General features: G+C 46.6%; 1 protein-coding gene and 1 long non-coding RNA gene across 2 annotated transcripts; one reads left to right on the top strand and one right to left on the bottom strand.

Moving 5' to 3' along the window:
* Positions 1 to 17940: 17940 nt before the first annotated feature.
* LOC135983869 (uncharacterized) lies at positions 17941 to 25180 on the bottom strand. The gene is made up of 2 exons (XR_010601682.1): positions 24846 to 25180; positions 17941 to 18513 (listed from the first exon to the last, which is right to left on the bottom strand). It is a non-coding gene; the product is annotated as an uncharacterized LOC135983869 (long non-coding RNA).
* Positions 25181 to 25251: 71 nt separating this feature from the next.
* Positions 25252 to 53265, top strand: ERI1 (exoribonuclease 1). The gene is made up of 7 exons (XM_065597442.1): positions 25252 to 25417; positions 31063 to 31238; positions 42654 to 42864; positions 45170 to 45253; positions 46910 to 47019; positions 50238 to 50352; positions 52320 to 53265. Exons 1-7 carry the CDS (start codon positions 25337 to 25339, stop codon positions 52560 to 52562), a joined length of 1020 nt encoding a protein of 339 aa, XP_065453514.1. The 5' UTR covers positions 25252 to 25336; the 3' UTR covers positions 52563 to 53265.
* The last annotated feature ends 10730 nt before the right edge of the window (positions 53266 to 63995 follow it).

Raw genomic sequence — 63995 nt, 5'->3', positions numbered from 1 at the left:
GAAATGGTGAGCTGCTGATTTGCAAAAGTCCTTCCAGAAACAATTCATTCGGTTATAGTTCAATAGGCCAGTGGTTCTCAACCTTTCCAGACTACTATACCCCTTTCAGAAGTCTGATTTCGCTTGAGTACCCCAAGGTTCACCTCACTTAAATATGTCATGGAAAAAGTCACCCATGCATCATTTTGATCAGAGACTCAAGCCTGAGGCCCGTTTATTGCAATACATACCAACGCGTTGGGGGTAGCAGTTAGAAACCACTCCCCCAATTGGCGTACACTTTGTCTTTTTAAAGCCGAAAACTGCAAACATATTACACGTTACACGTCATTTATTAGAACAGGGGAGTTAGGGTCTTTCCATTCTTTCCCGGCATCCCTGTTGCAATCTTCCCAGAATAGGGTGCAAATTGAGTGGAGGGCGTCTTGGTGATTTCCGATACTGGCATTATCTTGCCTTATTTGGGGTGCCGATTACTTACATGTTCCAGGCAGGGTACGATTACACAATGGGGGTACATGCAATACATACACAAGCTAGTTACTGGATGCTTATTACTTCACACAAGCGGTTATTATATTTCACCAGCCATAAACACACACGCTATTATTGCAGTCGCCGGGACTTTTCATCCTCCCCCCTCCCCGGACCACCCTCCTCTGGTCATAACCCTTGACTGTCCCTGGCAGGAAGCACAACACTTAGCTTGGTTCAGGCTTGTGGCCTGCAGGGCAGGTCTATGTCGATTTAAGGCTTAAACTAATAGGGCTGGCTAGATTTTTTCCACAAATACTACTTGCCTACAAAATCAGACCTAAAAATAGAAAAGTGTCACAGCTCACTGTTACTGGAAAATTGCTGACTTTTACCATATAATTATAAAATAAACCAATTGGAATATAAATACTGTACTTAAATTTCAGAGTATGGTATATAGAGCAGTATAAACAACTCATTGTCTGTATGAAATTTTCATTTGTTCTGACTTCGCTATTGCTTTTTAATGTAGCCTGTTGTAAAAATAGGCAACTATCTAGATGAATTGATGGAAGACCTGTGTACGCCCAGAGTATGTGTAACCCTGGTTGAGAACCACTGCAAGTGCTCAAACTCTTCCATGAGAATTAGCGGGATAATCTCTAGGTGGACTGGAGATCTCAGTCTTGCAACTTAAACTGCCACGACAAAGTTCAAGCAGATCTGAGATGGTAAAGATCAAGCCCTAGAGTTCTTTTACAGTTCTCTAGCAGGCTGTGATAGCCTCTTGACAGCAGACACCACAGCAGGTATCTCTTGGATGAAGAGTAAGTAATATACATTGTTGCTTTGAAGTAAATCTCTATTTCCTAGGCACACATCGGTAACTAGCTGCATTCATTAGCATAAGGTAATTAACCATTCAAGCAGTTCATAAACAGTTTACAATGATATTATTACACCCAAGTTTCATCTACAGTTAACATTCCTTTTTGATCTCTGAATCAATAGAATATAGTAACAGACATTACGGATAGGAACTGAAGTTTAGCATCCACAAGCTAATTGGATCACATTGTTAATCTTCTAACAAGATATAGGTAAACACAGACAAATACAATTGGTACCTATTCTTAATGCGCTAACATTACAGGTTTATTTAATGTGGCTTTGATTAACTATCCACAAGGAATAGCCCTAATTACCATTTCAATAGTTTTCCATGTTCTTAAAGGATGATTTATGGGTCATTTAGCCTGCTGGTTGCTTACGCATTGCTGGCTCAGTGTCACAATGGTTCACCTGCCATGAATATGCCTTAGCCATGAGAATGATTCCTGGAGCTGCTGGAGCTCAGCATCTTTGAACATCAGCTCACTCTTACTTAGCAGTCTAAGGCCACATCTACATGTACAGCGTTGCAGTGGCACAGCTGTACCGATGCAGCTGCACTGCCGGAGCGCATCTGGTGAAGATGCTCTATGCTGACAGGATAAAAGAACACCTCCATGAGCAGTAGACGCTATGTCAGCGGGAGAAGATCTCCTGCCGACATAGCGCTGTGCACACCAGCACTTATGTCGGTGTAACTTTTGTCACTCGGGGGGTGGACTATTCACACCCCTGAGTGACATAAGTTCTGCCGACATAGGCTGTAGTGTAGACATAGACAAATAAATCCAGATTTAGGCTAACTTTAGACACCCAAGTGTGGAAGTGGCAATGGGAAGCGTTTGTAGGTATGTGTGCCCGGTGACAGGTTTATGGGTGGAGATGGAGCAATGCTTCTTGCATTCTCTGGCTTTCTGGGCAGGGCTAGCAGACTCTCACTAAAGTGTAATCATGTTTTTCTAAGAAAAGGGATTAGAATAGTCACACTTCCTTCTGTCCATCCCTTTCTCCCTGCCCATCTTCATACTCCTCAGCCAAATTGCTTTCATTTTCTTTGAGCACCTTGCATCAGAAAGGAATGATAAATGTGTTGATTGGAGAAAACTCACTTGACATTATGGACCTGATCCAAAGCCCATGGAAATGAATGAAAAGTCTCCTATAGACTTCCATAGGCTTGGATCAGGCCCTACAAGAGGGACTTATGGGACAAACTGATAGCAGTTGTCTCTGGGATGGGATAACTCCAATGGAAACCTGCCATTTTACTTACTCATTACATACATCTATGCAGTAGAAATAGGCATGTGTCTTAGATGGACCATTAATACAGGGAAATCCAATGGCCTGTGCTATGCAGGAGGTCAGACTAGATGATCATAGTGGTCCCTTCTGGCCTTAAAAATCTTGACCATTACAAGCTCTCTGCTGCTCATGGAAGGTCACCAGGCCTGCTCTGGGGTCATCCTTCAGTTCCATCTTAGCTAAGGTAAGGGACCTCAATGAGCAGCCTAGCTCTGGACCTGGTGGGTACCCTGCTGGCGCAAACCTTGGCCCAGGGATGCCCGCCAGCCCTCACATAGCTCCATCAGCTACTGTGTGACCTGCCTGATGGCACTGGGGAAATATCTGGTACCCCATCCCCCTAGCTCTGCTCCCATTTCCAGGACACTGAAGAGAGTCATTGACTCCCACAGCTACTCCTTGCAAGCCCTACAGTGCAGGCAGGCAGCAGCCATTGTCCCTTTGTAGAAAAGGGTGTTAATTTACACTTTTCTTCCTTCTGGGATGAGGTGTGGACATCCTCAAAACTGGTTTGGTTGGAGCTTTGGGTGGCTGCTTATTTTATCTTAACCAGTTTGCCAAGAACAAGGAGTACTTGTGGCACCTTAGAGACTAACAAATTTATTTGAGCATAAGCTTTCGTGGGCTACAGCCCACTTCTTCGGATGTAGCCCATGAAAGCTTATGCTCTAATAAATTTGTTAGTCTCTAAGGTGCCACAAGTACTCCTGTTCTTTTTGCGGATACAGACTAACACGGCTGCTACTCTGAAACCTGTCATTATTCCTCTAGGTGAATAGTTGGCCTGATTGTGCTCTCCCGTGCACTGTGAAGCCAATGGACTTGTGTAACGCTCAGTCGTCGGCAGGCAAGATCGAACCGGGGACCTTCTGGAGCTTAGTGCATGAGTGTCTACAGCATGAGCTAAAATCCAACTGGCTGGTAGCTAAGGCTGTAGAGCAGATTCATTTTCTCTCTCTCTCTAGGTGGTCTCGGTGCCACTCGATGGGACAGAACACCACACCCAGGAGGTTTGTGGGTTACACTTGCACCAAGAGTGCTGGGCCCAGAACCCTTCATTCCAAACCGCTCACTGGGGCCAAATCCAGCCTGTGGGTGAGTCACTGCAAATCCAGTGTCCTGAGGCAGAGCTGCGCCCACTTACATCAGGGCTCCCTTTGGCCAGCACCCATTGCTAGGGGAAGGTTCCTCCTTCTAGTACCAGAGGCTGCTCTTTGTTTTACAGACGATGAGCAATCTGTCCACCTCCTGGTTCTGAGCTCCAGCTATTGTTTCCCTTGTTGCACAATAGTGTCTAGTATGATTTCCTGTTCACCTTCCACGAGCCACTGCAGATCCTTTTGGCAGGACAGTTGTTTGAGAAAGTTATAGATGGAAACAGCCCCCCACATCCTACACACCCACCGGCTGTTTGGCCTGAGCCTTGTAGCCTAAAAATAACCCCTGACTCTTGGGGAGCTAAAGCGTAATTAAGAGCTGGAGACTGTGGCGATTGTTTCCATTCCCAAAGCTTTTCTGGCTGAAATGTGCTTGGCAGGTTTTCATGTATTTGTTTTGCAAAGGAGTAGGACAGCCACTGCTTCCATGACAACCACAACAACCAAGGCTGGGCCGCAGCCATTCAAGGCTGCAGTGGTGAGTGCCAGGGGAGCAGGTGGCTGGGCTCCTTGGCACTCTCCTGGGCTGTCTCAGCTGAACAGGGGATGCCAATATCTTCAGGAGCTGAAGGACATGTTGGGTTTGGGGCTGACACATCCATCAAGTGGCTACCAGAAGGAGGACAGGGCACACACTCACCGCTACCTTGCAAAGTCAATTCCTACCTGCAGCGGTAAGGCAGCTAGGGCTTGTTTAAGGTGGTCTGAGTTGACACTAAGGAATGGTAAATTTCTGGGGAAGCTTCCTGCAGTGAGAGTTGAGGCTGTGGAACAGTCTCCCAAAGGCAGGAAGGGAAGCCCCATTGCTTGGGACATTTTGAAATGAGACTGAAGAAAGCCAGAGAAAATGCATTGTGGATGCTGATCCTATTGGCCTTTGGAGGATATGAGTTCTCTTCAGCTGTGCTTTCTGCTTCAGGCTAAGGGTAAAATGTGCAGGGATTTTACATTTTAAGGCTCATAGTGCTTACCTGAGCTTAGAGACCTCAGTGTATCGGACCCATGTGGGAACAACGGGCTAGCGCAAAAATAGGGCGGAGACATTCAGCCCCGTCCAGCCCAAGAGCAATCAGGCTGTGTCATGGCACCTCTGTAAAATCCAAACTTGGCTGGGGAACATATGAAATGAGAAGACATAAAAGCGCCTATCTTCCCCACGAACGCAGCGAGGCCTGCACAGTCCCCACGCAGCACAGGACTTTCATGTGCTTCTTTGCAATACGTTTCCAGTCTACCAAAATACTGAGTTGCGAAATCATGAGAAATGAATGAGTGCAAAAAGGCAGCACAGAGTTTAGTAAAAGTTTTTCACTCCTCTCCAGTTAGTCTGTATCATAATAAGGAACATGCATGCCGGTCGTATATTCAGATACTTAGCCTGCAAACACTTACAAAGACAATGGCACTGTTCATGGGCTTATATGTCTGCAGGATCAGGGCTTTCAGGAAAAAAATAAGTACATATCCAAGTATGTTGAGGGCAAAAGTAAAGCAAGATTTAAAGAGGGATTGGACACTTATGTGGCTGACAAGAATACTCAGCATCCTAATAGTAAAAACAGTTTTAGAAGGGAGAAAGAACTTCATGCTTCAGGGCTCAAGCCAATCTCTAGCTACTCGAGCCCTGGATGAGACCCTAACAGGGAAGTTCTTGCATCTTCCTCTGAACTGTCTGGGCAGAGACAGGACACTGGGCTGGATGTACGTTGGGTCCGATTCAGTCTGGCAGTTCCTATGTCCAAAGTGTTACAGTAGAACCTCAGAGTTATGAACACCAGAGTTACGAACTGGCCAGTCAACCACACACCTCATTTGGAACTGAAAGTATGCAATCAGGCAGTAGCAGAGACAAAAAAAAGCAAATACAATGAAGTACTGCTGTCAACATAAACTACTAAAAAAAGGGAAAGCAGCATTTTTCTTCTGCATAGTAAAGTTTCAGAGCTGTGTTAAGTCAATGTTCTGTTGTAAACTTTTGAAAGAACACCCATAATGTTTTGTTCAGAGTTACAAACATTTCAGAGTTATGAACAACCTCCTGTCCCGAGGTGTTCACAACTCTGAGATTCTACTGTAGTATGCTTTTATTGGTCCTCTGCTTAGAGAAATCCTAACTGACACTTGATCTGTTCAAACATTAGCAGACAGTTGCTGCACAGAATGTAAATAGCCTTGTACTCTGTGCTACAGACTGTGTCCAAATCCAGGTTGCGTTGTCTCTCCCTTTTACAGATATTTGTACTGGTACCCTGAGGCCACACAGAGAAAAGCTGGTGGGCGATCACATGTAAGTGGTTTCAGAGCAGCAACCGTGTTAGTCTGTATCAGCAAAAAGAACAGGAGTACTTGTGGCACCTTCAAGACTAACACATTTATTTGAGCATAAGCTTTCGTGGGTTTCAGCTATGCATTTTTCATGATGCTTTGTTTTTTCCATCAACTCATACATTCAGACAAACTACATGTATCTTGTTTTAATGCCTCACAAGAGATGAGTGAATGCTGCAACAAAAGTCCACAAATATTTGTTCAATTTTTAATGAAAATTGCTTGGACTTTGATCATCACCTGTCCTGTGATAAGAAATCATGGGATAAGAGGGAAGGTTCTCTCATGAATTGGTAAATGGTTCAAAGATAGGAAACAAAGGGTAGGAATCAATGGTCAGTTTTCAGAATGGAGAGAAGTAAATAGTGGTGTTCCCAGGGGTTTGTTCTGGGACCAGTCCTATTCAACATAGTCATAAATGATCTGGGAAAAGGGGTAAACAGTGAGGTGGCAAAATTTGCAGATGATACAAAACTACTCAAGACTGTTAAGTCCCAGGCAGATGCGAAGAGCTACAAAAAGATCTCTCAAAACTGAGTGACTGGGCAACAAAATGGCAGATGAAATTCAATGTTGATAAATGCAAAGTAATGCACATTGGAAAACATAATCCCAACTATACATATAAAATGATGGGGTCTGTGGCAAACCCAGGACAAACAGCTACAAGGGGGGGGGGGGTAATAATCAGTCCCAGGGGTTAAAAAGGCCTCTCCCAAGCCACTGAGGAGAGAGAACCATGGGGAAATAAGGTTCAGCTGGGCAAGGGGTTACCAGGGCACTAATTAGGTTCAGCTGGCTCCAACTGCTTGGGACCTTTTTAAACCCTCCCTGGCGTGGAAGGGAGGGGGGGGGGAGAGAGTGAGAGAATCAGGGAAGCTGCCAGTAAGCTAGGAGCAGCAAGGCTCTGAACCCTTCCTGCAAGGAAGGCCGCACTCTGTCCCCAGAAGGGAAGATAAACAAGCACAAGGGACTGACTGAGGGAAGGAATAGCCAGACTCTGTGCTACCTACAAGGATTTGCTTTGCCCAAGCCTGTGTCTCCAAGGCTAAAAAGGACTGAGCCTGCTGAGGAGAAGAAGGTACTTTGCCACCGGTCCAGATTAGCTGTTACCACTCAACAAAGAGATCTTGGAGTCATTGTGGACAGTTCTCTGAAAACATCCACTCAATGTGCAGTGGCAGTCAAAAAAGCAAACAGAATGCTGGGAATCATTAAGAAAGGGACAGATAATAAGATAGAAAATATCATATTGCTGCTATATAAATCCATGGTCACCCATGTCTTGAATACTGCATGCAGATGTGGTCACCCCATCTCAAAAAAGATATATTGGAATTGGAAAAGGTTCAGAAAAGGGCAACAAAAATGATTAGGGGTATGGAATGGCTTCCTTATGAGGAGCAATTAATAAGACTTGGACTTTTCAGCTTGGAAAAGAGATGACTAAGGGGGGATATAATAGAGGTCTATAAAATCATGACTGGTGTGGAGAAAGTAAATAAGCAAATGTTATTTACTCCTCCTCATAACACATGAACTAGGGATCACCAAATGAAATTAATAGGCAGCAGGTTTAAAACAAACAAAAGGAAGGATTTCTTCACACAACGCACAGTCATCCTGTGGAACTCTTTGCCAGAGGATGTTGTGAAGGCCAAGACTATAACGGGGTTCAAAAAAGAACTAGATAAATTCATGGAGGATAGGTCCATGAATGGCTATTAGCCAGGATGGGCAGGGATGGTGTCCCTAGCCTCTGTTTGCCAGAAGCTGTGAATGGATGACAGGGTCTGGATCACTCGGTGATTACCTGCTCTGTTCATTCCCTCTGGGGTACCTGGCATTGGCCACTGTCGGTAGACAGCATACTGGGCTAGATGGATGCTTGGTCTGACCCAGTATGGCCGTTCTTATGCTCTTATGTTGACCTTTTGTATTTTTTTGTATTTGCTTTTTCTATTAATATCCTAGCAAACCCTAGCAGAAATGTTAATTGCAACTGTTCACACTAGAAACTTGATCATATGAGTTATGCTCATCCAACCAGGGAACAGAAATATACCATGTGTCCAATAACACTTGGAACTTCAAGTTTTGAGTATCAAATACTCGCAATAAACCACTTTTAAACAAAAAGCAAACCAAGAATTAGTCACAGTTACATGATGTAGGAGAAATATGTATCATGGGCCTAAATGTCCCTGCCTCTGGGCATGAACCAGCTTCGTACTTTCTTTATGGCCTGATTATTCCATAATTGTCCATTATGGTTGTGGGATTTTTACACCTTCCTCTGAGTAGCTGATATCAGCAACAGTTAGCTGGACTAAATGGACTATTGTTTTGATCCAGTCTGGCAATTCCTCTCTTCCTCAAATCACTCAGTCTGTGAGTTTTTCCCTTCTAATCTTCTCCCTTCCTGCACAATCAAAAAGCAGAAAGTTATCAGCTTCTTTGTCAAATGATATGTTCCAAATGATTTGCTCTGCTCTGCTTCTGCCAAATGCATTTCTCTTGTTCTGAAGGGTGCTGCCAGCGTAGCCAGAGTGCCACAGCCAGCACAGGGCGAGCTAGATCCTACAAAGGAAAAACGTGCGACAGGTGAGTAAGACATTGTGTCTTGGTAGAGGAAGCTATTTATGCCGCTCTTTGGAAAATATTGCAATCAATGCTGTGCAGTGCGGCATAGGTGCTACGGGCAGCGAGCACTCAGGCTGGAGAACCAGCTAAGGCAAAGCCATAGATTAGTTAGTGGTATAATCAGGTGCTCAGTAAGCCACAGCTAAACGCATTGGGCTCTTCCCTTACTTGACTAGTACCTATGGCAGCCATTTGTACGACACTGTCGTCTGTGTTTGTCTAGAGGGAGACAAGCAGGCTGTCTTCCTCACTGCAGAATGTGAGCATGATCATACTAGCTCGCATGCTAGGCAAGTTCTCTGCCACTTGAGCAACTGCCTCTCTGCCACTGGCTTGCCGACCACTGCTGTCAGGGCATCGGGGAGCCAATGGGCTGGGATTCAGCCAGTGCTTAGGTGGGACGGGAAGTCGAGTAGAACCAAAGCCAGTGTAAGTCTGAGGTCTGCAGGAGTGAGCTAGTCTCACCCATGGATCCCTGAACTATGCTCATTTAGCAGTCAGGGCCCCTGTGTCACACACGCTCCTCGTCGTTGAACAGCACTAGGGGAGCTGTGGATGAAGAGTGCTAAGTATCCTTGTTTTATCGCTCAGTGCCCAGAAGCTACCACCTTTCCTGTGTAGTTTATGTGGAAGGAGAGCACAGGAGCTTTACTGTGGATGCGCATCCCTTCTTCTTCTAGTAAGAGCAAGGTCTCTCCAGCCCATCGTTGTCAAAAACATTGAACTACGTATTTCCCAAATACATCATCATTGCCTCTTGGATTGGTTAACAGAAGGAGAGACCACCCAGAAACATCAGCAAGAATGTGCAGCTCCCCAAAGTGGTATAGGCTCAACTGCTCCAGCCTGCAACACTACAGTAATACATCTGCCAGCGCCAGGAATGCTACTGCTGCCAGCAAAGACAGTGGCTCCAAAACCTCAGCTCCCAGGTCGTCTATCTGCACCCAGTTGGAACAGTCTGTTCACTGCTTGTGGAGATAGAACTCACTCAGCGTCTTCGATTGTGCCCCTTAGAGAGCATGGGAATGGAGAGACGATGATCATAGCGGTATGTGTTATGATTTTTAAAGTAAGGTGAAAGGGAGGCCTAAGAAGCAAAACATCATCTGCCTAGAAGCGAAGGCTCTCAGTTATGGGCCTTCCGTAATCATGGACTCTATTCATAGATTCATAGATTCATAGATTCTAGAACTGGAAGGGACCTCGAGAGGTCATCGAGTCCAGTCCCCTGCCCGCATGGCAGGACCAAATACCGTCTAGACCATCCCTGATAGACATTTATCTAACCTACTCTTAAATATCTCCAGAGATGGAGATTCCACAACCTCCCTAGGCAATTTATTCCAGTGTTTAACCACCCTGACAGTTAGGAACTTTTTCCTAATGTCCAACCTAGACCTCCCTTGCTGCAGTTTAAACCCATTGCTTCTTGTTCTATCCTTAGAGGCTAAGGTGAACAAGTTTTCTCCCTCCTCCTTATGACACCCTTTTAGATACCTGAAAACTGCTATCATGTCCCCTCTCAGTCTTCTCTTTTCCAAACTAAACAAACCCAATTCTTTCAGCCTTCCTTCCTTCAAACTAAACAAACCCAATTCTTTCAGCCTTCCTTCCTTCCTCATATTCTGAATGTCAGTCTCAGCTTCACGGCAGCCGGCTCTGGAACAAGTTAGTGCTGCCATGTGCCCTTCTAGAATGTAGCGAGTGGCTAAGCTGAAACCTCAGGAAATACAAAGTACATGCCACACTCGTAGCACAACCTTAACTCTGCCTCCTGGAGCTGGCAATAACCACTGAGAATGATTCAGTAAAGGGGGTGCCATAATAAGGAGGCATGAGGAAGGACTGAGAGAACGGGCTATTGTGTTGTGTTCCGCAACTTTGAGTTGCAGCATTTATTTGCATGCTCTCCAGCTGTGTTTGCTACGTGCACCTGTATTGAATAGTGGAGGGGTTAGCTGGTGCAGCTGGACAGAGGTGTGACTTATATGATGAAAGGGGCATGTGTACCTTGAGGGATCAAGCGTGCCCCATTTCAGTTCTGAGTTCTGTAGGTTGTGTCAGTAGAAGTGCACAAGTTTGTCTTGCCATGGGGATTGTCTGCAGCCTGGTGCCATGTGTGATGAGTTCTCTGGGGCCTACTGAGGGGTGAATGAAGGCAATAACTCAGAAGGCATCCTGAGGGCCAGGGTGAAGGGGTGGTAACATTTTGCAAGTCTGTGGAGTGGGCTGAGTGTGAGAGTGTAGGCCAGGTGTGGGGAGCTCCTCTTCACTATGCATGACCTAAACCCAGGTTGTGCCTCAGCAAATAGAAGGCCTCCGACTGTCCTACAGTGCCCATGTGCTCTGTCCCTGAAGTGTTGCTCTGTGTGCAGAACCCAGCACACTGGGATCCTGGCTCTGACCGGAGCTCCCAGGCGCTGTACAACTAGTTACTAACCTGTAAGAGCAGTGTGCCGGGGTGTGTGCTACTGGGGTGTTGAGGCATTGTGCAAAGAGCGCACAGTTCAGGTTGCATTATGGGGGTGATGTATTCCTTAACTCTTCATTTCCTAGTTGTCAGAGGCCTGCGTGTAGCTGAACTCCGCATTCTGGAAGGCCTGAGGCACACTGGGCAACCTTAACTCTGCGTTAATGACATTTGGGGAAGTTTCCTTGCTTTTTAAAAAGTTTCTCAGCACCCATGTACACAGTCCACCTCTCCCCCTCCGTGGCCTCTGGCTCCTTGGCAATGATTGCCCCAGCCCTAGAATGCACAGGCTGCATGTTAGCGCCTTCACTGCTCCTGAGTCCCCTCCTTATCTCTCAGTTCTTTGCCTGTCCAGCACAGCCCGCTCCTCGCTCCCCAGCCTTCTGCTCACATAGGGGTGGGCACTGGTGGTGGCCCTGCAGGCTGAGAAGCTGGGGAGAGGACGTAGGAATAGTGCATGGACTCAACAGGGGGACATTTTTGAAGAGGGTAGAAATGGAGAGTCATAGATGTAGGTGATTTTGGGGGGCCACCCCCTTATATTCCCCATTGCACAGCTGACCCACTTCCACACACACACACACACCCACACACTCTCCTGCACTGCCCTGACCTCCCCTTTCCCCTAGAAGCAGCAGCATTCTGGGAAGCCTGGAGCCCCTTCCCCAGAGGTCAAATGGGGAAGGACAGGAGTTCTGGGTTCCTTCCCCCAGCAGGAAACAGTGGAGGGAAGGGGAACCCTGGAGCCCTCCCCTTCGGCTTGGTGTAGCAGCCATGGAAACTAATTGTGGGGGCTAGGGGTATTTGTAGGCGAGGGGGAGGGGCACAAATGGTTCCACTACCCTTTCTCCCCCCCCCCCCCCCGAATGTCACTGGAGGGAAGGTGCCCAACTTTCCTTCTCTTTGTGGTTTTGCTCTGTTTTCTGAGCTCCCAGGGAGCAAATGTCTCTTGGAGGATGAGCCCCGTTCAGTGAGAGATTGTGGAAGAATAGTTTTTGGAAACCCAGTTCTTCATCAATGCTCTAGTCACAAGAACAGTGTTTAGGAGTCCCTTCTGCTGATAGGTATCGTCGTCTAGGGCTGCACTGGTCCCTCAGAGCTCAGTAGCTGTGTCAGAGCACAGCCCTAAGAGGCGAAGGTTGGCCAAGGGGTAGAACTCCCACCATGACCCTCCCAACTTGCACAGCCTCTCCCATTCCCCGCCTCCCCCTACTGCTCCAACCTCCCACATACTCCCCCATCACTGCCACGACAGACAAAAACTCCTCCTCCTCCACCACACGCACACCCTGCCAGCTCCACTCTCCTTCTTACCGCTCTGTGACCCTGGTGAACTTGGAGGGGCCATGGGATGGAGGTGTAGCTGTGAGGGGGGCATGTACCAGCTGGAGGCAGGAAAGAGCAGGAGTAGGGTGATGTGGAGTGCCTAGCCCAGATCTGAACTACCAGGTGTTCAGATTTGTGGCATCCCTTCCCCTAGTGCAGTGGTTCTCAAACTGTGGGTTGGAACCCCAAAGTGGGTAATGGGGTTGCCAGGGCTGGCTTAGACTTGCTGGGGCCCGGGGCCAAAGCCCAAGGGCTTCAGCCCTGGGTGGCAAGGCTCAGGTTACAGGCCCCCTGTCTGGGGCTGAAGCCCTTGGGCTTTGGCTTTGGCTCCCCCCTTGGGGTGGCAGGGCTTGGGCAGGCTCAGGCTTTGGTCCTCCTTCCTGGGGTCCTGTAGTAATTTTTGTTGTCAGAAGGGGGTCATGGTGCAATGAAGTTTGAGAACCCCCTGCTCTAGTGTATGGGAAAGGAACTCTTGTCAGCCATCAAAGTCATATGAGGTTTAGCGAGGTGTGAAGTTGCCAGTTCATCTCATTAAAATATTCTCAGCTGAAGGAGAATGCCCATGGAGATGAATGCAGCCTGGAACAATGGCTCTGAGAGGTAAGAACAGCTTCATTCATCTCAGAATGTGTTTTCATCCCTCCTCCTGTGGTGCCAGTACTTGTGGGCTTGTTCTGTGCCCTGAGCCTGCCCGTTCTCAGCTGCCAGGTATGCCTGTGTACTGAGTCATGCTCTAGATCTGCCCATTTCCAGCTCTCTGCCCATCTCTGCAGTGTGTGCCTCTGCCATGCACCAAGCGTGGCTGTTTTCAGCTCCCCAGCCCATCTCAGCACTTGTGAGCATGTGCCAGGAACTGAATGTGCTCATTCCCAGCCTTCTAGCCCAGTCTCTGCACTCTACACTAGGTGTATGCACTGATCAGGCCTGTTCTCAGCGTCCCACCTGGTCTCAGCAGTGTGTGTCTGTGCCATACGTTAAGTATACTTTTTTCCTGTGCCTGATGCAGACCTGGTCCATTGTGCCTAGTGCTGCCTGGCAGGAATCCAGTGAGCCTATCCTGGCTGGTGCCATTTTAAATGTGGCAACTAGGCTCTCCCATATCATCCTGACCCCACATCCTCACCCAGCAGGGTTTCATAACCCCAACACAGTGCCAAACTGTGCCAGGGCGGGACTTGGGCTGAGGTGTACATGGCATTGGGGGTGTATTTGTGGGGTGCTGAACTTCCTCAGAATTCACCACACCACTGACACCTCCAAACAAACTCCACTGTAGTCCTGGCACCAAGCAGAAAGGCAGGGTGAGAGCACTAATGCGCACCCCATGGCAGGCACTGGAGTAGAGAATTTGAACTTGTCTTTGGGTTCTAAGGGCAGTGCTTGTCCCCATAAGCCACCTAGTGAATACATCATTTAGCGTGCGTCGCTCTGGAGTTCTGGAGGAAGCAATAGCTGACACAGAGGCAAACGGTTTGTAAGTAGAGGTCCTTCCGAACAGCTGATCTCAAGGTCACTCCAGTAGTATACATTTTATGAGAGCCAGAGTCCTCATTTCTCCCCTAGCACTGCACAATATAATAAGAATAAACAAGCTATAAGAATCTGAAAATAATAAAAACAGCAAATCTGGGGGGGGCTATGTCTCACAGCAGTAGAGCAAATGACCCCAAAATCGTACCAGAAGGTCTACTCCAGACTCTGGTGCAGCATGTCAATTTTACAAGTAATTTACATCAGTGGTTCTCAAAGCCGGTCCGCCGCTTGTTCAGGGAAAGCCCCTGGCGGGCCGGGCCGGTTTGTTTACCTGCCGCATCCGCAGGTTCAGCCGATCGCGACTCCCACTGGCCGCGGTTCCCTGCTCCAGGCCAATGGGGGCAGCGGGAAGGGCGGCCAGCACATCCCTCGGCCCGCGCTGCTTCCACAAGGGTCATCTAGTCTAACCCCCTACCAAGATGCAGGGTTTGTTGTGGCTAAACCACCCAAGTCAGGTGGGTACCCAGCTTCCTTTTGAAAACCTCCAGTGAAGGCACTTGTACGACTTCCCTAGGCGTCTGTTCCATTGTCCTACTGTTCTTACAGTTAGGAAGTTTTTCCTGAGATTTCATCTAAATCTGCTGTGTGATAGTTTGAACCAGTGGTTCTCAACCTATTTACCATTGTGGGCCGCAATCAATACTACCTGTAAGGCCCTGAGGATGTCACATGGGCCACAGCTGTGTGCTGATTGGGCTGCAAGCAGCTGGCAGCCCACAGGTTGAAAACCACCCGCTCCATTGCCTCTTGTCCTGCCCTCTGTGGCAAGAGAGAACAACTTTTCTCCATCTTTTTTATGGCAGCCTTTCAAGTCTCTGAAGACCACTATCATGTCCCCCCTTCATCTCCTTGATTTCAGTGCAGCTAGTAGCTCACTTTGAGAAGGCCTGTATCTCTGGAACCCTTTAATCAAAAGGTTCCCAGTTTGCAACACACAATCTCCTGTTGTGACATACCAGTTTTCAAGATAATCTCCCTATGCATGTGGATTTTATAGCATGTTGATTATTAAAATCTGCCTTTTACTGGGTGCCCTCGAGGAATTCTTTGAACAAATGACCCCAACTTGCACCACTTAGTGTGTGCCTAGCCATAAAGTGGCACAGCAATGTTATGGTGGGGCAATAACACCACCGCAGTTAAGACTGCACCAGGAGTTCCATTCACATAGTGCAGAATGCCTACAGAGTTGTGTTTTGGGTTAAAGTATCATTTTTAATTGTTAATGTAGTTTGTACATGGCTTGATTTTTTTTATTGCTATTTGTGGGGGGGGGGAACTCTCATTTGACATTTGCTAGGCCTGGTTTTAAAAGAGCCATGTGACTAACTTTTTTTCTAGTGTCTGACATTTCCTTCAGACTCCTTTTACCAAAGAACTTCAGCTCTTTGAGGAGTGGAATTGATTGGTGTGATTCTTTGGTTTGTGTACATTGGATGAATGATTGTAGAAAGTTGAAATTCGTTTTCTATGTTTCTTTTTCATGATTAATATATATCACTATTTTGATTTGAGGACTGTGTCCTGGCACTGCATTAGTCAATGTGGACCTTCCCCCGATTCTTACAACAGGGATCTCTTATGGTGCTTTTCCTGATGCATTGCAACCCCGTTGATCATACTGACATTAATGAGTTACAGCTATTTGCTTCTCTTTGATCACACAGTCCCATTATTCAGGAGAAGGTTGAGGAGAATGTAGCCGGATTACATTAGCCTAACGCTGCTGCTGGTTATTCGAGTCTCTCATCTTCCCATTAATTTCAAGAATGTTATTTTCTTGACAAAACTTCTAAAGTAAAATCTGAGGATGCATGTGGATTTTAGAACCCTTTGAAATATCAGAGCTTAAACCAGAAGTTTGTTCACAGGGCAAAACTCCCAGAAGACCTCCTGCAAAACACGGGAAAGAGCACCTACTGTGCACAAGACACACACTCTGAAAGTTACCAAGGACAGACTTGGACTCACAGCACACAGCTGCTACAGCGTGTCACCTTGAGCCTCCAGTTACTCTAGTATCAGGCTGCCTGCAAACACTCTGGGTATGTCTACACTACGGGATTACTCTGAATTTACAGAATTCGATTTTTGGCAACCAATTGTATAAAGTCGAGTGCATGTGGCCACACTAAGCACATTAATTCGGCGGTGTGTGTCCATGTACTGAGGCTAGCGTTGACTTCCGGAGCGTTGCACTGTGGGTACCTATCCCATAGTTCCCGCAGTCTCCCCCGCCCATTGGAATTCTGGGTTGAGATCACAATGCCTGATGGGGCAAAAAACATTGTCGCTGGTGGTTCTGGGTACATCCGCCCCCTCCCTCCGTGAAAGCAATGGCAAACAACCGTTTTGCGCCTTTTTTCCTGGGTGAACTTTGCAGACACCATACCACGGCAAGCATGGAGCCCGCTCAGCTCAAGACAGCAGTCATGAACATTGTCAACACCTCACGCATTATCGTGCAGTTTATGCTGAACCAGGACCTGAAAAAACAGGCAAGGAGGAGGCGGCTACAGCAGCGCAGCGACGAGAGTGATGAGGACATGGACATAGAATTCTATCAAACCACGGGCCCCAGCGCTTTCGAGATCATGCTGTTAATGGGGCAGGTTATAGCCGTGGAACGCTGATTCTGGGCCCGGGAAACAAGCACAGACTGGTGGGACCGCATAGTGTTGCAGGTCTGGGACAATTCCCAGTGGCTGTGAAACTTTCGCATGTGTAAGGGCACTTTCATGGAACTTTGTGACTTGTTTTACCCTGCCCTGAAGCGCCAGAATACCAAGATGAGAGCAGCCCTCACAGTTGAGAAGCGAGTGGCGATAGCCCTGTGGAAGCTTGCAACGCCAGACAGCTACCGGTCAGTCGGGAATCAATTTGGAGTGGGCAAATCTACTGTGGGGGCTGCTGTGATGCAAGTAGCCAACACCATCACTGAGCTGCTGCTACCAAAGGTAGTGACTCTGGGAAACGTGCAGGTCATAGTGGATGGCTTTGCTGCAATGGGATTCCCTAACTGTGGTGGGGCGATAGATGGAACCCATATCCCTATCTTGGCACCAGAGCACCAGGGCAGCCAGTACATAAACCGCAAAGGGTACTTTTCAATGGTGCTGCAAGCACTAGTAGATCAAAAGGGACGTTTCACCAACATCAACGTGGGATGGCCAGAAAGGGTTCATGACGCTCGCATCTTCAGGAACACTACTCTGTTTAAATGGCTGCAGCAAGGGATTTACTTCCCAGACCAGAAAATAACCGTTAGGGATGTTGAAATGCCAATAGTTATCCTTGGGGACCCAGCCTACCCCTTAATGCCATGGCTCATGAAGCCGTACACAGGCAGCCTGGACAGTAGTCAGGACCTGTTCAACTACAGGCTGAGCAAGTGCAGAATGGTGGTAGAATGTGCATTTGGACGTTTAAAGGGTCACTGCCGCACTTTACTGATTTGCTCAGACCTCAGTCAAACCAATATTCCCATTGTTATTGCTGTTTGCTGTATGCTCCACAATCTCTGTGAGAGTAAGGGGGAGACCTTTATGGCGGGGTGGGAGGTTGAGGCAAATCGCCTGGCCGCTGATTACACACAGCCAGACACCAGGGTGATTAGAAGAGCACACCAGGAAGTGCTGCACATCAGAGAAGCTTTGAAAACCAGTTTCATGACTGGCCAGGCTACCGTGTGAAAGTTCTGTTTGTTTCTCCTTGATGAAAACCCGCCCCCTTGATTGACTCATTCCCTGCAAGCAACCCAACCTCCCCCCTTCGATCACAGCTTGCTTTCAAAGGAAATAAAGTCACTCGTTTAAAAATCATGTATTCTTTATTAATTGATTATAAACATAGGGAGAGAACTGACAAGGTAGCCCAGGTGGGGTTTGGAAGGAGGGGAGGAGGGAAGGAAAAGGCCACTTCAAAAGTTCAAAATAATGACAGCCTTTTGCTTGGGCTGTCCATTGGGGTGGAGTGGCAGGGTGCCCAGAGCCTCCCCCCACCCGCTTTCTTATACGTCTGGGTGAGGAGGCTATGGAACTTGGGGATGGGGAAGGGCGGTTAAACAGGGGCTGCAGCGGTACTCTGTGATCCTGCTGCCATTCCTGAAGCTCTACCAGATGCCGGAGCATGTCCGTTTGATCCCGCAGCAGCCCCAGCGTTGCATCCCGCCACCTCTCCTCACGCTCGTCCCTCCTCTCCTCACGTTCACTGGCCGCTTTCCTGTACTGTGATACCGTGTCCTTCTACTCATTCAGGGGAGCTCTTTCATTGCAGCTCGATTCCATGATCTCAGAGAACATTTTGTCTCACGTCCGTTTTTTTTGCCGCCTTATCTGAGATAGCCTTCGGGACGGAGGAGGGAGGCTTGAAAAATTTGCACTGCGGGAGGGGAAAAAAGGGAGAGAAGTATTTAAAAAGATACATTTTACAGAACAATGCTTATACTCTATCACGGTGAACAACACTATTCACATTACATAGCACATGTGATTTCGGTACAAGGTCGCATTTTGCATCTTAATATTGAGTGCCTGCAGCTTTGGTATCAGAGATCACAGATGCAAGTCCGGGCAACAGAATTCAGCTTGCATGCGGCCATGGTAAGCCACTGTCTTTCAGCTTCTGCAACCTTCATAAAAGCAGCGCCCTCCTTTCCCACATACCAAGCAAAGCCCGTTGAGTGCTGCAGTTTACCACTAGCATGGTGTGGTAAAGTGTCCTACCATGGAGGACAGAATAAGGCTGCACTGCCCAGAAACCTTCTGCCCCATCCAACCACCCCTTCTCCCTGACTGCCCCCCCCGCCCCATCCAACCCCGCTCTCCTTCCTGACTGCCCCCTGGGACCCTTGCACCCCCCCCCGTTCCCCGCACTCTGACCACCCCTATCCACACCCCTGCCCCCTGACCACCACCCCGAACTCCCCTGCCCTCTATCCAACCCTCCCTGCTCCCTTACCATGCTGCCTGGAGCACCGATGGCTGGCAGCGCTATAGCTGTGCCGCCCACCTGGAGCCAGCCACGCCACCATGCAGCACAGAGACTGGGTCAGGCTGGGCTCTGCAGCTGCCCTTCCCGGCTGCCCAGAGCATTGCGCCGGCGGCACGACGCACTGAGGCTGTGGGGAAGGGGGAACAGCGTGGAAGGGGCCGGGGGTGAGCCTCCCAGGGCAGGAGCTCAGGGGCTGGGCAGGAGGGTCCCACAGGCCAGATGTGGCCTGCGAGCCATAGTTTGCCCACCTCTGGTCTAGAGAACATGGCTGCATTAGCACAGCCTGCCCTCTCCTTGGCCACAGCAAGTGAAGATGACAGTGAGGTGCAACATGTCTCCCCCAGCAGGGAGAGATTGAGGGGACATGGGATTGTCCTGCAGGCTCCCCTCTTGTGCTGAAAAGCGGGGGTATGTCCAACTGCAATGTAAGCCCAGGGTTAGTGGAATGAGAATCTGCAAATCCTGGGTTTAAGACCCCAGGGTCTGAGCATCTAGACTGACTGGCAACCCTACGTGAAGGATTTTCTAAACCAGGGCTCCAGCGTTCACATTGGACTTGAAAATCTTGATGGTGTCTCCCCACCTCCCCCATTACAGGAAGTTTGAGCAGCCTGCCAACACAGCTTGCTGAGCAGTCATGTTTGGCTATGCGTGCCCAGTAATCAGAGCCAGCAATATCGAGGAGGTGTCATTTGAAGAACTTCTCTTGCTTCTCCTGGTTCAGGAAACGGGCAGAGCTTCCAGGAGATGCTGGTGGACATTCCAGCAGCATTTTCTGACCACCACAGGCACCTGGCAGAGCAGCAGAAGGAGAACACAGACATAGACTCAAACTGGCTGACGCTGTTCATGACACTCAATACAGCCTCTGAGGCCCCCGAAGTAGGCTGCATCTGCCCTATGGGGCTACACCTAGCTATACAGGTATAGTCTCTGTACTATAGACATACTCTTCCTTGCAACCTCACTGCTGGAGAAACACAGGCACAACACACATTCTTAGCAGGCACTTCGAGACCTGACAAACTTGTACCTGCATTGTGTAAGGTTCTGCATTTAGCTGCCTCTCTTATCATGGGTTCACAGCAGTGTTGCAAAAGATGTTGCATATGAGGGGATGAGAGCAGGAACTCAAATCCCACATTCCAGGTGCAGTTCAGGAGCTACCTGAAGCTGGTGGAGATGTCAATGTCATCAGTTCCCTCTCTCTGGCCCAGGCTGACCTGGACACCTTTCAGGAGCAGGACGACACAGGCCTAATGGTATCATGGTGGCTTGCAGGCTCCCAAGCAGTAGTGCAAGTAGGGTGGTACCCTCCAGTATGCAGTACCAACAAGAGATTTTTAGCGGGTACGGCGTACTGAAAAGACTTGGGGCTAGCACCCCTCTCCGGAGGGGTGGGGCTGCGCTCTGCTCCTTAAAGGAGCAGAATGCAGCTAGAGAGGGCATTCATTCTTTATATGGCCTTTGTTTAAGTTTGTTAGCATATGTATTGTGTTGTTAAGTTGGTCAGGAGCCCTCAAGAAGGGAGGGATGTGGGGGGACAGAAGGTATTTAAACAGTGTTTTTTATTCTGTTTCTCCCCATTAGTCTGAATTATCCATGACATTCATACTGCATCACATCAAGTCCAAATCATTAGAGAAATGCCTCTGCTTCCACTGACCAGAGGATATTTGGATTCTGAGGTCAGGCCAGTTCTGCAGCCTTACAGGAACCAGGTGTTGTCCACAGTGTACATAGAATTTTTCTTTGAAGCGAAACTAGTCTAACATGCATTTTGTTAACTGGAACTGGAGCAGCAAAACAAAGAAAACAAATGCCTCATTTTCCAGCTTTATGGATGAGAGAACTATAAATGAAAATTATAATGCCGGACACTGACGGCCTTAAACCAGCTGCCTCAGGAATCTGCCAAGAACTTTGCTGAAAATATGTTCCTCATCTTAGCAACAGAGCTAAGACTTATCACACACCTGCCCACCTTTATTTGAATGAACCTCCTTCTGATCTAACAGCTCAGGCATCTCAGTGTCATCCAGAACAATTTACAAACTTGGAATCTAATCCTGTAAAACCTTAATCATTTGGTCAATCCCATTGAAAACAATGGTCCTGCTAGTGAAGGCACGGGGCTGGACTCAATGACCTTTCCGGGTCCCTTCCAGCTCTATGAGATAGGTATATCTCCATATATATATTAATGTTTGGGTACAATACCATAATGCAGTTTAGGATACAGTTCTACTTAAAATTTGTCTTTTAATAAGTCATACATATGCTGAAATGGCTCCTCACCCAACTCCCATATTCCATATAAACAGACAAATACTACATATTTGGGGGGAAACTGAGTAGTTAAGCATGTTGATGTTTGTATACACAAACACTCATTTATTTCATCACTGTACTGGAAAATACAGCTGAACTTAATTTTCTATGGAATTTGAAGAAAGTTTAACAGCCCCAATTGTTTTCAGTGTTAATTAGTGTGTGCCTGAAAAAATTACAGGCCTTCTAAGAGAAAAGAATCAGTTCACACTTACTGAAAAAAAAATCCTTCCAACTGGTGTTCAAAAGAGTGCTACAAGACACATACATACCATGAGCAGAGGGTGGAGAGGAGACCCTCCCACATTATGACCAGCAAAAAATAACAACAACAACAAAATCTCAAAGAGGCAGAGGTTCACAGATTTGCAAACCTAAAAATCTGTGTTATGCTTTAAACCACCTCAGACATAGCCGGTTTATGAACATTAAAAAGTTAACTGCAAAGGAACACTGAAGCCAATTTACCTGAATGTGTGCCAGCCAGTGCCCTCACTGACGAAAGGTGCAGACACACCTGAACAGCTACACATTAACCTTGCCCTTTTAGGCTAAACAGAGTCATGGCACTGGCTCCATCTCTGTTGTTACATAACAGAGAACAAAACTCCAGTGGGGCACGGTGCTGGCACATAGGGTCTCAGGTACGTGGTGTGATTTTGAAGAATCTCTTTTGGGAATAGTCATGTATGTGAAATAGCTGGTCCTTATAATTATGCTATTTCTATGCATGTATATTCATCTTGGTATCTGAAGTTATAAATATTAGCTATGTGTACTACTACATGTTTGCTCCTCTGGTAATGCCCACAAGGTATTCAGCCAGCACATGAAGGGACAAGTCAAGTTGAATGGCCCATTAAGGAACACTTAGTTCATAATGAAAAGTTTCAGAGTAGCAGCCGTGTTAGTCTGTATCCGCAAAAAGAAATCAACTCCGGTTTGAATAAAGACTGGGAATGGCTGAGCCATTACAAACATTGAATCTATCTCGCCTTGTAAGTATTCTCACACTTGTTATCTAACTGTCTGTACTGAGCTAGCTTGATTATCACTTCAAAAGTTTGTTTTCTCTTAATTAATTGGCCTCTCAGAGGTGGTAAGACAACTCCCACCTGTTTATGCTCTCTGTCTGTGTGTGTATATATATCTCCTCAATATATGTTCCATTCTATATGCATCCGAAGAAGTGGGCTGTAGTCCACGAAAGCTTATGCTCTAAAAATTTGTTAGTCTCTAAGGTGCCACAAGTCCTCCTGTTCTTCTTTTTTTAGTTCATAATGGAGCCTGGAAAATGCCTGTCTACAATTGACTTTTTGTGAACGTTCTAACTCAAATATGGGTGGGGGTGATGGACATGTAACTCCAAACACCATCTTTCACAGTGAGAACAGCTTTCCCTTTACTTGGCACTTTTGGCAGAAGATAAAAGGCCCTGGCCTTGAAACATCTCCATTTTGCCTCTTTCCCCAGCCTCTGGACTATGAACATATACTAATGGGAGCATTCTAACCAAGGGACTGAGGACTGTAAGGTAATCTGGAGCCTTCATATTTCCTTGATCCTTTGTAGATGGATTTATGAGTTGGATATGGTACAGAGACTGTTCTAGCCTCATTGATTGCTGATTTCTCCCTTGCCTTGCAATGGACAAAGATCAGATGTCTGCTGACTTTCTCACATGAGTCAGCAGCCTTTGATACTCTTGCTTGGGTGTTTTTTTCTTTCCTCTCCAAATGTCAAAGCCTGTTCTTATTGAACTGAATAGCAAAACTCCTTTTGATTTCAATGGGAACAGGAGCTGGCCCCAAGAGATCAGAGAATGTGATTTTGATCAATTGCTTATCTGTCCAGAGACAGTTCTCATGCACATTCTGCCAGGCTGATTTTGATTGCCCCTCCTGTATGTCATGCTGAGGAAAATAAAACAATTTGGGCTGTAGTTCTATCAAGATGTACATGGCACACACAGTTCTATGCCTCTTTTCCATCAAACCCAAATGGTGCAGCATCTTTGCTTTCCTAGTGCCTTGTGGAGAGCAATACGTAGATAAAGGTAAGCTGGCAGAAGCTTAGTTTGGACATAAGGGAGGCACTGATAGTGTGTTAAGGGAAAGTGGGGTGATTGTCCTTCCTAGCCTTTCATTTAAGTAGTTTTCAATTTGGGGTGCTGCTGGATCCTCAATGACAGCAGGGGCCCAAAGCATCATTTTCCAACTGCAGCTGTTTAACATTTTAGACAGGTAAGGGGGGTGTCCGAGGGGATGGGGAGAGCATGGGGGCTCCAGGCTAGGGGCAGGGAAGAGAGGAGTCACATGGAGGGTCATGTGCCCCCATCACTCCCATGAGTGCAGTACCGGCAAATGATTTCTACTTGCACCACTGCTCCCAAGAGATGGTGAGGGTGGCAGCTATAATAGTAAAGGGCTCTTCTTCCAGTCTCCCTCTGTCCACCTGAGCGACTCCCAAATAACATCCAAGAAGTGTGGGGGCACCCTCATTCATTAACACAAACCAAACAAACACATTTCAGTTATACACATTCCCTCCCATGTCTAAAATCATTCAGTTGATTGTCATGCCAAACCTGGACTCTACCAGGAGCTCAGAAGTGCAGCACTGTTCTTGTAACCTAAACAATTCGATATGCATCCGAAGAAGTGGGCTGTAGTCCACGAAAGCTTATGCTCTAATAAATTTGTTAGTCTCTAAGGTGCCACAAGTACTCCTGTTCTTTTTGCGGATACAGACTAACACGGCTGCTACTCTGAAAACTAAACAATTCAGTTTGTACCCATCTGTTTGTCTCCACCTTTTCCTATCTTTCATAAACAATTATTTGTAATAGACCAAGTTGGACTTTTAATAGGCAGAACAACAGTTATTCCCCCTCTTTATGAACTAAATCTGATGAGATGTTTGTTTTATAATTGGAATTTATGAACCAAAGCCTTATTTTATTCTCTATATTTAACAACAAAAAGGTAGTTATATTTTAAGGTTTACAAATATTGTGTTTCAAAATTGGGATTTCCCTTCTTTGTGAAGATATACAGAACTTAGTTCCTTCAGATGTGAAAAAAAGCTAAGAATTTATAACTCACAAACCCCAAACCCCTCTTATTTATACTTAAGCTGTTTAGGCCTGGTCTTCTCTAGAAAATTAAGTTAGTTTAACTACATCTATCAGGGGTGTGAAAGTTTCCCATCTCTGAGCAGTGACCTAACCCCGGTGTGGACAGAATGGAAGAATTCTTCCACCAACCTAGCTATCGCCTTTTGGGGGGTGGATTACCTCTGCTGCCAGGAGACCCCCCCCTCAGTATAGGTACACCGCCGCTATGGCCTTTTAAGTGTAGACAGGCCCTTAGAAACATACCAGCTCTTACCATTTCTCTGGGTCAATGGCAGAATGGGTAAAGATTGGAGGGGGGGGGGAACAACCCTGCCCCTCTTTTGGTGCTTTCAGGGGTCTCCAGCTTCCCTTGGACACGAGCTGTGGAAGGTCTAGGCACGTGCTTAGTTCGGGGCCAGATCGACCCGCGAGGCTCACACCAGTACAAGGCTGTTGCTCGGGGGTGTGAAACCCCCCAGGCAATGCAGTTAACCCCGGAGGTGGGGTAACAATGCCCGCGGGAGCGGCTCCCCCTGGGCCTGAAGCGCTACCCTGGGCCGCGGCCCGGGGACAAGACCCGCGGGTGGGGGCAGTGCCCAGGGGCTCGCCAGGAACTGCCCCGCCCCCGCCCGCCCGGAGAGGCGGGGCTGCGTGGCGACGTCACCGCCGGGCTCCCCCGCCTGCCCGGGGCCGCGCGGGAGCGGTTGCTCCGCCTCTTCCTGGCGCCGAGAGAGGCGGGCCGCCGGCGTCGGGCGAGCGGAGGCGATGGAGGAGCAGAAGGAGAACCGGCCGCAGGGAGCCCACAATGAGGCGGTGGCGCGCGCGGAGCGACCCGCCCACACCCCGGTCAGTGCCTCCCCCTCCCCGGGAGAATCGCCCACGCGCGGGGAGCCCTCGTGACCGCCTGACCCAACGGTCCTAACCGCCGTCACGTGTGACTGGCCGCAGCAGCCATAGCCCCTATTCAGTGGGGGGGGGGGGGGTCTCCCCGGTTCCGTGTGAGCCCTGCGCCGTCACGCCGTGTGTGTGTGTGTGTGTGTGTGTGTGTGTGTGTGTGTGTGTGTACACACTCTTCTGCTCTCACGCTGTATGTGCTGTGGGTGTGCCCTCGCGCCTGCCTGGGACATAAGCTCTCCTCCTATGATGCACTGCGTGTGTCTGCTCAGGGGAAAGCCCCATGGTCTTCCCGTCCTGCCAAACAGGTCTGGGGTCCTGGGCTGACTGCCTGGGGTTCCATCCAACAGTTCCTGCCAGCCGGGATCCCGCCCGCCCGCCCCGCTCAGCCTGCTGCCGTCCCCACTCAGCCTGCTGCCGTCCCGGGGTTCCGTTCACCATCCTGGGGTTCCGTTCACCCAGGCCGGCAGCAGGCTGAACGGGGCCGACGGCCAGGACTCCTGCCAGCCGGGGTCCCGGCCACCAGCCCGCTCAGCCCGCAGCCGGCTGAGTGAACAGAACCCCAGGCCGGCAGCGGGCTCAGTGGCGGCCGGGACCCACAGCCTGTCATTCATGCCACCTTTGGCATATGTGCCGTAGGTTGAGGACTCCTGTTCTAGTGTATATGGTGTGTACTGTACTTTATGGTAATTTTCACTATATGCGATTTTCATCTTGCGTGCTGACCTTAGAGCCTAACCCCCACGTAAGATGTGACTCCATTGTAGTGTAAAAAAATTTTTTTGGGCACCACTTTTTGGGCGGGCGCCTAGTTCGCCTAATGGTTACACCGGCCCTGAACTAGAATAATTCTTTCCAAGCAAACATTGTTGATGGGAGCCCAGCAAACAGTGACCATGTGTTCGCCAAGGTTTTCCACATGCCTTTTGGGGTATTCAGCACTTCCATTCGGTCCTCACCAGTCTTAGCCAGCCCAGCTCTCGACTTAGAGCAGCTTGTTCTACTTCAAGGTCAAGGCTGGGAGCTGCTGTTTGGAAGGATCCCGGCCACCGGCCCCACTCAACCCGCTGCCGGCCTGGGGTTCCGTTCACCCAGGCCGGCAGGAGGCTGAGCGGACGGAACCCCAGACCAGCAGCGGGGTCCCGGCTGCTGGCCCGCTCAGCCCGCTGCTGGCTGAGTTTTTTTTCTCCTGCTGGAACCCCAGGCCGGCAGCGGGCTCATCGGCAGCTGGGACCCGCAGCCTGTCGTCAAAAAAAAAAAAAGGGCTCGTGTGCCACCGTTGGCACGCGTGCCATAGGTTCAGGACCCTTGTTCTAGTGTATACAGTGTATACTGTGTGTACTGTACTTTATGGTAGTTTTCACTATATGCGATTTTCCTCTTACGTGCTGACCTTAGAACCTAACCCCTGAGTAAAATGTGACTCCATTGTATTCATTTTTGAAAGTTTATAATAAGCGATGTTCTGGGGGGAGCAGAGGGGGGATGGCGCAAGGTGGAAGTTTCGCCTAGGGCGCAAATTATCCTTGCACTGGCCCTGTTCTAGTTAAGTGATAATGCCAAGCTTTTGCTATGTTTTTGTGGAGCAGTTAACTATGATAATGCGCTTAGCCTAGACAATGATTACAGTGATGTAGCTATAGTGCCAGAGCTATGCCACCATAACCCCGTAGTGTGGATGCAGACTCCAGTAATGGAAGGGATTTTTCTATTGCTGTAGAAACACCACCTCCCCAGGTGATGGTCACTACGGTAATAGAAGTGTTCTTTCATTGACCTAGCTGTGTCTGCGTGGGGCTTAGGTCAGAATAGTTACGATGCTCAGGAGGCTGTGGATTTTTCATACCCCTGAGTGCTGTAGCTATGTCAACCTACGTTTTTAAGTGTAGACTAGGCCTTAAAACCTTTCCAAAGCTAATGTGGGAAAGGGCACTTATACCAGAATAAGTAAAAAGAACGAGGAGTACTTGTGGCACTTTAGAGACTAACAAATTTATTTGGGCATAAGCTTTCGTGGGCTAAAACCCACTTCATCAGATGCATGCAGTGGAAAATACAGTAGGAAGATATATATATATATACACACACACACACACACACACAGAGAGAACATGAAAAAATGGGGGTTGCCATACCAACGCTAACAAGAGTAATCAATTAAAGTGGGCTATTATCAGCAGGAGAAAAAAAACTTTTGTCGTGATAATCAGGATGGCCCATTTCAAACAGTTGACAAGAAAGTGTGAGTAACAGGAGAGGGAAAATTAGCATGGGGAAATAGTTTTTAGTTTGTGTAATGACCCATCCACTCCCAAACTGGACAGTCTCTACGCAAAAGAATAAATGGACACAAATCAGACGTCAAGAATTATAAGATTCAAAAACCAGTCGGAGAACACTTCAACCTCCCTGGACACTCAATTACAGACCTAAAAGTCGCAATTCTTCAACAAAAAAAACATCAAAAACAGACCCCAACGAGAAACTGCAGAACTGGAATTAATTTGCAAACTGACACCATTAAATTAGGCTTGAATAAAGACTGGGAGTGGATGCAATATGCTGCTTTATAGCTGGAAAGAGGGACCGCTCAGCCTCAGGTCTGGTGGGAGGGCTGCTCTGTTAAAAGGTGTTGGTGGGGCTGTGAGCTGACAAGCAAAGCTGTAACTTGGTGCCCAGAGAGAATGGGGAGGGGCCACTGAGGCTAAATCATGTCTACCTAGGGGCTTATGGGGAAAGCCATAAGTAATACCATGTCCTTGTAGGTATCGTAGGTTAAAAATAACAAATTCTCTAAGCTCTGTGTACTGTTTGAGCAAAATGTATCATATTTTGTTTTGCAGAAAATGCTCCTGTGTCACTGCATTTTGTTACTGACTACAGGCCCCTGAAGGAGAACTTTTGTCAGGGTCCAAGTATAGTTGGACCTGCTATGTGACACGGTTGGCAATATGGAAGGTGTATCCCAAGAGACCTATTTCAGAGTGGTTGGATTAAGGGGTGTCCTTGGGGAACTGGAAAAGTGTCTCAGAAGGCACAGTCTGCACTTGTTATATAGATCAACGTCCATTCTCTCTGATACTTGTTAAATTAGGCTAGTCTTGCTTTTTGAAGGAACTTGATGACAAGGGAATGTATTTAAATTAAAAAAAATTCTGTACATAAGTGCCGTGTTATTAGCAACAGTCTTGGCTAAGGCAGAGACCTGCATGTATATTAAAAAAAAATGCAAGAAAATATGGATATTGTTCCACAACAGTGGTCTCAAATCCTGCAGTTTACTTGATAGAGTTGTTACTAATGTGTTTTGGGCTGAGTCTTCTGCAGTAAATATTTTTATTTTTTTATCCAACCCCCTTGTTTTTTCAACAGGCCCTAAGCCTGGCACATTCTTTCAGCTAAAACGTTTTATGCTTTCATTTCTGTATACGATTGATTTACCTTTTGTATAATGCAACAGAGAGTCCTGTGGCACCTTTAAGACTAATAGATGTATTGGAGCATAAGCTTTCGTGGGTGAATGCCCACTTCGTCGGATGCACCGACGAAGTGGGCATTCACCCATGAAAGCTTAAGCTCCAATACATCTGTTAGTCTTAAAGGTGACACAGGACTCTGTTGCTTTTTACAGATCCAGACTAACACGGCTACCCCTCTGATACTTTTCTATAATGTATTCAAACTTTGGTTCTGTGGTTGTTTAAAATGTCTTCTCTGTTAATCCCAATACTTGGCAGGCCACTGGCTTTCATTGAAGAGCAGTCACCTTGCTATTTAGAAACAATTTCATATTTTACATAAAGAAATCAATCAGTGAATGTCATTTTTATAATTGTGTATTTTTTAAGTGCTATCCATACTATCCCAGGGCTTTGGCTTGTGAACTGACCTAAGTGAATTCCCCAGCCTATTCCTGAAGTGTCTGTTATCCAAGGAGATGATGGAGTTGTAGTGAAGTGGATGCCTTTGAAAACATGTTCTGTTTTAGACAATGTCTCAATAGGAAAGCACAGCTGCAAGGTATATGGAGATGCAATTTAGATGGGGCTGATGAACTGTTCTTGGCCAAGTTTGCAGTGATCTTAGCCATTTTTTACTAGAGCAGTAATATTATATGCATGAATGCTAACCATCCAAAGTAAAATCAGAGAGTTGTCTCATGGTTTTACCTGAAACTCAAGGATAGTTTTGAGCATGGTCTGGAATCTGCCCTTTGGGAGATAGCTTTAGAAGATTTGTAATCCAGGACTGCTCCATAAACTCCACTGCTTACGCAGTGATGAAAGTGAACTTTTCAAGTTTGTCTTATGCCCAGTGATGGGAAAATCCTGATGCTGTCCTGAAAGCATATTGCATCTTTTGGGATGAATAATCTCTGATTAACTCTGTATATCCAGATATGGATATACACACACAAATAAATACCAGGTCTTCTCAGGTGGGCTGACACTACTGCCAGACACTTGGTGAACACTTTGGAGTGCGGTGAGTTCAAATGGTAGAATCCATTGCTGTTGGTGTTAGTCTCTTGCACAATGTGATGTATTTCTGATAAAATGGGTGGATTATAATATGGTAGGACACATCCTTCACATCAAAACTCTGCAAAGCCTCAAAGAGAAATGTGATCTGAGATAATGCACCAAGGTGTATACTTCACCTGCAGAGGGAATCAAAACATTTAGTTACATGAATTAAGTGCCAATGGAAGATGCTGGTCTTTCTGACAGCTCTGATGACTGATATCCTCTCTAGAATAGCATAGAAGATAGGATGGCAAGCTTACATATTACTCTGTCCTTGCGCTTGAGGTGGAAGAACCCTTTGTAGAAATGAGGAGTGATGACCACCTAGATACAGTGATTTAATGTGAGATGTGGTAGAATTAAATGTGAATGTGCAGCTCCTTTCCTGAAGAAGAATGACTATAAAGCTTAGTTGTCATATTGACTTTATACACTATTACATATTTGCCAACAAAAATCTTGGTCAAAATTGGTATAGAAACTCTTATATTTTCCCTTATCCAGCTAAGCCTTTGACAGCTCATGTTTCTAGGAAGAGTGGCACTTTCATTACGCTTAAGTGTGACAAATGTCTGCTCCCACTTTCTTTCCTCATTGGTATGTCGTACTAGGGATGTAAATATTGTTTAAAAAGTTAACCGTTTAAACGATTAACATTATATTGTTTAACTGGTTAATTAAAGGGAGAGGGGCTGGGGCTGCTCCCGCCCGCCCGCCTGGGGCTGGAGGTTAATGGTTAGGGTGGGTTAATGGTAAGACTAATGCTTACTGTTTAATGTTTACTATTTTACATCCCTGTGTCATACCAAAAAACAATTTAAAATCCCAGTCTCTTCTTTTTTCTACCATCTATGTATTGTAAAGATATATGATGGAAAGGAGACAGAATGGCATTTCAAAACGGATAGTTGGCATATTGATGTATTTTTAGCTATATAAACCAATACATACTGTGCGTGAGGAAAATTGCATGATGCTACATTGAGGTTTGGTGATGGAGGTATGTGTCAGTTGTAATTCCTTAACTTCCATTTTAGCTTTTTTAAACTAATTGCAGACTTTTTCTTCTAGGGCAAGCAGCGTTGTAGACTTGATGGCGAAGAAAATAATGAACAACATTGCACTTCCAGTTCAAGTGATTACAGTGACCCAGTTTACAAAGAAATTGCTGTGACCAATGGTTACATTAATAGAATGAGTAGAGATGAGCTCAGAGCTAAACTTGCAGAATTCAAACTTGAAACCAGGTAAGATTTAGTTATAAGCCTGTTAATCATTTCTGAGGACTGCCATGGCATTTTTTTGGTTCTTGTAAAGAGGAGGCTGTTATATGATTGCCTTTAAAATTGCTGTAGTAAAGTAGGGGAAGTCTTCAGTAATCTGAATATTAATTTTAAAAATATTTATCTTAAGGTTTTCTATAATCGCATCTCCATAGTGGTAAATTTAGCCTCTATTATCAGACAGCATTAAAAAAAAATAGACTCTTGGTGAGACCTACACATAGTTGTGTATAGCACAATTTACCTAATAACCCTTGTTCCCATAACACTGCTGTCCTAATCAGTGATGTTTATTCATAAACTAGGTAGAAAGATCATGTAAATTATACGGTTCTTAATAAATGTTTTCTGTCATCTTTTCAAAGAAAAAGAACTGTACGAATTTTAAGGGTTCTAAAATAGTCTTTCAAAACATTAATTAGTTCTCCAGCCGCTGTAGAGTCTTCTGGCTAAGATAAGATCTGAATTCCTAACTTAAAAAGAAAAAAGCAGGGGGAATAAACCCTTTATATTTTTTACATACATTGTAAACAATCAAAAAAAAAAAAGGGGGGGGGGGAGAAAACACAAGCCTAATTATTTTCTTTTGCACATTATCTTTAAATCTCTGTTTAAATAGTGGTGGCTTATGTTATGTGGAACCAGTGATACATGTCTGACATAACTGGCAGCAGGGTGTGTCAGCATTTCCAATATATACTTTCAATTTCAGGGGTCTTTTAAATTGGCTGCAAAATTTTTGACACTTTAAGATCTGTATTGAAGTAACTACACTGAAAAGTGATTTTCTGAAAATGGTGTCATTGGGTCTCAGTGGCTTCTAGCACAAAACTGTAGTCTTTTATTTCTTTCCTAACTGCCGGCCCTGCAAAACTAACGTGAAATTTAAAAGTCAAGCTGGGTTTTTTTCTATCTTATGCATCACCAACAAAGATTCTACAGTCAGAACAATCTGATGATGGTACACCAGCCCTTTCTGTTAGCTGGGTTGGCTCTACAGTGTGAGCAGGACTAATGCGAAGTAAATACCTAAGTGTAATAATGTGGGAACACAGGTGACCCTACATACTGTTGTGGTTCAGGTAGTGGAAGGAAACTTAGTGAATCTGAAGAGAAAATATTCCCTTCATGCTCCCCTCCAAGAAGGCTATGCCGCAGTAATCTGGAAAAGCATTAGGCTACGACACCCGAAATGTTACTGTGGCTCCACCCCTGTAGTATAGACACTTACTACAACAACGAAAGGAGTTCTTCCCTCACTGTAATAAATCCACCTCTCTAAGAGGTGATAGGTCAGCGGAAATCTAGATGTGTTTACACTAGGGGTTAGACTGGCTTAACTCTATGTTTCAGGGGTATGCATTTTTCACACCCCTGAGCGGCATAGCTAGGTTGGCCTCAGTTTTAGGTGTAGACCAGCCCTGAGTCTTGCTACGTTTCTTACACTTAGAAATTTTAATATGATATTTAATTACAATGTATATGCTTTGCATACAGTTTTGAACTGTTGACTATGTAATGGTTATATGTGCCATATATAGCATAAACTTTTAAGTAACACAGACAAGATAACTGAAATGTTAAAAGGGGAAAAAGTTGGAAAGTTAGGAGTAGGGAGTCTTACCAAAAGGGAAGACAATGTTAAACTTTAAGGAACATTTTAAAACCAAACAAATGAAAAACCACAACTGCATACTAAATACAAAGAATAGTTGAATTGAGCAGAAAGGACACCTGAAGAGGTATATGGGAAATACTCAAAATTAAGTTTTGGGAAACAAAACAATTTTTTTTTTTTTTTTAATTTTGAGAAATACACTGGAGGTATTTGTCAGTGACAGTGGCTTCCCTTACCCCCTCAGTGTGGATGACCAGGGAAATACACAGAACAATAAACAGAAAAATATATACAACTTTAAAAATCAATAAGGTCTTTGGTATAAAGAGAAGGACATATGAGTCTAAAGTAAAAAGACTGGCTAACCTAGGGAGCAGGGCTTTAAACTAGGTTAGAAGGGGACAGGTGACTGAAGCCCACAGGTAAGTCAAGACCTGGGAGAAGGTTTGGAATTTGCGGGGGGAGCATGGGCTGTTACAGCAGGGATAAAGGAGAGACAAGACAGAACTAGGGGGGAATCAAATCACTATCTTAGATGTCTGTACACTAATGCTAGAAATATGGGGAATAAGCAGGAAGAACTCAAAATGCTAGTAAATAAGCACAGCTATGACATAGTTGGCATCACAGAGACTGGTGGGATAATATGCATGACTGGAATATTGGTATAGAAGGATTCAGTTTGGTCAGGAAGGACAGGCAGGGAAGAAGAGGGAGGAGGTGTTGCCTTATATACTTAGACCGAGGTTGAGATGGAAATAGGAGACAGACTTGTTGAAAGTCTCTGGGTAAGGATAAAAGGGGTAAAAAAACAAGGGTGATGTCATGGTAGGGATCTACTATAGACGGCCTAACCACCTACGACACTTGTTTCGCCCTTACCAGGAAAGCCGACAGGGACAACAGCACATATCACATGCTGAGCCTCATCCAATCACTGATTTTTACTGTTCAAGCTTTCTGATTGGCTCCCGGCCCTAGGCTCAGCCAATCAAAAACAAGTGGCAAGGCTACCCAGCAACAAACTACCCTGGCCATGGAAGCCAATCAGACAAGAGACTGCAAGAGACCCCCTTCCAGCTCCATTAATTATAATGTAGGGTTACCATACGTCCTCTTTTTCCCGGACATGTCCGGCTTTTCGGCACTCAAACCCCCGTCCGGGGGGAATTGCCAAAAAGCCGAACATGTCTGGGAAAATGGCAGCTCTGCTCCTCCCCGACTCTTCGGCTCTGTTTAAGAGCCGGGCTGCCCGAGCGCTACCGGCTTCGGGCAGCCCCGTGCCTCCAGACCCTGCGCCGCCGGAGCCCGGGAGGGGAAGTGCCCGGCCAGCGGCTGGGGTCCGGAGGCAAGGGGGCTGGCCGAAGCCGGTAGCGCTCGGGCAGCCTGGCTCTTAAACAGAGCTGAAGAGTCGGGGAGGAGCAGAGCCGCCGCGCCGGGAGGCTCTGCTCCTCTTCGGCTCTGTTTAAGAGCCGGGCTGCCCGAGAGCTACCAGCTTCGGGCAGCCCCCGTGCCTCCAGACCCTGCGCCCCCAGCCGGGCACTTCCCCACCCGGGCTCTGGCGGCACAGGGTCTGGAGGCACGGGGGCTGCCCGAAGCCGGTAGCGCTCGGGCAGCCCGGCTCTTAAACAGAGCCGAAGAGGAGCAGAGCCTCCAGCCGCAGCGGCTCTGCTCCTCTTCGCCTCTGTGTAACTGACACGGTGTCAGTTACACAGAGCCCAAGAGGAGCAGAGCCTCCAGCCGCAGCGGCTCTGCTCCTCTTCGGCTCTGTTTAAGAGCCGGGCTGCCCGAGCGCTACCGGCTTCGGGCAGCCCCCGTGCCTCCAGACCCTGCGCCGCCGGAACCCGGGAGGGGAAGTGCCCGGCTGGGGGCACAGGGTCTGGAGGCATAGGGGCTGCCCAAAGCCCGAGTGCTACCGGCTTCACGGTTTGCTGGGCAGCCTCCAGACCCTTCGCCCCCGGCTGGGCGCTTCCCCTCCCGGGCTCCAGCTGCGCTGGGGAAGCGCCGGCTGGGGGCGCAGGGTCTGGGGGCTGCCCGGCAAACCCTGAAGCCGGTAGCACTGGGGCAGCCCTTTCCCCCTGGCTGGGAGTGGAAGGGAGGAGGGGGCGGAGTTAGGGTGGGAAGGGGCGGGGCTGGGGCGGGGCTAGAGGTGGGGAAATGGGCGGGGCCAGGAGCTGTGGAGGGTCCTCTTTTTTTATTTTTGAGATATGGTAACCCTATTATAATGCAATCACAAAGTTATTTACAAGCAACTCGGTAAAAAGCAAGCCCAATTCTGCGTAGTATGTTGCTGGCATTCTGAGCAGTTGCCTGCCTCCCTGGCTGTCTGCCCAGCCTGTCTCCCAACATTGAACGCATTGCATCTGTGAATAGGGGCATATCCAACACATAAAGCTGCTACAGAGAAATTTACAAGAAGAAGAGGAGACCATCTGTCCAAACTTCCTTGGACACTTTTTTTAAGACTGCAAGAAGACTCCAGAGAAACCTGCAGCCCAGGCTTCAGAGAAGCCCCCAGCCAAAGAGTTCTGGAATGTCAAAGCATATGTGATTAGTCATCTATAATTCATTTAGTACAAAAATCTGGGTTATTGTGGTGAAAATAGTGTATCAAGCCTTGATTCCGGACCCAATCCCCCCTTTATACCGTTGATTCCTATGGGAAAAGCAGTTTTGACTTAAGTTTCGACATACAACGCAATTCTGAGGAACGAATTGTGTCGTAAGTCTGAGATTCCCTATACTACATCCCCGCCAGAGGGGTAGACTTCCTCTTCTCCCACCCGCCTCCTAATTCCTTGGTGGTCGACGCCACTAATCATCGCGGAAAACAACAACAGTTTAGATCAGTGGTCTCCAACCTTTTTATGCCCAAGATCACTTTTTGAATCTAAGGGCAACCCAGGATCTAACCCTCCCCTTCCCCAAAACCCTGCCCCCTCCATCCCCCCCTCTTGGTCGCTCACTCTCCCCCACCCTCACTCACTTTCACCGGGCTGGGGCAGGGGGTTGGAGTTCAGGAGGAGGTGCGGGCTCTTGGCTGGGGCCAAGGGGTTCACAGTGTGGGAGGGGGCTCTGGGCTGAGCTTGGGACAGGGGGTTGGGGTGCAAATGGGGGTGAGGGGTGCAAGCTCTAGGAGGGAGTTTGGGTGCAGGAAGGTGCTCCAGGCTGGGGCACAGTGTTGGGGTGCAGGAGGGGGTACAGGGTGCTGGCTCTGGGAAGAGGGGCAGGGTGTTGGTGCAGGAGCGGGTATGGGGTGCTGGCTCTGGAAGGGGGCTGGGGCAGGGTGTTGGGGTGCAGGAGGGGGTACTGGGTGCTGGCTTTGGGAGGGGCTTCAAGGCTGGGGCTTTGGGTGCAGGAGGGGGTTTGGGGTGCTGGCTCCGGGAGGGGGCTCAAGGCAGGGGCTTGGGGTTCAAGAGGGGGTTTAGGGTGCAGTAGGGGGTTTGGGATGCTGGTTCTGGGAGGGGCTTGGGGTGCAGGAGGGGTTTCGGGGTGAAGAAGGGGGTATGAGGTGCTGGCTCCGGGAGAAGGCTCAGGGATGGAGATTGGGGTGTGGCCTCCTGCTGGGCAGCACTTGCCTCTGGCAGCTCCTGGTCGGCGGCGGACACAGTGAGGCCAAGGCAGGCTCCCTGCCTACCCCGGCCCCACACCACTCCCGGAAGGGGTCAACACGCCCGGATGGGGGAGGGTGGAGGGAGGGCACGTGGCTCCGTGCGCTGCCCCTCTCTGCAAGCACAATGGGAGCTGCGGGGGCGGTGCTTGCAGGCAGGAGCAGGCCACTTTTGGGAGCAGCGTGTGGCTGGGGTAGGCAGGGAGTCTGCCTTAGCAGCAGCCACACTACACCGCCGGAGATCACAATCAGCTGGGAGATCCTTTAGGACGGGGTTGGCAACCTTTCAGAAGTGATGTGCCGAGTCTTCATTTATTCATTCTGATTTAAGGTTTCGTGTGCCAGTCATACATTTTAAAGTTTTTAGAAGGTCTCTTTCTATAAGTCTATAATATAGAACTAAACTATTGTTGTATGTAAAGTAAATAAGGTTTTTAAAATATTTAAGAAGCTTCATTTAAAATTAAATTAAAATGCAGAACTCCCCGGACCGGTGGCTAGGACCCAGGCAGTGAGAGTGCCACTGAAAATCAGCTCACGTGCTGCCTTCGGCACATGTGCCATAGGTTGCCTACCCCTGCTCTAGGATCTACCAGTCGATCGCGATCGACCGGTTGGTGATCACGGGTTTAGATCGACCCCACAAGACAAGGAACACAAAACGCTCAACCTTTTCGGACGAAGTTTACTCCTTGGTGACGCTACAATTCAGAGTTGCCAACTATTCTGCTTTATTAGCTAAATATGGTTATGATAATTATGGTGAGCTCTTTCACTGAGGAGCTTCCAGAGGAGAAACAAACACATTTCAAGGCTATTCTAAATGAGGGGCAGCTCGTCACTTGAACAGCCCTCCAAGTGTCCTTGGACATAACGGACACGACAGCAATGACCATGGCCAAAGCCTTGGTATTGCATCGAGCATCCTGCTTACAATCCTTTGTCATACCTGAAGAATTCCAAACCAAAGCCGAGGACCTACTTTTCGACCGAGAGAAACTATTTTCAACCAAGACAGATGAGGTGCTCCACTCGATGAAAGATTCTAGAGCCACTCTTCACACTTTGAGGATCTACACTTCACCTGCGAAGAGAAGACAATACCAGCCATATCAGAGGAACAGAGATTCCTCATCCAGCCGAAAGCAACAGAGGCAATACGAGAGCCAAAGATGATAACATTTGCAGCGATGGAGAGCACCTCAATCTCAACCCTTGACATCTCAAACAGCTGCACCCAAACAACAATTTTGAAGTTTTAGTCGAGGGTCTGAACCAAGGGTCTCAAACTCAAATGACCACGAGGGCCACATGAGGACTAGTGCATTGACCCGAGAGCCGCATCACTGACAGCCCCCCTCACTGCCTCTGGCCCCGCCCCACTCCACCCCTTCCATTAGGCCCCGCCCCGCCCCGTCTCTTCCCACCCCTTCCCCGCCCCATTCGAACCCCTTCCCCGAAGTCCTCACCCCAATGCTGCCCCCAGGGGGTGTAGAAAGGGTGCAGGTTGCAGCAGGGGCTCAGGGCAGGGAGTTGAGGTGCAGGAGGTGTGCAGGGTGTGGCAAGGGGCTCAGGGCAGGGAGTTGGTGTGTGGGGTGCAAGAGGGTGAGAGGTGTGGCACGGGGTCGGGGTGCAGGGTGCAGCAGGTGGCTCCGGGCAGGGAGTGCAGGAGGGGTGCGGGATGCGGCATGGGGCTTAGGGCAGAGAGTTGGGGTGTGGGATGTGGCAGGGGACTCAGGGCAGGGAGTTGGGGTGCAGAAGGGGTTCAGGATGCGAGCTCCAGCCCGGTGCTGCTTACCTAGAGCAGCTCTGAGGTGGCAGCGGCACGCACCGGGGCCAGGGCAGGCTCCCTGCCTGCCTTGGTCCCTGGCCCCGCGCCGCTCCATTCCAGGAAGCAGCTGGAACCGTGTCCCTGCAGCCCCTGGGGGAGGGGGAAAGGCTCAGGATTCCCTGCATGTGTTGCTCTTGCTGCTCCTCTAGGTACCTCCCACGAAGCTCCCATTGGCTGCGGTTCCCTGTTCCCGGCCAATGGGAGCGGCGGGGGGCGGTGCCTGGAAGGAGGCAATGCAGGAGCCCTCTGCCTCCTTCCCCCTCCCCCCCGGCCCGAAGGGGCGTGCTGCCAGCTGCTTCAGAGAGCGGCGCGGGGCCCGCAGCGCCACAGGGGGCAATCCCGTGGGTAGGAGGGGGCGGGGAGCTTGGCAGGCCACATGCAAGAGCCCTGCGGGCCGCGTGTGTGAGACCCCTGGTCTGAACAATCTCCTTCACCCAATCTGTCCCCATGCTTTGTCTAGGGTGTTAGGGTTGGCATAGCCCGATCATACAATCTCTGTTACCTCCCACCCACCTACCCTACCCCCATCCCTGTCCCTCTTCAGGGACCCTTCTTACAAGCACCTGTTACGACAAGAAGTCGATCATCTTCTACTACTAGGTGCCGTAGAACGGGTGCCTTCGCAATACAGGGGGAAGGGGTTTTATTCCCACTACTTCTTGACCCAGAAGAAGAATGGGGAATGGAGACCTATCTTGGACCTCAGGAAACTCAACAAGTTTGTACGAACTCAAAAGTTCAAGATAGACATACTGGGTACGATACATCCAGCACTGCAAAAGGGGGACTGGTTTTCAGCCCTCGACCTCCAATATGCTTATTTTCAAATTCTATACACCTCTCTCACAGAGAATACCTGCGGTTCACAGTACTACAAGTACACTTCCAATACAGAGTACTACCATTCAGCCTATCCACTGCACCAAGAGTTTTCTCCAAAACCTTAGTGGTAGTAGCAGCACATCTACACAAACAAGGGATATTGATCTTCCCATACCTGGATGATTGACTTCTCAAAGGCCCAACTCGGCAAAGAACTGGACACAGTCCAGAAGACGATCACGTTATTCAGGGATCTAAGGCTACAGCTAAATAAAAGAAAATTTACCCTAATCCCTGTTCAACAACTGGACTTCATTGGGGCACATCTCAACGCCATAGAGGCCAAAGCATCCCTATCACGGAACAGATTCCCAACACTGACAAACCTTATCTCAGAGGTCAGAGTCAGCCCCCAAATACTGGCCCGTATAGGTCTGCAACTGCTAGGACACATAGCAGCCACAGCGTTTGTGGTACAACACGCAAGACTACTACATATGCGTTGCCTAGAGGGCTGGTTGAGCTCGATATACATACCCAGCAAGCACAGCCTACACAAATGATTTACAGTACCACCTTCGGTCTTGGACTCTCTACACTGGTGGACAAGACCAGAAAATGTATGCATGGGCATCCCATTCCAACAAAAACTCCCCAAAATAGTCATCACCACAGACGCCTCGCTGATAGGCTGGGGCGCCCACATGCATCAGCACACGGTTCAAGGCAAATGGTCTCCTGCGGAGGCCCACTTACACATTAACCTACTAGAGTTACACATGGTACTCAGTGCCTGCAGATATTTCCTATCACACATAAGGAACGAATCAATTCGCATAATAACCAACAACAGGTTTACATCAATCACCAAGGGGAGGGGAGGCTCGATCTCTCTCACTATGCACCGAAGCCATGAAACTCTGGAATTGGTGCATACACCACAACATAAACATTTGGCCTCCTACCTTTCCGGCTGTCAGAACTCAACGGTGGACACGCTAAGCAGATACTTCTCTTGAGACCACGAATGGGAAGTGAACGAGGGAGTCCTGCAATCTATTTTCCACTGTTGGGGCTCTCCCCTCATTGACTTATTTGCATTCCCAATGAACCACAAATGCCAAATGTTCTGCTTGACAGTGGAGATGGGACCGCGATCACTGGGGGCACCTCCCTCATCACATGGGGGACACATCTCATGTACGTGTTCCCACAGATCCCCTTGATATCTTGAGTAATACACAAGATACGAATAGACAAGGTCATCCTGAGAGTCCCGATGTGACCCAGACAAGCCTGGTACCCTTACTGATGCGCATGGCGATATGTGCTCCTCGAGCTCTCCCTCACTATCTGGACCTGTTGTCAGAGAACAACAATTGCGCTCTTCACCCAAATCCGGATAAACTCCACCTACAAGTGTGGCTCCTGCATGGTTCCATCATGACGATCTAACCCGTTCAGAACAAGGCTAAACAGCAGGAAATTGACATGCATAATACATAATTTAAAAAGTGGAAAAGATTCTCCTCATGGTGTCAAGAGAAATAATTGACGGCCTCCACAACGCCACTACCGATAGACTGGAATACCTGTTGGAGCTAAAATGCTCGGGTTTAGCAACGAGCTTGATCAAAGTACATCTTGCATTCCATCATGATATCAGAGGGACCTCGATCTTCGCGCACTCTATTACTAAACACTCCCACACAGGCCTCCAGAACATTAACCCAGAGGTTCGCCAACCTATTCCCGCCTGGTATCTCAATCTGGTATTGAAATGCCTCACTAGACCACCATTTGAACCCTTAGCCATTTGTTCCCTACTGCATTTGTCCATGAAAGTGGCATTTCTGGTCGTTATTATTTCCGCTGGATGTGTGAATGAGATATGGGCCTCATGGCTGATCCTCCCTACACAGTATTCTTCAAAGACAAGGTCACACTACAACCACACCCAGAATTTGTACCGAAGATAGCATCATCATTTCATATAAACCAACCAATTCATCTTCCCACATTCCATCCAGAACCACAGGGGACTCCCAACAGAAACCGTCTTGCATACATTTAGATGTTAGATGTGCATTAGCTTTCTATTTGAAAAGGATTGAGCCTTTCCGAAAGTCCCCTAGACTTTTCATGTCTACTACTGAGCGTTTGAAAGTATGCACAGTATCCATTCAGTGATTATCTAAATGGATCTCCACATGCATTCAACAATGCTATCGAATTCAGAACATGGACCCTCCTACACACATCAGAGTAGGGTGACCAGATGCCCTGATTTTATAGGGACAGTCCTGATTTTTGGATCTTTTTCTTATACAGGCTCCTATTACTCCCCACCCCCGTCCCAATTTTTCACACTTGCTGTCTGGTCACCCTACATCAGAGCTTATTCCACATGCTCATTATTGATCTCGATAGCGTTCCTAAACAATTCACCTATAATTGAAATTTGTAGAGCATCCATTTGGGCCTCTGTCCACACATTCACTGATCAGTATGCAATCACTCAAGGCTCTGGATCCGATGCCATGGTTGGTCTAACCGTACTTACCTCTACAACACAAATGAACCTGAAGTCCCTCCCGCCCTCTATGGGGCACTGCTCTTCAGTCACCTGAAGTGGAGCACCCACATGGACAGCACTCAAAGAAGAAGAGAAGGTTACTCACCTTGTACAGTAACTGAGGTTCTTCAAGATGTGTGTCCCTTGGGTGCTCCACTACCTACCTCCTCCCCTCTACTTCGGAGTTTGCAGTAAGGACTCCATGATAGAGAAGGAACTGGAGGGATCGAGTCGTGCGTGTGCTAGATGCAGCACCAATGGCACCGCGAGATACCTTTGGCACACATGTGGCCCGCGCGGACACTGCTACCGTAAATCTCTGATTGGTTCTGGGACGCACCGACATCTGAAGTGGAGCACCCACAGGGGGACACATCTCGAAGTTCAACCATTCCATCATGTTGACTGTGATAACACAATCTGATATGGATGACTTTTTACCCTAAGTTGATTGTAATCATGCCCAAATGCCTTAATTGTACAGTTCATTTCCGCTCAAAGCAGTTTTTCCTTATATCTAGGAATCATTCATCTACCTCTTGATTTGTAACATGGCAGTTCTCAGCTAGCAACTCCCTGCACAATGGTTTTAAAAATAATTTTATTAGAAAATAAAATCTCTCTCCAGTTTTTAACCTTCTGCCATTGTAATCATTATCCAAATTGCCACCGACTTCAAGGGTGCAGGATCACAGCGTTAAGGTTTTTCAAAATACTGAAAAGTAAATCGTTCTACTTTAGGATCATTTAGCTGTTTTGAAGATAAAACTAGATTGCATAGTGACTTTGTGCATCATTTATGACTCTGTTTTAAATAAGCTGAAGCAGTAGATTTGGCTTCATTTCTGGAGTGATGAAGCAGTTAATATGAACAGAATTGGATTGGAATATGAGTTCTAATACCTTGTCTCATTCCTATACAGGGGAGTGAAAGATGTCCTGAAAAAGAGGTTGAAGAACTACTATAAGAAGCAGAAACTGATGCAGAAGGAGCCCACTAATGGAGACAGTTACTATGATTACATCTGTGTTATTGACTTTGAAGCAACCTGTGAAGAGGACAATCGGCCTGAATTTACACATGAAATAATTGAATTTCCTATTGTTTTATTAAATACTCATACCCTAGAAATAGTAAGTGACCTACTTGCTTTGCCTCTTGTGCTCTTTGCTTCAAAAAGTAGGGACTGATCGGTTTTTAAATAGTTACAGAACTTGGAGTTTAAAGGGACACAGCTAACATACAGCCAGTTTTTCTTTATTTAAAAGAGAGTGCAGCAGGAATGATATTTGCTTCTGCATTTTTTTTATTTTTATTTTTGTTTTTAAAGACCAGATATGAAGTTCACCATGTCCCTTAAACAATTTTACTTTGCATTTTTATATCTGGGTAATATACTCACTCCTGGGTTCTTCTGCCCTTGTTTGGTTTCCCATTTTTTAAATGTCTGTTTTTCTCCAAGAGCCACGGAAACAGGAGAAACAAGTGCTCTCAAATGCATAAAATAATTTTTTCCCTTAATTTTTTTTTCCAGTTATGGTAATCTTAGAGTTAGTCTATATTAGAAAACTTGCACTATTGTAATTAAGTCAATTTAATATCAATCTAGTTGCACCAGTGCACAATTTCTAAAATGGATAAGGTCTTAATTGTATATTGTAAATAATCAGGTAGAAATGTGACTTAAGTAGATGTTGCTGTATCTTTGTGTATACCTCTGTCCAGTTCAACCAACAGTCATTTAGAGTAGAGTCCTCAAAATCTTCCCTATGTTGACAACATCCCTTAAGATCCTCTCCATTTTCAGAGAGACAAAACTAGAATAATACCTGGTGGTATACATGGTGGTCTAGATCCTCAGAGTGATGTTCAGTTGGCTACCGGATAGGATTGTTTGTGGTTTAGTTAATAGTTCCTCATGTATAAAATGGGGATACTTAAAACAGATTAAGGGACTTGCTGAAGGCCTCACTGCCAATCAGAGCTAGGTTTAGGAGCCAGGAATTCTTGGCTTCCAGCTCTGAGCTCAGTTCATTACACCAACTCCAGGATAAGGCAGCATGTTCCTAAACATGGAGTTTTCTTCAGTTTGGCTTTCTTATAGTGCTGGTCGGAGATTAATCAGTAGTGTTATGTCTTCACAGCAGAGTTAACTCAGATAATCAGCACCCAGGTTAGCTTAGCCTGAGTATGAGCAGCAACACTGCAAAGCCACACCTTCATTCAAAGTTGTACCTTCATTAGTGCTGCACTAACTGGGGTCCCATTTTTCTTTATGCTGTAGTAAGTTGAGCTGCTCTGATTCTTTCCCAGTGAATTGTGGGAGAATTTTTTTCCTTCTGGGCACACAAGTGGGCTTTGGGGAAGGCATTGGAGTATTAACCGCATTTTAGTGGTTTAGCCTGCATTCTCACTGCAAAGTGGGTGGGTTATGAGCCCAAGTGAAAGCCTCACTCCATCTTTAGCATGTTGAGCCAACCAGTTCAGGTTGAAAACGCCGTTAATCTTGGGTCAGAGGTCTTTGTGTGTGGATGGAAGCTGGATGAGGAGCAACACCTGAATAAGAGCCCCGGGTTCACTCTGCAGCGAAGGCAAATGTTCGTTACCCTGTTGGGACCTCAGTGCATAATCTCTAAAGCCTGGTCTGCACTTAAAACCTTTGCTGCTATAGCTACCTTGGTTACAGGTATGATTTTATTTATTTATTTAAACAACATAGCTACCAGTAAAACTAATATATATTCAATTATACTAGTATGAGCTCTCTTATGCTGAGAGAATTATATCCACACTGGAGAGTATTTTGGTATAGCTAACTGGTATAACTACACCAGCAAAACTGTCTAGGCTTGGTAAGGTCTACTTCATATGGCCCTACAGAAGTTAGTAGTAGCCAAAGATTAACTCTTGGGCTTTCCATTTGATGGAGTGCAAAAGAGAGAGAGGATCATGCAGTTAGCAACATGATGAAACCCAGCATATATATGCACCTCAGCTGATAGATATATCAGGAAGCTTTAGGAACTGAGGTCATCCAACAATCAAATCATATCACATCAGAGTGCAGCCCATGGCTTCCCTGTAACTTCAGTTGATGAGGGAAAACAAGCAATTCCTAGTCATCTATCAAAGATGACACATGGAAGCAAATATATTTATGTAGATTTTATTTTTGGTAAATGATTTTTACCTTGGAACCGTATATCACAAAATTTTTGTAGTCATTTATTAATTACATTATTGCAGTCCCGTTTATTTGGTAAACTTCAAATGATGGACAATGGCTAATAAAGAGGGCTCAAATATGAATATTATCTGGCTGTTTGATAGTTAACCATTCTTTTCACACAAGGCTAAAAATCCTATGAAACCTGACTTGTGATTGTACGTTTCGCCATGTCGCTGTACAATATTTGACTTTTTTATCCTCTCTTGTAGGAGGATACCTTTCAACAGTATGTGAAACCAGAGATTAATCCCCAGCTTTCAAACTTCTGCATCAATCTGACAGGAATCACTCAGGTAACATCTTCCATATCTGTCAAGTATCAGGGGGTAGCCGTGTTAGTCTGTATCTACAAAAACAACAAGGAGTCTGGTGGCACCTTAAAGACTAACAGATTTATTTGGGCATAAGCTTTCGTGAGTTAAAACCTCACTTCTTCGGATGCAACCGAAGAAGTGAGGTTTTTACTCACGAAAGCTTATGCCCAAATAAATCTGTTAGTCTTTAAGGTGCCACCAGACTCCTTGTTATCTTCCATATCTGTGAGTCCAGACACAAGCAAAGTTGGGAGCTCAGAGGAGAAGCACAGATTTATTCCAAGTCCAAATATATGCAAACCTGTGCAGATAGCCCAAGGATTACATGACTGTTAAGAATTAAATCTTTGCTCTTTTTGCTTGAAGATGGGTTTTTAAAAGAGTTATATTTAGGGGAATTGGAAATGTAGACTTACAACAATAATACGTCTTTGAAAGTAAGTACAGTTTAAGGCCTAAAACCCTTGAAGTCCTTATTAGTTTTCTTAGGCCTTGTCTACACTGCCACTTTACAGCACTGAAACTTTCTTGCTCAGTGGTGTGAAAAAACGCCCCCCCCTGAGCGATGCAAGTTTCAGCACTGTAAAGTGGTAGTGTAGACAGTGCACCGGCTGTTCCCCTTGTGGGGGTGGGGTTTTTTTTTTTTTTTACAGTGCTGGGAGAGCGCTCTCATATTGTATGCAGGGCAGGGGGTTGGGGTGCGGGAGGGAGTGCGGGGTGTGGGAGGGGATGCGATGTGCAGGAAGGGGCTCAGGGCAAGGGATTGGGGCAGAGGAGGGGTTTGCCCACCCTTAGTGTAGATGTTCAATCTGTCTTTGGTGCATAGACTGAGGTATTGTTTCTGATTTCTGTGTTCAGACCTCATGTGTGTACAGTAAATGTCTGATGAACATCAAAACTTGCTGCTTTCGTGGTTGTGTTTTGGTTTTTGAGAGAAGGGAGTTTTTTGGTTTCTGTTTTTACTTCCACCAACAATAAAGATTGTGCATTAGTGATAATTCCTCTTTAATGGCTGGACATGGATCCTCTATAGCTGCCAGTTTCCTGCCTGCCCAAAGAATCTTAAATGGTTGCAAGATGACTGGTAGTGGTTTTAGTTTAGTTCTGGATTTTAATCTAAGTTCTGTCACTGGCTGACTACTTGATTTACTGCAGGTCATTTAGATCCTGATTTTTAGAAGTATTGAGATGTTGTTTTCAGTGTTGCAATGCCTAACTGATTTAGGAGCCTAAATTGACTGTCAGTGGGATTTAGGCTCCTACATGTCTAAATCCTTTTAAAAAGATTTAGGCTGCTAAAGCAACTAGCCATTTTAACAGTGAGTGCAGCAATGCCTCAGTATCTTTAAAAATCTGGGCTCTTAAGGTCTGATTTTCATTCCCACCCTCCCATAGGTTGTGTTAATTGGATCTTTGAATACTTCCCACCTATGAAAATCAGGCCCTTAAGCTCTCTTTGTCTCTGAAACTGGGATAATGCGTAGCCACCTCAGAGGGGTTTTGTGATCCCCTCTTGTTTAAATGTTTTTAGTTCATTGGAAGTATGTAGTGTTAGTTCCTGTTTAACTGTAATGTCTTACACTACACATTTTCTTTTAGAAAACGTACCTGACTTTTGTTTTTATGTATTCTCAGGACCACGTAGACAAAGCTGATGCATTTCCTCAGGTTCTACAAAATGTTGTAGAGTGGATGAGACAGAGAGAGCTGGGAACCAAATATAGCTATACCATATTGACTGATGGGTATGTCTCGGAAAGCAGGGTGCAAATTTTATATAGTAATCTTTTAAATGCATTTTAAAACTGCGAAGCAATTCTTAGATTATTTTACTTTTTGTAACCGGTATTGCCAAAATTAGAATGTAACATTGGCCCTAAGAGCACATGAGTACTTTCTTTTTCATTTGGGCTATAGAGCTGAAAATGAAATTGAGTAGGGCTTGAATCCACTAGGTGGCACCAATTATTTTCCAGCATTCTCCTGAGTCCAAAATGAAAGCTTTACACACTTTTCATATCCTTAATAAAATTAACAAATATGAGTGCAAAATATAACATGCAGTATTGAGGTTGTGTAATTAGATTAAAAGTCATGAAAATATGAAAGTTGACTTTCTAGAAGCAGTGTTAATGTTGGCTACATATTTCAGAGTGTAGCTGTGTTAGTCTGTATCAGCTAAAAGAACGAGGAGTACTTGTGGCACCTTAGACACTAACATTTATTTGAGCATAAGCTTTTGTGGGTTAGTCTTTAAGGTGCCACAAGTACTCCTCGTTCTTTCTGTTGGCTACATAATACATCTTATGCTTTACATTACCACTACCTGTAATATGTGCTAATATTTAACCAGAAAACAGGAAAAGAAAATGCTGTATATGACAAGTTAGGAACAGTGGCCTCGTGAATAGAACACTGGAGCTGGGCTCAGGAGACCATCGTTCAGTTCCTGGCTCTGCACGGAATGTTCTTATGCGAGTCAGTCTACCCCGTGCCTGAGCTTCCTAACAGTGATAGTTCCTTATTTCACAAGGATTTTGTGAGAATAAAAGACATTAATAATTGTGAGGTGCTCAGATACAATGCTGATGAGGACTATGTAAATATCTAGATAGATGTGCAATGTAGACAACATAACATTGGTCAACTGTGAAATTTTAACATTCTGTTAACTGCCTTTGCAATCCCCCCTCCCCCCTTTTTTTAAAAATGAGATATAAGCAGGACAGGCAATTTTAAATGTTAAACTTTACATGATCTCACTGAGGCTTCATAGTGCACACCTTTGTGAAGTGAATGGTGTCTGTCATGGGGTTCACTCACTGCTGGAGGCGCCTCCTCCTGGCCATCCTTGGGATTAGCTCCGGTCGGGCATTGCACCTTCCTCCGGCGGGGGGGGGGTCTCATGTCCTCCTCTTATCCTGTGGCTCTCTCTTGCTCCAGGAATCGCAGCCGCCTCTTCGTGACTCAGCCTTCCGGCCATGTCACTATGTGGTTTCCCCTTCCAGGGAGGAGTGTAACAAAGTCTTTCCTGGACCAAATTGTCCCAGGCAGTCCACTGTCCTCTTCCTGGTACTTGCCACATCCCCAGTGGCTGGTAGGGGAACCTGTGCTATCCAGTCAGCAGCCAAGTCTGCACTCCTATTCCTTGCTGCTATTCCCCTGAGCCTTCACCTACCTTCCTGGCTTTTCCCCTCTCTGGATTTGCCAACCTCCCAACTCCCTCCACTCAGGGAGTGACTGCAGTCTATTTCCCTGCAGCTTCCTTTCTGCTGCCCGCTCCCTGGCTTTGTAATGGCCCTACCTGTTCCTGTTCCGCTGAGCTTTCTTCCAATTAGTTCCCTGCTCCTTGGCTCCTCCTCCAGGTGCAGCCTGTGGAGTTAATTGGCCTGCCTGGCCATCTTAACCCCTTTCAGTCCTGTGTGGGATGGACATGCCGTCACAGTGTCCAAGACGAGCATGTTCTTATATTTGATGCTGCTGTTGTTTGCCTGGTAAACGTTTTCTGCTAGGCTGGAAGGCAACAGTATATCTTATGTCAGGGTTCAGCAAACTTTCAGAAGTGGTGTGCCGAGTCTTCATTTATTCACTCTAACTTAAGGTTTTGCGTGCCAGTAATACATTTTAACGTTTTTAGAAGGTCTCTTTCTAGAAGTCTATAATATATAACTAAACTATTGTATGTAAAGTAAATATGTTTTTTAAAATGTTTAAGAAGCTTCATTTAAAATTAAATTAAAATGCAGAGCCCCCCCGGACCAGTGGCCAGGACACGGGCAGTGTGAGTGCCACTAAAAATCAGCTTGTGTGCCGCCTTTGGCACGCGTGCCATAGGTTGCCTACCCCTGTCTTATGTTGAGATCGCTGTATCATTGTGCCGGAAGAAGATAAAAAAATGTATTATATGAAAGCATGTAATTTAGAGAAAAGTGTAAAGAACCCTTTCTCATGGGGTCAGCAAAGCAATTTTCTCTGCCAGTGTCTTTTTCCTGTTCTGGATATAAAGGCAGCCTTAAAATATATTTAAGAATGCTAAGTTTCAGCGGGACACAATCTTTCTTTCCAAGTAAATTGTCCCAGTAGCAGCCTCTTCCCCTTCTAGGCCCCCCTGTGTTATCTTGGAAGAATATGCAGTTATGTCACAGAGAGGGCTGAGCTTATTTTGGCTCTAAGATTTTAGTAGGTGCCAGTGTCTTGCTCAGCAGTTGACTTCTTTTCAGTCACTTAACATTATTTTTATCTCCAAACCAAGAACAGAAATGGAAACATAATGGAAGTTTTTTCACTAACTTTAAATGTAGTGTTTGCTGAGCAGGCTCCTACAACAGAATGTTTACTTTTCATCCACAAATCTGACAGATTTAGAACTTACTTGGGGCACTGGGCCCTATTCTTGATTTAAAAAAATACTATGGGATCTTGAATGGTCAACTGTCATCAAATCAGTTTGATTACTTGGTTCAGGAAAGTAACCTTTACAGAGTAAGCGTCAAATGTGTTCCTGAAGTGACTTTCACTCAAGGGGAGAAGATACAACAGGATTCCTTACCAGTCAGCTGTATAGGTAGAAAAACTCACCTTTTGGGTTGGATGTGCATGAGGTTGGAAGGGTGACTGGCTTCAGAATGCAAAGTTGGAAATGCCTGGGGCCATGTCTACATCCTCCATGAGTGAGGATAAGGTCCTAAAAATAAGAGTGCTTGCTTTAATGTCTGGAGTTGACTGGAGACAGTAGCCAGTAAGTCCCTCTCTTTTGCGGATATATTTTATTGTGAATGATAACATTTTTCTTATGCAATATGTTTTTCCTCCTGTCCATCGTCCCAAAGGAAAGACAAAGAACACTTGTGCTACAAGTTTGCTATGTTGAAAATGTTTCAAATGTCTCTTTTGCTCCCATTTAAGATTTCCTGTTAAAGTTTTGTCTTTACCTTTTCTCTCTCTCCTGCTTTTTCCCCCCAAGGTCTTGGGATATGAGTAAATTTCTGAATATCCAGTGCCGTATCAGCCGTATCAAATATCCCTCTTTTGCCAAAAAGTGGATCAACATTCGCAAATCCTATGGAAACTTCTACAAGGTTTGAATTGATTGCAAATTCTCTGGGGAAAATTCAGTCTAAAGTTGGAATAAGTAAAGTCTTGCACACATTTTTATGTCAATTATTTTTTATACTCTGCTGGGTCAAGCTGTAAGACCTTCCAGTTTGTATAATTTCAGTAGCATTTATTTAGGTTGCAGGGCCTTAACAAAATGCTAATTTTGAGCACCCACAGCCTTTGTTGAATTATTGAAAATCAGACCACTGCTTAGGTGCTTAAATAAAGATTTAGCTCATGTTTTCACTGTTGTAACTTGAAGCAATCTTTTGTACAATACTGGTGCTCCTGGAGCTGTGTAGCTCTACCACGCTGGAACTAGTTCACCCAGATGTGATCATGTTTAGCATTATTGTACCAATTACTGCTTTACGTCTTCAAAAACTGTACACTACAAAGAGCTACTCTCACAATTCCTATGTGAATTATAGTAGGTAAACAGCATTATCCCCATTTTCTGAGACACAGTATTACAGGGGGCATGGGGAGGAAAGAGAGATTGCAAGACTTGCCTAAAGTCGCAACAGATCATGCGGAGCTAGGATTAAAATCAGGAATACTTAACTCATTTACTACTAGACCATGCTGCTGCTTTTTATCCTGATGGGGCTTAAGCTGCTATACTTGATCCTTTGAGGCTCTAATGAGCTCTGAGTTTAGCAGCCTGGTTAGGCTATTCAAATCAGAATAGGGCCTGGCTTACCATCTGATTCCATCATGGCAGTGAAACTACTGGATTACGTAAAAGCCACTGTAAATCAATTTTGGAATTAATTCATCATTTCCTCTACATTTCCACGCAGTTTCTTATCCAAAGAGGCTGCAGTGTTGAAGATCATTTCAAACTTTTTGATAACCTCTTCCAAACTCCTCTTGAATGTATCTAAAATAGTAGAAGGTAGTAGAGATGTTATAATTAATGTTATGTTAAAAGTGTAATGCGTGACTTACTTTAATTTTCTGGGAGACAATTGGATCTCGAATTTTACCTTTTTAATTGAACTGTGCATAGTAATACATCATTGTGAAATATCCCACAACTTGCATGTATGATTTTTTTTTTCCCCTTCCAGGCACTTATCTGTGTAATTGTCACTATCAGAGTTGTTTGTTGTCAGGTTTTGGCAAATACACAGAACACTGATAATGCTGGTGCTAAGTGGAAGGGCATCTATCTTCCAGTGCCCTGTACTTTGCAGGAATTTTTTTAAAGACCAAATTTCACATTTTAAAGAAAATTAAGAATATTATCAGAGAGTCCTGTGGCATATATTATGTATTTCCACTGCAGCAGTGTCATCTTATAATTAGACAAGTGAAGGACTCAGAATCAGGACTCAGGGTCATCTGAGTTCTGGTGCTGGTGTGCCCTGTGCCTTGGACAAGTCACTTAAGCTTTGACTACACTAGGGAAATCTTTGCAAAAATTTCTCACCATTGCTAACACTGGTCACTAACATTACTGATCACCCAAGTGTAGATGAGTCACCAGTGTTTTGAAAATCTTCCCTCATGGTGCTTCTAACTCCCTTGGGCATTTTTGAGAATGCTCCATGTCAGTAAACTGCTGCTCTGAGCAGTGTCAGATAATACTGGTGGCAGTCTGTCTGCTCATGGCTCCTACTGTTGCCAGCACTGGCAAAACTGAACTAGAGTTGGCAGTGGTGGGAAACTTTTGCAAAAATTTTCTCTAATTTAGACAAGACTCTTATCTCTGTGTGTCTGTATCCTCATCCATAAAAGGTGGATAGTCCTTTGCTACGTCACAGAGATATTCTGAGGTTTGATTGTGTGCAGAGTGCTTTGAGATATGAATCAAAAGTGGCACAGCAGTGCTAGGTAGTCCTAGACCCACAGCAGTATGAGAACTTATGCAGGATAATGTAGAATGTTTTATGCTGAGATTTTTTTGTCTGATTTCTTTAACGTGGTTCATTTTCTTTGTCAGGTTCCCAGAAACCAGACCAAGCTAACAATCATGCTTGAAAAGCTGGGAATGAACTATGATGGGCGTCCTCATAGCGGACTTGATGACTCTAAGAACATTGCACGGATAGCTATACGTATGCTTCAGGATGGATGCGAGCTGCGTGTGAATGAGAGAATGCATGGTGGGCAGCTAATGAGTGTATCATCCTCTGCCCCAGTAGAGGGAGCCCCTGGTCCGCAGATGCCCCGTTTTAGAAACTAGGTGTCGAAACATGCTGCATTATGGACCAATATTGAAGACTTAAATTAGGAATTGTTAATACATCTTATCACGTGGCCATTTCAATGAACCAGTTCTGCAATGCAAAATCTAAAAGCACCTTAAACAACTATCTCTGTTAAAATAAATGGGGGAGCATATGAACTCTGTTAATTAAAACTTGTGCTACAGCACTTTTCATGCTGATAATATTTTTGTAAGTCATCTTGGCACCTTTTCATACAAGGTCAATGTATAGTATGCTGGCAGGATGTTGAGATTTCTTTTTGTGTGTGTGTAGAATTGTTAATTGAAAAATACAAAGTGTGGTTAGCCAGTGTGCCCTCTCCCTCCCCCAGCTCGTAAGAAAGAGGATGGTTGTAGAAATGTTTAAAAAACAAATGTACTGCAATAGCTTTTAGCATCTTGATTACCCTTTGCATATATACAATGCACTTCCAGAAGAACTGTACAGTACCCTGACCAGACTGGCTTTACCTACTGTGCACATTTGATAGCCGCAGACAGCCTCCTCTTTTTATGTAAGATAGGAAAGGTGGGGGCATTCTTTACTGTTTTAATTGATTTAAAAGCATTGGAGAGGGGAGGGTCTTTTAAGGAATACAGTAGTCAGTTTCTGTCTCTTAAATAATTGAGTAGCATTGGGTGGCAAAAAACTGTATTGAATAAAAAGTTTTCATCCAGCTATTGGGATTAATTGATTTTTTTAATGTACATATAATCTGTCTGTAAAAAGGTTTTAGTGTTCAGAATTTCATGTTCTTCTAGGTAATGGGTTGGTCCACTTATTTCTTCTCTTCTCATTCCAAATCAAATTAAGTGTAACTGTTTAATCCATATCAGTCACCAGGACTCTAAAGAAAGGGTGAAGTAAAAATACTTACAATATTGAACATAATGTAGAGTATGGCTTGGTATACTTGTAGTGTCACTTGGATATTCTGTAAAAACTGTATGGCCAAAGAAATACCAACTGCATTTATGTAATGAACCATACCAAACAGTCGTGAAAATGTCAACCTTGATGTATTTTAAGAAAGAATAGCAAATACGGCAGGCGACCAGCTTGGCTTAACAATGAAATCTTCGGTGAGCTTAAATTCAAAAAGGAAGCTTACAAGAAGTGGAAATTTGGACAGATGACTAGGGAGGAGTATAAAAATATTGCTAGAGCGTGCAGGGGTGTAATCAGGAAGGCCAAAGCACAATTGGAGTTGTAGCTAGCAAGGGATATGAAGGGTAATAAGAAGGGTTTCTACAGGTATGTTAGCAACAAGAAGAAGGTCAAGGAAAGTGTGGGACCCTTACTAAATGGGGGAGGCAACATAGTGACAGATGATGTGGAAAAAGTTGAAGTACTCAATGCTTTTTTTGCCTCGGTCTTCACAGACTAGGTCAGCTCCCAGACTGCTGCACTGGGCAACACAGCATGGGGAGAAGGTGAGCAGCCTTCAGTGGTGAAAGAACAGATTAAGGACTATTTAGAAAAGCTGGACATGCACAAGTCCACGGGTCCAGATCTAATGCATCCAAGGGTGCTGAGGGAGTTGGCTGATGTGATTGCCGAGCCATTGGCCATTATCTTTGAAAATTTGTGGCGATCGTGGGAGGTCCCACAGTATTCTTGCAAGCAAGTTAAAGAAGAATGAATTGGCTGAATGGACTATAAGGTGGATAGAAGGCTGGCTAGATTGTCAGGCTCAATGGGTAGTGATCAATGGCTCGATGTCTAGTTGGCAGCTGGTATCAAGCCAAGTGCCCCAGAGGTTGGTCCTGGGGCTGGTTTTGTTCAACATCTTTATTAATGATCTGCATGATGGGATGAATTGCACCCTCAGCAAGTTCACAGATGACACTAAGATGGGGAGAGAGGTAGATATGGTGGAGGGTAGGAATAGGGTCCAGAGTGACCTAGACAAATTGGAGGATTGGGCCAAAAGAAATCTGATGGGGTTCAACAAGGACAAGTGCAGAGTCCTGCACTTAGGACGGAAGAATCCCATGCACTGCTACAGGCTGGGGACTGACTGGCTAAGCAGCAGTTCTGCAGAAAAGGACCTGGGGATTACAGTGGACGAGAAGCTGGATCTGAGTCAGAAGCTTGCCCTTGTTGCCAAGAAGGCCAACGTCATGTTGTGCTGTATTAGTAGAAGCATTGCCAGCAGATCGAGGGAAGTGATTATTCCCCTCTATTTGGCACTGGTGAGGCCACACCTGGAGTCTTGTGTCCAGTTTTGGTCCCCCCCACTACAGAGGGGTTGTGGACAAATTGGAGAGAGTCCAGTGGAGGGTAACAAAAATGATTAGGAGGCTGGGGCACATGACTTACGAGGAGAGGTGGAGGGAACTGGGGTTATTTAGTCTGCAGAAGAGACGAGTGAGGTGGGGTTTTGATAGCAGCCTTCAACTACTTGAAGGGGGTTTCCAAAGAGGATGGAGCTAGGCTGTTCTCAGTGGTGGCAGATGATAGAACAAGAAGCAATGGTCTCAAGTTGCAGTCGGGGAGGTCTATGTTGGATATTAGGAAACACTATTCACTAGGAGGATGGTGAAGCACTGGAATGGGTTACCTAGGGAGGTGGTGGAATCTCCAACCTTCGAGGTTTTTAAGGCCCAGCTTGACAAAGCCCTGGCTGGGATGATTCAGTTGGGGATTGGTCCTGCTTTGAGCAGGGGGTTGGACTAGATGACCTCCTGAGGTCTCTTCAAACCCTAATATTCTATGATGTCAAAATCTGTTAGTGTAAAATTAAACTTCATTCCATTTGGGGCCTTGCTGATAATACAACTCCATTTTCCACTGATACTTAAATGTATGTTTTAATTAGGCCAAGGCTTTCTTCTGTTTGTTTGGCTCGGTAGTGGCTCTGCACTTGAATATTAATTGACTTGAAATTATAATTTTTTGTCCTGAAAATCAAAACAATTCAATTTTTGTCATTCCAGAGTCAAAAAAGTCAGAGAAAGGAGCATTCAGGTAGTTTGTTCTCTCTCTGGCAAAAATACTTATCTGCCATCTATATTCCTAGTGTGACAAAGTTCTGTCCTTGACTCCGTGGGTCCAGCGTTTCCTGACAGATCTTGCTAGCCTCAGAGGCTCACTGTGACCCTCCATGTAGCCCTTCTCTCTCTAGAGGCAAGGGTCACGTCTACTGAGCCATTTTCATCAGCCAGCAAGGGAGGTGAGGAGAAACAACCCTCCCTTGTACAGTCTCTGTTGTCTCCCAGTATCAGTGATTAATCAGGGAGGGGAGGGAGGAGCCCGGACCCGCTCTCTACTCCGGGCTGCAGCCCAGGGACCCTAAAATTAGCAGCTATGGAAGCTGACTTTTTGGAAATAGGATGAGTACAATTCCCTGGGCTACTTCCCCACAACAGCCCCCCCCCCCCAACTCAATATCTTCTTCACAATTACCTCAGGGCCTCCTTCCTTGCACCTGATATGGATTCATAGTACTTAGTTCCTCCAACAGCACAGCTCCCTCCTATAGCTCCTGACACCCACCTCACATTGACTAACTGGGAGGCTTTTAACTAGTTCCAGCCAGTCCTTGATTGGCTTCAGGTGTCCCAATCAATCTAGCTATCTCCACTACCTTCTAGAAGGATCTTAATTGGCCCCAGGTGTCTTGATTAACCTGGAGCTACTGACATTTGGTTACCATGGTACCAGGGATTTGTTTAGCCTGGGGCTAACATACCTGTTCCTCACTACTTTACTGTAGCCATCTGGCCTTGCCCCATCACATATCCTCCCCCTCAACACCGTAGAGTTGGGCAACTTGGGATGCCAGGCAGTGTGCCTGTGACAGGCCATCAGCGTTGCCATGGTGGCATCCAACCCTGTGCCGTATGCGGAACTGGAACGGTTGGAGGGATAAGAACCACCTGGTGACCCTTGCTTTCTTTTCCTTATTCCACTGCATCCACTGGAGGGGTGCATGGTCCATCACAAGAGTAAATCGCCAGCCTAAGAGGTAATCGCGCAGTGTCTCCATAGCCCATTTGACAGTAAGACATTCTTTCTCAACTACTGCATATTTCTATTCTCTTGGGAGAAGCTTTCTGTTTAGGTAGAGGATCGGGTGTTCCTCTTCTCCCACCATTTGCGACAGAACTGCCCCCAACCCCACCTCGGAAGCATCTGTTTGTAAGATAAATTCCTTGTTAAAGTCTGGGGCTATGAGTATGGGGTCATTACAGAGGGCCGTCCGAAGGTCTATGAATGCCCTCTCTGCTGCATCGGTCCACTTCACCATGTCTGGACCTCGGGCCTTCACCAGGTCTGTTAGGGGACTTGCTATAGTGGTGAAATGGGGAATAAAACATTGGTAGTAGCCTATCACGCCTAGGAACACACGGACCTGCTTTCGGGTCAGCCGGGGCCAGTTTTCATTCACCTCTAGCTTATTCGTTTGGGGCTTCACTATGCCCCTCCCTACAATATATCCGAGGTACCTAGCCTCTGCTAGCCCTATGGCACATTTAGCAGGATTAGCAGTGAGGCCAGCCCACCTTAAGGTGCGCAGTACTGCCTCAACTTTCTCCAAGGGGATCCCCCAGTCTGGCGTATGGATGATGAAATCATCTAAGTATGCAGCTGCATAACTAGTATGGGGGCGCAGCAGCTTATCCATGAGGCGCTGGAATGTGGCCGGGGCCCCATGTAGCCCAAAAGGGAGGACGGTGTCTTTTCTTTAGCTTCTTTGGTCAGGGGAATCTGCCAATACCCTTTTGTAAGATCCAATGTAGTCAGGAATCGGGCACTACCCAGTCGGTCAACCAGTTCGTCGATGCGTGGTATGGGATATGCATCGAATTGGGATACTTCATTCAGTCGGCGAAAGTCATTACAGAATCCCATGGTGCCGTCAGGTTTAGGCACTAGAACAATTGGACTGCACCACTGACTGTAAGATTCTTCAATAACCCCTAATTCTAACATTTTCTTTACTTCGGCCTTGATTTCTTCTCTTTTGGCTGCTGGGATTCGGTAGGGTCTCAATGTTACCTTGGCTCCTGGGATCGTGCGGATATGGTGATAGGTCTCAGTCGTTCACCCCAGTTTTGTAGAGAACACATCTCAGTTGCGATTAATCATGTCAGCTGCCTCAATCTTTTGGATCGGCGTCAAGTCGGGTGATATCCTCACTTGCTCATGTAAGTTCTCCTCCTGGGGAAGGGTCTCCTGGGTGACTAAGCACGCCTCTCGATCATGCCAAGGCTTTAGAAGATTGATGTGGTAAATTTGCTCCGGTTTCCTGTGGCCTGGCTGCCGCATCTTATAGTTTACCTCTCTCATGGCTTTGATCACTTTGTAGGGTCCCTGCCACTGGGCCAACAGCTTACTTTCTGCTGTGGGCACCAGGACCATCGCTCGATTCCCTGGTTGGAACCGCCGAAGCTTTGCTTGGTGGTTATAATGGGTTCGTTGGGTCTCCTGTGCCTTCTCCAAGTGTTCCCGTACAATGGGCGTAACTCGGGCTATCCGATCCCTCATCTGCAGTACATGCTCCACTATGTTCCTTCTGGGATTTGGCTCCTCTTCCAGGCGTCTCTGGCTATATCCAATATGCCCCGGGGGTGGCGCCCGTAGAGTAGTTCGAACGGAGAGAAACCTGTGGAGGCTTGTGGAACCTCCCTGATGGCGAACATGAGGTAAGGCAATAGGGTATCCCAATCTTTGCCATCCCAGCTCACCACTTTCCTGATCATGGCCTTGAGGGTCCTATTGACCTTTCCACAAGGCCGTCTGTTTGTGGGTGGTATACAGAGGTCTGTAGGGCTTGTACATGGAGCAATGAACAGAGATCTTTCATCAACTTGGACACGAAAGGTGTCCCTTGATCAGTCAGTATCTCCTTGGGTAGCCCAACCGGGGAAAAGATCTATACTAGCTCCTTAGCTAGCGTCTTGGAAGCCGTGTTGCATAGGAGGATGGCTTCTGGGTATCGGGTTGCATAGTCTAGTACAACCAGCACATGTTGGTGGCCCCTAGCTGTCTTCTCTAGGGGCCCAATCAGATCCATGGCTATGCGTTCAAATGGTACCTCTATTATTGGAAGAGGTATCAAAGGGGCCCGCAAGTGCAGGCGAGGGCTATGTAGCAGACACTCTGGACAAGAGATGCAGTATCGCCGGACATCTTCATGTACTCCTGACCAGAAGAACCTCCGCAGGATCCTTGCCTGGGTTTTCTCTACACCTAGGTGTCCTCCAAACAGGTGACTGTGGGCGAGGCTCAATATGGCTTTTTGGTGTTTTCGTGGCACCAGAAGTTGATGCATCTCCTGCTCCTGCATTTGCACCATGCGGTACAGGAGATCTTTTTTCACTATAAAGTAAGGTCCTGGACCCTGGATCTTCCCCTCCACTGGTACCCATCTATCTCAGCCACCTCTTTCCTGACGTTATCATATCTAGGGTCCTCTGCCTGGTCCCACCCGAAAGTCTCTCTCCCGGGACTAACCTGCCTGAGCTCCCAGGGGCCGGCTTCTGCTTCTTCCAACGGCTCACCGCCGTCATGGCTGGGGCCAGCCTCTGGTTCACCTACCGTGGTGGTAGTTTCTCTGATGGCAGCTCATGTCCCTCTGCTTACTAGGGCGGTCTTCTGGCCCTGGGTCAGGATCCGGGTTCTCAAGGCCTTCGCAGCCTTCCTCTTTTTTGGTCTTCCGGGCCTTTTGGGGAGCTGAGAATAGATCCTGAGAAATCTCAGCGAACATTGGGGGTTGACATTCCCCCAATGATGAGTCGCTGCCATCAGGGTCCCCACTTCCCTCCAGCCTCTCCGGGGGGAGTAAATTATCAAACCCTGGATAGTCCCTCCCAATGACTACAGGATATGGGAGTTTAGGAACTACGCCCACTGTCACCTCAATGGGGTTCCCCTGAACCTCTATCTCCACTGGGATGGTGGGGTAATGGCTCACGGCCCCATGCACACACGTCACTGCTACACGTTTGGCTTGTAGCAGCTGGCTACTTTTTACCAGCTTACCCAGTATAAGGGTGATAGCACTCCCCGAGTCCACAAGCGCTGTAGTCTCTGCTCCATTTATCTTCACCGGCCTGGTGTAGTTATGCGGGGCTAATGTGACGCCTGCAAGGTGGATAAGAGAGCATGGGATCTCCCAATCCCCCAGGTTGCATTGCATAGGGTCCTCAGTGCTGGGACACTGTGCTGCTATGTGTCCCCACTCCCCACATGCATAACATCTATAATTGTTTCTAATCACTCCCCTATCACAGAGGTTAGGGGGTTTAGTCCCAGGGTTCCCCCCACTCAGGCCAATCCCTTCCTTCTGGGGTCCCCGCTGGTTTTCAGCCCCCCCCCCCCTCTTCCTCCACCTAGGACTCCCCAGGGGTTTGGCTGTCCCACCTTCCAGGGTTGGGGTCGGGTGCTTGCTTAGAAAGGGGCCTTCCTTGGGTAGTCGGGTCAATTCCCTGGCTGTCATGCGTCTTTCTACCAGCGTGATCATCTCATCATAGGTGGATGGATCGTTCTGGCCTACCCATTTGCGGAGATCTGGTGGCAGTCCTCGCATGTAATGATCCATGACCAGGGTTTCCAAAATCTCCGGGCTGCACACTTCGGGCTGTAACCATTTCCGCGCGAGGTGTATGAGGTCGAATAGCTGGGACCTCGGGGGTTTGTTCTCCTGGTACTTCCACTCCATGAATCTCTGGGCCTGTACTGCGGCCGTCACCCCTGATCGTGCTAGGATCTCTGCCTTCAGTCGGGTATAGTCAGTGGCGTCCGTAGCAGGCAAGTCAAAGTGGGCCTTCTGGGCCTCTCCGCACAAAAAAGGGGCGAGAATGCTGGCCCACTGCTCCTGGGGCCATGTATCACGCTGAGCAGTCCTTTCGAATGAGAGGAGATATGCCGCTACGTCAGGGGTTGGCAACGTTCGGCACGCGGCTCGCCAGGGTAAGCACCCTAGCGGGCCGGGCCAGTTTATTTACTTGCTGACGCCGCAGGTTCGGCCGATCGTGGCCCCCACTCGCCGCAGTTCGCCGTCCCAGGCCAATGGGAGTGGCGGGAAGTGGCGCGGGCCGAGGGATGTGCTGGCCGTGGCTTCCCGCCGCCCCCATTGGCCCGGGACGTCAAACCGCGGCCAGTGAGGGCTGCGATCAGCCGAACCTGCCGCGTCAGCAGGTAAATAAACTGGCCTGGCCTGCTAGAGTGCTTACCCTGGCGAGCCGCGTGCCAAACGTTGCCGACCCCTGCTCTACGTCATCTTCTCATGTCATATTTGGCAGACAACCAGTGGCCCTCAAGGTTCGCGTCCCATCTGACCCCCGGGTCTGGGTGGTGAGGATCTTCAGCTGGTCCACTATCTCTCACGAGAGGGCACAATCTTGGGTTGCCTGGCCCATTAATAATTGATTGGTTTCTTGCTGTAGCCGCATAGACTCCTGTTGCGCCATTGCCTGAACCCGGGTGGCCGCCTGCTAGGCTGCAGTGGCTTGTGCCAGAGTTCTTACCACCTCCTCCATTGTGATACAAACCAAACCAAAAAAAAGAACCAAAAACAAATCCAAAACCCCAGTACTCTTTTTTTAACCTCTTTCTTCCGCCACGCTGTGAGGAATGATCCCACTCCTGACACCAGTTGTGACAAAGTTCTGTCTTTGACTCCATGGGTCCTGCGTTTCCTGACAGATTTTGCTAGCCTCAGAGGCTCACTGTGACTCTCCACATAGGCCTTCTCTCTCTAAAGGCAAGGGTTACAGTCTACTGAGCCATTTTCATCATAAGCCAGCAAGGGAGGTAAGGAGAAACAACCCTCCCTCGCACAGTCTCTGTTGTCTCCCAGTATCAGTGATTAATCAGGGAGGGGGGAAGGAGCCCAGACCCGCCCTGTACTCTGGGCTCCAGCCCAGGGACCCTAAAATTAGCAGCTATGGAAGCTGACTTTTTGGAAATAGGACGTGTACAATTCCCTGGGCTACTTCCCCACAGCAGCCCCCACTCAATATCTTCTTCACAATTACCTCAGGGCCTCCTTCCTTGCACCTGATATGGATTCGTACTACTTCGTTCCTCCAACAGCACAGCTCCCTCCTATAGTTCCTGACACCCACACCGCACTGACTAACTGGGAGGCTTTTAACTAGTTCCAGCCAGCCCTTGATTGGCTTCAGGTGTCCCAATCAATCTAGCTATCTCCACTACCTTCTAGAAGGATCTTAATTGGCCCCAGGTGTCTTGATTAACCTGGAGCAACTGACATTAGGTTACCATGGTACCAGGGATGTGTTTAGCCTGGGGCTAACATACCTGTTCCTCACTACTTTACTGTAGCCATCTGGCCTTGCCCCATCACAATAGCTTATTCTCCTTAATCAAGACTTGCAGAAAACAAGCTGCTGGTGCTTAATTGAAGGGTTGAGGGTGGTGAAGCACTGGAATGGGTTACCTAGGGAGGTGGTGGAATCTCGTTCCTTAGATGTTTTTTAGGTCAGGCTTGACAAAGCCCTGTCTGGAATGATTTAGTTGGGAATTGGTCCTGCTTTGAGCAGGGGGTTGGACTAGATGACCTCCTGAGGTCCCTTCCAACCCTGATAGTCTATGATATTCTATATTCTCTGAATTCATAATTAGTCTTTCTTTGTCAGAGATGATCACTGTCTAGCTGATGCGGAATTTTTTTCCACTCTTGATGAATTATCTTCATACTAAGCCAATATAAACCTGAAAATAAATACAGATTGTTTTTAAAATGTATGTAATAGAGATAAGAATCAATCTGATCTCAGGGCTTTTCCTTTTTAGTGTGCAGGAGTAGAGCATCTTTGTTTTAAAGATCATGCGTGTGTGTCATTATGGGTACTTTAGACATTAAACCGTAAGATGATTTTTATCAGTTTTGGTAAGTAATCATTTATTTTTACCTTATATAATTTCATTGGTCCTTTTGTCAATTTACATTATTCTTTTATGAAGCTTTTCAGTTTTACCATTCTAAAAATATCTGATTACAGCGAATGTACTTACCTCTTAAATAACTTACGTAGCTAGTAAAAATAATGAACACGTGTTCATATATGACTTCATGTTCTGCCAGACTTTTGTACAAAATGTTAATTATATATTTGATTTTTCAGGTACTAAACAAAGTGTCCTCTCTTTTTGGAAACATTTTGGTAAATAACTTTTTTTTTTACATGATGGATCATTGTGGTAAAGGTTTTTATGATGAAATCAAGCTGAGCCCAGCAAACATTTTCATCAAACATTGGCATCTCCCTAGATCTAGTTGCAATCCCTTTATTTACCTATTTATTGTGTGGCAACCAGTCCAATGAGGCCCAGCCTAGTTACAGATTATACTATAGGTTTAATAAGTAAAGGACAATTGCAACTTGATATCACTTATTTTAAGCACAGACTTGACGTTTTTGGCAAATACATTTTTGGCAAAGACATTTTGAAACGAGGGACAAACATTAATGACCAGATTCTACTCTTGTGTACATTATTGGAAATCTGAAGTGGCTTTTTATATTCCGTTAATTAGTGAAATGAAAGGAGCCATGGTGTAATTTATATTAGAAGCAGACCCTAAATTTTTGTTACTTTTCAATCATTTTGAAACAAGTGGTAATGTTTGTCAATTTACCCCTCAAGTGTATCAACTTTTAATAAAGCAGTTTGGAAACTCATAAAATAAGTTACTTAACTCACTCTTTAAAAACAAGCAATATCGGCATTCACTTCTTCGGTATTTCTAGTATTTTAACTATGTCACTTCATCAATTAGGGGGCTGGAGCACATGATTTATGAGGAGAGGCTGAGGGAACTGGGATTGTTTAGTCCAGTGCTTCTCAAAGCCGGTCTGCCGTTTGTTCAGGGAAAGCCCCTGGTGGTCCGGGCCAGTTTGTTTACCTGACGCATCCACAGGTTCGGCTGATCCCGGCTCCCAGGAAGTGGTTGCCGGCACATCCCTCGGCCCACGCCGCTTCCACAGCCCCCATTGGCCTGGAGCAGCGAACCACAGCCAGTGGGAGCCGCGATCGGCCAAACCTGCGGATGCAGCAGGTAAACAAACTGGCCCGGACCGCCAGGGGCTTTCCCTGAACAATCGGCGGCCTGACTTTGAGAAGCACTGGTTTAGTCTGCAGAAGAGAAGAGTGAGGGGGGATTTGATAGCTGCTTTCAACTACCTGAAAGGGGGTTCCAAAGAGGATGGATCTAGACTGTTCTCAGTGGTACCAGATGACAGAACAAGGAGCAATGGTCTCAAGTTGCAGTGGGGGAGGGTTTAGGTTGGATATTAGGAAAAACTTTTTCACTAGGAGGGTGGTGAAGCACTGGAATGCATTACCTAGGGAGGTGATAGAATCTCCTTCCTTAGAGGTTTTTAAGGCCCGGCTTGACAAAGTCCTGGCTAGGATGATTTAGTTGGGGATTG

The sequence above is a fragment of the Chrysemys picta genome, chromosome 5 (assembly GCF_011386835.1).
Source record: "Chrysemys picta bellii isolate R12L10 chromosome 5, ASM1138683v2, whole genome shotgun sequence".
Taxonomy (NCBI): Eukaryota; Metazoa; Chordata; order Testudines; family Emydidae; genus Chrysemys; species Chrysemys picta.
The sequence above is the reverse complement of the archived record's forward strand: the minus strand, read 5'-3'. Positions and strand labels throughout refer to the sequence as shown.

Bases quoted from the DNA above. Each gene is read 5' to 3' on its own strand.
- ERI1 (XM_065597442.1), top strand. From the start codon at position 25,337: ATGGAGGAGCAGAAGGAGAACCGGCCGCAGGGAGCCCACAATGAGGCG. The intron at 31,239-42,653 runs GTAAGATTTAGT...ATTCCTATACAG, and splicing joins GAATTCAAACTTGAAACCAG to GGGAGTGAAAGATGTCCTGA. The intron at 47,020-50,237 runs GTATGTCTCGGA...TTTCCCCCCAAG, and splicing joins TATACCATATTGACTGATGG to GTCTTGGGATATGAGTAAAT.